The following is a 72,089-nucleotide window of genomic DNA, read 5'->3' as shown; positions in this document are numbered from 1 at the left end:
GGAATTACAATAAATTGGGGATATTTTGATAAAGTTCTTGGAGAAAACCTTACCATTTAGCAATATCATTATATATCTTTAAGCATCAAGGTCTTCTCTAAAGAATGATGATCCATTGGTACATCAAGCATTTTCTAGGTGTTGGTGATATTGATGACAAAGTTGTTCTCAGAGAACCACAAGTTATTAATTTTTGATTATCTTGAAAAGTGTTTTTATATATTTCTATGATTTAACATAGCGTTAATATATGATTTTATGTGCGAAAATTCACAAGCGACAATATCTGATAGTGTTTATAATACATAAGTTGTATTACACAAAATGTGATCATATATTATTGATTTTAGAAAACTACAATAATTATTGAATTCACTTTATATGTTAAAATATATCTGACCCACCTAACCCTCCTAGCAGAGAGTCTTATATATTATTTTTATATATAAATAAGAAGTCATGAGTTGCTTATGCAATGAGAGCCAAAAAATGTGAAACAAATTGAACAGGAGATTTTGTACTCCTTCCATTCAACTTTTATGTGGTCTGAGAGCATCACTTGATCTAATTATAGAGGAAAGACTTGATAACGTAATAGCAAGGCACACTCCCCTTGCAAAACGACAAGTTAAATGCTTTGTTCTTATATGCAGCTTAAGCAAAACACTGAAAATACTTTTTATTTGATTATGTATTCTTTGTGTGATGCATAGAAAGTAGAAACATGTTGAAACCTTTATTTGTAGATACAAGGTAAATATTACACACTAGTTCAGTTTATAGATGATTTAAGAAGTACAAGTTTAATGATTTTAATTGTAGTCGATTTTTATTTCATCATCTAATTGCTTACAGAATTTTAAGAATGGGATTATTCTGTGCTCATCTCTGTTTTACAATTTTTGATATTGTGTGACTATATATTCATATCACATGTTTGTTGTGGAGCCCTAGGGGCTGAAAAACTGCACTGAGAAAGATGAATGGTTTAGTCATATTAGTCATATTGTTACTGCGGTTATGGTACCTGTGTACATTGATAGTTCACAAGTTATTATAAGGGCATAGAATGATACAACTGGATCTTATGGCTTGGACTTAATAAAGTAGCATGAAAGGATTCGAGGATAGATCATGTTAGAAATCTAAATGAGGTATATTGTAATTTCTTATATTCAATGTTATAGATTTTGTTGCATCTACATATTAACCAGAGACAAGATTAATAGTAAAATATGTTAGTTTCTCAATTCTGTTTGAGAAGTTTTAACAAAACTATGTCAAATTCATAATATGAGCCATAACCTTGTATCCTACTTCCGTTTGCTAAGACCACACAATCACTCATAAATAAGACAAGTTATAAATATTTTCTCTATTTGCCTCTTACTAACCATTTCGAAGAATAATGAAATATTTATAAATATTCTACTATAAACTTACACATGTTTTCTGTATTTGCAAGTGATAGGTTGTCTTACTGGTATGGAGATGATTCTTAAGGATGTTGGTTACTTGGTACAACTTGGAAGTGGGGTTGCTTCTGCATACTTGGAGAACAACATGCTAATGATTCCATCCTGAATTACCCATTAGTGATTGCAACAACTATTTCTAAATCATTTTATGCTAAATACTATGTAAAAAACATGCTTCATGTGGGGTGGTCTATAGTAGACTTACTATATCTTAACATTGATTTGCAGGTTTCTTTGTTGACTTATTTATATGTAAATTTTATCAAATTTAAATGAGTATTTAAAGTGTTGTTAGGACTTCGTTTTAGTGGAACAAGTCTTGAATATTGGTGTGACTAATTCTATTGAAAACATGAATTGTTAGTTTTTTGATGGATTATCTAGGTACAAGAATATAAATCCAATTAGAAGTTATTTCGCTTGCTTAAATAGCAATAATAACTCTTGACTTACAAAGTCAGAAATATTATAGGTTCTATGAGTAAAGAAAAATAAAATTTTGGTAGAATAGAAAGCGAATAAGCCACTGTGGGAACATAATAATTATAATTTAATTTACTATTCTATTTCAACTAAAAAAAGATAATTGTTCATTTCAACTTAAAAGATAAATATTTAATAATTTAAATAAAGATAAATTAAATAGTGTTAAGGGTGGCATAATTAATTTAAATATTTAGAATTTGGATCAAATCATTTTTTCTAAAAAAATAATCAATCTGTATTTTATACAAAATTTTGAGGCCCAAGAATGGCGCAAATTACGGCACGTCCGAATTAGATATATGTAAAAAACTTAATTTTATTAATTTTCATTTCATCAAAAAATAATGTACATTTGTTAAATTAGCTTTAAATATATTAAAGATGTGTAGAATTTTAACCGATTTAGAATTTTATACCAAAATATTTTAGTGTGAAAAATTGGATGAAAAATAAACTATCAAAAAAATTATTTCGATATTTTTAAAATTCCGAATTTGGGTTATCCAATTTTTTTCTCTTTAGGAGAGAAGCAAAGTTTTATAATAAAATATATGTTGAGAGAGCTTCTGGCCTTTTTAAATATGACTTTCTTAAGATCGAATGAGACGAGTTTTTTAAATTTTTTATGGTTTATATTTAACACTAAATATAATGTATTTTTATATATCATCTATCAATATTAAGTACCTTATTTACAAATATTGATTCAATAATAATTAGTCAATTTAGTTGTTTATATAATTGGACTTTAAATTGGATCCTCGATAATTGTTCATTCTTTTTATCGAATTGTTTAAACTTATATTTTTTGTAAAATACTAGGTGTTGTTGGGAGGTGATAAAGATAAAATAATTTTTTTTTTCATATTCAGTATATAACATATTTTTTATTCAATTATTTTTGTTGTGTATTTTTTTAGACAAGACATATCAATATTCATTAATCTTGACATTTACATATTTTATATAAGTTACTTTATAATTAAAGATTAAGTATTTAATTTGTTCAATTTATTTTGCAAACATAAATATGTTTATGATGATTATTTAAGTTTTATTTTTTACAATATTGTATTTCCTTGTAAATTTGAGTAAGTAGATTTGAGAATAATGTGTTTGTTTTTATCATAACAATTTATGAGTTCATGTTCTTTATTTTATCCTTAAAATGACGTCTCAATAATGTGTTTAACATATTTTATTAACAAGAAAATCAAAAAAAAACTAATTTACACTAATTGATATCATTTCAATTTAAATAAATATGGACTTTACTATGAATAATTCATAGAAATTTCCACAAGTTGATTGTTCAACCGTGTTAGTTTAACACGATAATATCATTCAACAAAATAAAATATAAATGTTTAAATTATTTAATCTCCATTAATTTAATTTGTAAATTTTACCTAAAATTAAGAAAAGTCCTTTATAATAGAAAAAAGTTAAATCATATATAAAATAAAATTTACTTTGTTAGAAATACACAACATTATGCAATTTTTTGTGAGCATAGTTTGTACTCTTGTAATGTATGGTCCCAATTGTTCTTCTGGTCAAAACTTGCTTGAATTCTTCTTCTTGCTGATCAAAGCTTGCTTCTTCTCAAAGGTTGGCTTTCTGCATGAGCAACAAAGTGTCCGACTTCATCACAATTACAGCACTTGATCGTAATTTTCCCATACCATGACTCCTTGCCATCATTCTTCCTTTAATTCCTCTTATCACCGTAAAGTTCTAGGAACTACAGCCTTTTTTTCAAAAACATTTTTTTAAAGTCTATATAGACCACATTTCTAAACTTTTTAACTAAAAGAGCATCAATTTGTAGGATATCTTCATCATTACCATGATCAATTTCACTTCCTCAATAATTTTGTAAGTCATCATGAGTATTTGAGACTGACTATACAATCATGGCCTTTCATTTTGAAATGGCTCTTTCTTGCAAATTTCTCTCTTGTTTTTTTCCTCTACCCTGAGAGAAACATGTCTTGGCCCATTTGGTCTTACTTTTCTACTCCATCTCTAGTTCATTAGTTTTCAGAATTCCATATATCTCAATTAGAGATGTGTCTTCAAGATCATAGTTATCCCTTATTGATATAAATTTCAAGTCACACTTTTGAGGGAGTGCAAGAAAAACCTTCAAGTTTGAATGTGGTGGATCATACTCTATGTCAACAAGTCACAAATCATTCAACAATTTATGAAATCTATCATAGATTTCAAAAAAAGACTCATCAACTTTTGATCAAAGTGCTCATACTGGTGATTGAGTATTCTCCTTGGAATCTTCTTGATAGCCGTTGTGCCTTACACTTAACCACTTAAGTGTCTCAAATTTCCTTGGTTGTTTTACATGGAATAAACCTAGGGGACATCACACTGTCTAAATTGTTATGCAAAAATGTCCGACTTTTACATTTTTTTCTTGACCACTAATAGCAACAACTAATTTCATGGGCTCATGAGGTCCATCATAAATCCCTTGGCGTATTCACCATCTGTTACGTGCAGACATATAGTCATCTCGACTTTACATAAATGATATTCATTAATTTTCAAGATTGGAAATTTGAGGTTTATGGCTAATGGTGACAGCACATTTTGTTGAGTTTCATTATCTGCCATTAATGATTATTTTCTCGATCTTAAAGTGATTTTATATAAACACCAAGCTTTGATATCAATTTTTAGGCCTTTAATTACCTATAGAGAGGGTCAATATAATTATAACAATCAAATCCAATTATATACTCAATAATGAAGAACAGTTTTTATATTATTGAATAAAAACTTATTACAAAATTCTCTAGCTGTACATGAGCAAATATCTTGAGAGCTTGTAGGTTATGCGTAGGATAAAATAAATGCACAAGTGTTAACCTACTAGTGTTAACCTAATTTCTCCTTCTATACTGCACACTTACACACAATCAATATAAAGATAAAATCAATAAGGAATCCTAATACATATGCTATAATATCAAAAAATTACTAATATGAACAATATTGATGAGAAGTATTCATCAATAAATAGTGATGAGGTCATTTTTGTAAAACTCTCATATGAAATTCTAATGGAAAAAATGTGATAGTTATTTACTAATATCATCAACTTTTGACACCAATTTTTTTGAAGTTTTATAAAACATTTTTTAATTTTCAGGAAATCATAACTCAATTCCTACCACATGGGTAGGTTCCCCCTTTGGACACAAAACTTTGAATTTAAATTTTGATCTCCTTTTTTAATAGTTTTTCTTGGAATTTATATTTTCTTAAACTATTTGGAGGAAAAAAAATGTTTATTCAAATAACTAATTTGGATTAAAATTACTCAAAGAACTATAAAAAAGGAGAATATACTTAGTAGAATATACTTCATCCCATAATACATATTTTTTGAACTTTGTTCATGTAATATTAATAATTTTACATATCTTTTTAAAATAATTATTTTTTTGAATTAAAGTTTAATATTAATAATTTTATTCAAAGAACGAAATTCTAGAAGTAATTTTTGTAGGTATCCTCTTTATTCATCTTAAAAAAAATAATGGAATTATATTTTGGTACATATTTGACAAAATAATGTTCTCTTTGTATTTCATACCGACCTTTTAAAAAGACCCAAAATTTGTTGGAAAACTTGCCTATTGAAAATTTTGAGTTACAAAACAAGTTTATAAATATAAGCATTGTTTTAAATAATAAATTTTCATTAGAATTGAAAATATTAAAAATATTCATTATAATTATGTCAAAGTATATATGGGTAAGTCAAACAACTTATATACTTAGACACTATCAGCTGCATTTCTCATTCAATTTCTTCCCAATTAAATTTTTCCCAATCAACCGGTGAATGAATATGGTATATATACTGTTACCCACAATATATTGTCATTTTACATGTTCAAATCAAATTGACTAAGAATAAAATAAAAATCAACAATCATATTATCATTCATTTTAATTCCTATGTTTAAATAAAGATAGCAATTAGTAAATATTTTTAAAATTGTATCATTTTTCCCATACGTATAACTTGTTTGTCAAAAATTTGGAATGTATCTTATACCTCTAGAAATTTAATTTGATTAAATGTTGTTATGGTAATATTAATTTTTACATGGACAATAATATCTGAATTATTGTGAGAGGTTTTTAAGACTTGAATGTATGATAGTAGTACTTCTATTATTCTTAGTTAGGGTTGTAATAGTACATATATTATTGTTAGTTGAGGTCAGTAGGGAATTTATATATAATTTCACTAAATAAAATTTAAAATTTTCGATAAAATATCATTTTTAGTTAAGTTTTTTATAAAATTCTTACCCCCTAATTTATAGAATCTCATTTTATTTACAATACAAAATAAATTAGAGTAATGCTTGTTTACTTATGGCTGTAAATCAACACCCAATTAGTTTGTAAAATACATGGAGCAGACTTTGTTAAATTATATTTTTATAAAAAGAAAAAATTTGAATTTGTAATAAGAAATTAATACTAAGATAAAAAATAATTTAAACTAAATTGGGCTCATTGAAACCCATGATATACAATTGGGCCCGCAAAATATTGGATATTAAAAAGGTAAGTAAAACCCTAATATCAGCACAAGCCCGCCGCCCTTACAAACAAAATGAATTTGTACATGACCATCAAATAGGCCATAAAATAGTGTTTTGAAGTTATTTGAATTTTCTATGAAAGAGTGTTTTGGTGCTCTAAGGTTAAACACATGTGCAAATGAATTGGTGGAGGACTAATCAAATGAATTGGTGGAGGACTAAGTGGATAAGGTTTACAGGTTATCATGAATTGATGTTGTTTAACAAAGTTAAGATAATAATTTATATTTCCCTGTTTCTTCATTTTCTTCATTTTCTTTTCATATGTGTTATTTGCATAAACTTTTGGTAGAAATCAAACACTAAAATAAGTATCCCATTTTCCTTGTATATATGTATGTAGATTTACACGCAATGTCACTTGTATTTGTTTTTACATGACCTCTATGTCAAGAATTATCCTTTCAAGATTATATGTCAAGGTTAGAAAAAAAATCAGTTACATTTGTAGAGTAAAGTTCTATGGAGTCCACCTTTTAATTGGAGTCCTCGGAGTCCATATATGTTCTGCAAGTAAAATATAGCTTAAAATATTGCAAAACATTTTATTTTTCGACAAACATCACTATTCTATTAAAAATCTTGTAGATTGCATACATTTTACAAGCAGGACATTGCAAAAATATATTATTCTACAAAATATGTTTAATTTGTAGAACATAAATGTTCATGTTGCACAACATATTGCAGAACATACATATTGTACTGTAAATATATGAGATTTGAATGATTTTGTTGAAGTTATGCTATTTGTGTAACATGTTTTGCAAAATAACACGTTTTACAATATATTTTATTTGCCAACGTTGATGGACTCAGAGGACTCCGACAAAAAGGTGGACTCCATAGAACTCAGCCCACATTTGTATTAATTTTTTTTGTTCCTCATAAATACTCAAATACATGATATATGAAAAAAATGAAAATTTATAGAACATAAACCCACGCATTATTTATATTTTATGTTCATATTTGTTGAATTATACTATTAAATTTATTTTATGTGTATGTATGACCTCACTTTAGAGACATTTTCACAGGAATTATATTTTTCTTGCTACTTGCAACAAGTTCCGAAAATAATGAAGAAAATGCTCCAAGTGCCTTCCCTTTCTCCTCATCAATATAGCGTGTAAGGTTTCTTTATTATTCTTTAACTTTTACCATGCCAATATATATCATTAATATAAATGCACATAGTACAAGTGGATCTATGTGGGGTGTGTTTTTTTGCTAATGTATATATGACAAAAAACTCTAAATTACTCTTTGTTGACCTAATAAAACACGAAGTTTACTTATATTCGGAGTTTCCCATCTCACGAAGCCCCGTCACTTTTTAACTTCATTTCACAACACATATGGTTGAAAATGAGATTTTTTACTTGATAGAGATGTAGGCTTTGTTTGGGAAATTTTTTAGTGGTGGAAGAACTTATATTTTCAATACATGAATAGGTACGGTCACCATTTTCAGCCTCACTGGAACCCGTTGCTTAGTACCTTCTATAGATCCATAACTAATTGAAAACTATAGAGTTCTGGTTTTTCTTTAATCCAGTAGTAATATTGTTGGCGGTGTCACTGGTGATGGTAATTTTACTAGTCCAATTGGTGGCACTAGTAGTCATAATCTTAGGAGTGGAATTGGTGGTGGGATTGTTGGTGGTGAAGTTCGTGCTAACTTAAGGAGTATCATTGGTGGTAACTTTAATAATGGCATAAGTGGTAGTAGCATTGGTGGTATATTGGGTAGTTTTAAAAGTGGGATTGGTGGCAACATGTCTAGCATCTTTAGTGGTTACGTTGGTGGTACCAGAAATGATAATATTAGTAGTGGATTTGCTGGCATTGATGGTGTCATTGGTCCTGGTGCTCTTATAAGTGCAATTGGTGGCATTGAAAGCGGTAATCTTTGCAGGAGAATTGGTGGTGGTATTATTGGTGTTGGTGTTCAAGTTCGTGCTAGCTTAAGCAGTTCCATTTATGGCCAGTTTAATTATGGTATTACAAGTGGTAGCTTTGATGTTATATTAGTTAGTCTTAGTAGTGGCATTGGTGGTGGCATTGGTGGTAGCTTAGTGGTCGTATTGGTAGCTTAGTGGTGGTATTATTGGTGTTGGTGTTGAAGTTCGTGCTAGCTTAACTGTAGAATGACTTAAACAGATTCACAAGGGTTAGCTAACTAGCTCAGCAAGTTATAATAATAATAACCGGGTGTTAACAATGATCAATTGAAATGATTCATAGGAATCTAGTTCCTTGTTAAGCAATTATTAGAATTGGATATTCATTTTTAAGTTTAAAACCAAGGTTAGGCTGCTGATCAGTGACACACTAACCCGATTAAGGCACACAACTCTGTTCTCTATACTGGATCCAAGGCACACATTGGCCTAATACGACCACCAATCTGGTCTGACCACGAATCTGTTCCATATTTAGAAACTTATCCAATTCTATAACAATTCAATATGATAAATATTGTAATTCAATAAAATAGAATCATAATTAACATTGATAAAACATTTATTTCGGGGCATAAAGTAATTCATAAATATCACCAGAGTATATCAGGGTATGTATGAGGAATAACTTCCAGCCTGTAGGAAAATCAGGTATTAGATGAATAATGGTTATACAAGGTTTAGTTCACTATACTATAGAATTTCTTTTGCAACCAAATTTTTAAAACCATCCAAAAAATGTTGCTGGTGAAAGGTGATTTTATGTCTATTGCAAGGGATTTTTAAAACATTGCAACTGAATCAACAAAATTTTGAGGTCGTTACAAATACATGTTATTGCAATACATTATATAATCGTTATAGTAGATCAGAGATTTGCGCCCAAAAGTTAGGCGGTCTTGTTCAAAACTTATGAGCGGGCTTGCTGAAATTGTTTTCCCCGCTGTCTATTAAATAAACAAAAAAAAGACACAGACTGTCAAACAATCTCCACTGCGACGAAAGATTAAATCTTTGCTAAAATATTTCTCTCAAACACTGAATATTAAATCTTTGTAAAGACTAAAGCTTCAAGAAGATTAAATCTCGGAAAAGATTAAACCTTGAACGGAATGTATTTTTTTCCCCAAATCATCTTTCCTAAAGTTCTTTCAATTCACTAAATTTAATTTAGGAGAAGATTAAATTTGGGCGATTATTGTTAATTATTGTTTAAGTTACCTCTTTGCTTTCGTGTTTCTATGTTATTTTGTGTTTGGGATCTTTTATGGATGTTACACTATGTATTAATTAGGGTTTTTTTATTAAATTATATTTATGTGTCAATCGTGTCTTATTATCAGTTCTGAGTTGTAATGGGATTTGTTTGGAATGACAGTGGTATGAAATTGTAAGGTATCACTTGTCGTTGTAAAAGTAGAATTTGTATTTTGGACTTTTTGTTTGCTCCATGTTCTAATAGTTTGTTAATCTTTATAGAATGAAGTACTACAAAGAAGAAATTCAATACTTTCAGATGTTTTATTATATATGGACTCGTTAAATAAAAAACTTATGTCCAATCGCCTAGGTCATATAAAGGTATTTTTATAATTGTTTATTAAGAATCAATTAAGCAAGTGTTATTATAATTCACATCTTATAATTTTTTTTACTGGTTTTATTTTAGAAGAAGATAAAAGAAAATTGTGAGAAGATGACCCGAGCTACGGGAAGTTAGAACAAATGTCTTGAAAAAAGAGATACCACAAGTGTCGATAACAAGAATAGTTCAAGGACGGAGAGGCGATATGTTTTTAATACAAATAACGAAGAAAATGACATCCATAGTATTGGTGGAGGACATTGATCTGCAACTATGACCTTGTTATCTACTATAGGGAAATGTATCAAGTTAGCAAAAGTGGAAAGGTTGCCATCTTAATAACATGGATTCCCTTGGATAGGTACAACATTTTGTGCCCTTTTTTTTATAACTCCTTATCATTTGGTGATAAGGAATTAAACTAAATTACAATATGAGATTCTCAAATTGTTATTTACAAAACCCGATACCTGACTTTCTCTTTGCAGGGTGGTTTCTCCACAAACTTGGATCAAATCGACTCATCAAAAAAGCATCTTCTGCTCAATGTAAAACATCAGAGTATGGAGGAACATCTCGATTTGGTTGCTTTGGCTTTGGCTCATAGTTATAAACAAAAATACCAAAACCACGACAACATAAACAGGTATATTGTAATTATGGGACATGCATATATGATATTCCTTGTTATGGCCTCCACATCTACATGTCTTCCACTATGATTTAGTTGGATAGTACACACATATATGTTTTTTCCTATGGCTTTACTTGGTTTTTTTTCTGCTCGGGTAAGTTGTTCAAATTTTACCGTTTTGTTTGATATATGGTTATTGGATTAAGGTCTTGTCAAATTTTACCCTTTTTGCAAATTTTTTTAAATATTATCTCACAATCACTAGGTAATATTACCTATTAGGGAGGAGGAAGTGCTGCATCAATACAAGTCACTAGATCCACACGGGTCGAACCCGGCATTTTTCAAATTTATTGAAATATTTTTAAAAGATATGTTGTCCTATTTTGTCAGATTTTCTTTGATACATGACATGGGCCAAGGGAACTAAATCGTAGGCTTGTATGTCTTATTCCTAAGGTTAAACAACTGAAACATATGGAAGATCTTCGACCTATCTATCTTTATAATGTTCTGATGCGCATATTGTCGAAGGTGGTGGTGAATATGTTCAAACTATGTTTAATCTAGACAATGTCTAACAAACAGAGTGCTTTTAATGAAGGGAGGATATTAGTTCATAATATAATGATTGCATTTGAAGTCACAAGGGAAAAAAGGGTGTGGCTGGGTTAAGAATTGATATTTTATGGCATTAGATAGGTTGGAATGGAGATTTTTTGATATAACGATTAAAGTTCTCTTTTACAACTTAAACAACATTGGTACACAATGTGTCTCTCTAATTAATAACCACTCTTTAATTTTGATCAAATTTCTCCATTGCAAAGTACCTCATTATAAAAAATTAGAGCCTCCATGTATTGGGAAATACATGTATACAACACTCTATAATCCACCAGCATACCAGGAATATTGTAATGTTTCTATCATCTCTACTATTTTCTTATTTATTTTAAATTTATATTAATTTTAATTTCCATATTGTTAACCATGTTTATTAGATTTAAGGTTTAAGATATCAAATACCATTACTCAACTATCATAACACACATTATCATTGTCTTATAGAGGAACTTAAATAAATTTGGGATATTTTGATAAAGTTTTTGGAGAAAACCTTACCATTTAGCAAAATCATTATATATCATTAAGCGTCAAGGTCTGCTCCAAAGAATGATGATCAATTGGTACATCAAGCATTTTCTTGGTGTTGGTGATATTGATGACAAAGTTGTTCTCAAAGAACGGAAAGTTATTAATTTTTGATTATCTTGGAAAGTTTTTTTATATATTTCTACGATGTAACATAGCGATATTATATGATTTTATGTGCAAAAATTCATAAACGACAATATCTGATAGTGGCTATAATACATAAGTTGTATTACATAAAATGTGATCATATATTCTTGATTCTAGCAAACTAAAATAATTATTGAATTCACTTTATATGTTGAAATATATCTGACCCTCCTAACCTTCCTAACACAGAGTCTTATATATTATTTTTATATATAAACAAGAATCATGAGTTGCTTATGCAATGAGAGCGAAAAAGGTGAAACAAATTGAACACAAGATTTTGTACTCGTTCCATTCAACTTTTATCTGGTCTCAGAGAATCACTTGATCTAATTATCGAGGAAAGACGCAAGGCACACTCCCCTTGCAACAACAATAAGTTAAATGCTTTGTTCTTATATGTAGCTTAAGCAAAACACGAAAAATACTTTTTGTTTGATTATGTATTCTTTGTGAGATGCATAGAAAGTAGAAACATGTTGAAACCTTTATTTGTAGATACAATGTAAATATTACACACCAGTTCAGTTTATAGATGATTTAAGAATTACAAGTGCAATGATTTTAATTGTAGTCGATTTTTATTCCATCATCTAATTGCTTACAGAATTTTAATAATCGGATTATTCTGTGCTCATCTTTGTTTTACATTTTTGGATATTGTGTGACTATATGTTCATATCACAGGTTTGTTGTGGAGGCCTGAGGGCTGAAAAACTGCACTGGGAAAGATGAACGGTTAAGTCATATTAGTCATATTGTTACTGCGGTAATGGTACCTGCGTACATTGATAGTTCGGAAGTTATTAGAAGGTCATAGAATGATACAACTAGATCTTATGGCTTGGACTTAATAAAGTAGCATGAAAGGATTCGAGGATAGATCATGTGAGAAATCTAAATGAGGCATATTGTCATTTCTTATATTCAATGTTACAGATTTTGTTGCATCTACATATTGACCAGAGACAAGATTAATAGTAAAATATGTTAGTTCTTCAATTCTCTTTGAGAAGCTTTAACAAAACTATGTCAAATTCATAATATGAGCAATAACCTTGTATCCTACTTCCTTTTGCTAAGGCCACACAATCACTCATAAACCAGACAAGTTATAAATATTTTCCCTATTTACCTCTTACTAACCATTTCGAAAAATAATGAAATATTTATAAATATTCTACTATAAACTTACAGGTGTTTTCTATAGTTGCAAGTGATAGGCTTGATGGAATAATCTTAAATTTAGTTATTAATATGTGTTTTATTAGTTTTGAATAAATTGTATTGGCCTTAGTGAACGTTGTGTTGGTTAGCACAACAGTAACTGTAGACCAGGTCATAGTTCAGTTTCAGCATTATCAGGGAAGTTGAAGTAGTAGAGTCATGCTAGGAAGTTCAGTTGCTATCTTTTAGATATCACTTTATATGTCTAGACTAGTATATATTAGATTGTATGCATTCAGTTTGATAACAAGGAATGAGAAGCAGCTTTATTTTCTTCTCCATACACAACAGCCATGTGCTAAACACTGCACTTTTAATCTAAAGCACAAGCCCATCACAATTTTTTTTCTATAGTTGGTATAAGAGCATAATGGTTATGTTCCTGTATGCCTAAATATCAACCCAAGCACACAAATAAAATCATGGAAACATCCAAAGCAAAAGAATGTTTTGTGGGCTTAAGCTATCCAATGTTAACGAGAAGAAATTATACGACATGGTCCCTAAAGATGAAAGTGTTTATGAAGGCACAAGGAGTTTGGTGTGCAATCGAACAGAAGGATCCTAAAGGGGCCGTGGATGAGAAAACGGTGCAAGTGGCACTTGCATCAATATATCAAGGTGTGCCCGAAGATGTGTTGTTGTCCATTGCTGAAAAAGAAACAGCTAAGGAAGCATGAGAAGCGATCAAGATGATGTGTATGGGTATGGAAAGAGTAAAAGAAGCAAAAGTATAGACGTTAAAAGGTGAGTTATGTCCTTAATCATGAAGGAAACGGATAAAATCGAATATTTTTGTATGAAGTTGAGTGGGATTGTGACTAATATCCGGGTCCTTGGTGAAACAATGGAAGAATCGAGTGTTATGAGAAAAATTTTACGTGCAGTTCCGGATAAGTTTCTTCAAATAGCTTCAAACATGGAGCAATTTGGAGACGTTAAGGGGATGATAGTTGAAGAGGTAGTTGGTCATCTCAAAGCTCACGAGGAAAGGATGAAGGGAAGGTCTGAGAGCGTAGATGGACAACTTTTTCTGACATCTCGGAACCAAAGACCTAGAGGTGGTTCTTTCTGTGACAAGAGTAGGATAAAGTGTTACAACTGTAATACTATGCGACACTAGGCTGCAGAATGTGATAAACCGCGACGGGAAAGAGAGAAGAGACACGAAGTGAACCTCACAAAGATCGAGGATGATGAGCCAGCATTATTATAGACAGAAGAATGATGCCAGACGGGCAAAATAAAGGGTGCTAGACCGGCAAAATAGAAGTGCCAGATGGGAAGGATTTTTTTAAAGCCAAAAGGGCTAAATTTAAGTGCCATATGGACAAAGAAGTTAAAAGCCAAAGGTGTTAGGATGAATGCCAGACGGGCTAATCCAAATGAGTTGATGATAAAATTTAATATTAAGGGGGTGATTGTTGGAATAATCTTAAATTTAGTTATTAATTTGTGTTTTATTAGTTTTGAATAAATTGTATGGGCCTTAGTGAACGTTGTGTTGGTTAGCACAACAGTAACTGTAGACCAGGTCATAGTTCAGTTTCAGCATTATCAGGGACGTTGAAGTAGTGGAGTCATGCTAGGAAGTTTAGTTGCTATTTTTTAGATATCACGTTATATGTCTAGACTAGTATATATTAGATTATCTGCATTCAGTTTGATAAAAAGGAATGAGAAGTAGCTTTATTTTCTTCTCCATACGCACCCATATGCTAAACACTCCACTTTGAATCTAAAGCACAAGCCCATCAGAATTTTTATTCTACAAGGCTGATGATTCTTAAGGATGTTAGTTACTTGGTACAACTTGGAAGTGGGGTTGTTGCAGCTCCTGCATACTTGGAGAACAACATGCCTATGATTCCATCCTCTGAATTACCCATTAGTGATTGCACCAACTATTTCTAAATCATTTTATGTTAAATACTATGCAATCTTATACCTCTAAAAATTTAATTTGATTAAATGTTGTTATGGTAATATTAATTTGTGCATGACAATTAATTTTTGAATTATTGTGAGAGTTTTTTAGAGTTGAATCTATTATAGTAGTACTTCTATTATTGTTAGTTAGGGTTGTAGTAGTACATATATTATTGTTAGTTGAGGTGAGTAGGCAATTTATATATAATTTCACTAAATAAAATTTAAAACTCTCCAGAAAATGTCATTTTCAAGTTAAGTTTTTTATACAATGCTTACCACTTAATTTATAGAAAATCATTTTATTTACAATATAAAATAAATTATAGTATTGTTTGTTTACCTATTCTTGTAAATCAATACCCAATTAGTTTATATGATTCTTAAGGATGTTGGTTACTTGGTACAACTTGGAAGTATTCTATCGTCTGAATTAATGATACCATGCCAATGATTCCATCCTTTGAATTCCCCATTAGTGATTGCACCAACTATTACTATTTCTAAATTATTTTATGCTAAATACTATGTAAAAAACATGCTTCATGTGCCGTGGTCTATAGTAGACATACTATATCTTAAACACTGCTTCTTACATTGATTTGCATGTTTCTTTGTTGACTTATTTTTATGTAAATTTTATCAAGTTTAAATGAGTATTTAAAGTGTTGTTAGGACTTGGTTTTAGTGGAACAAGTCTTGAATTTTGGTCTAACTAATTCTATTGAAAACATGAATTGTTAGTTTGTTGATGGATTATCTAGGTAGAAGAAGATAAATCCAATTAGAAGTTATTTTGCTTGCTTAAATAGAATAATAACTCTTGACTTACAAAGTGAGAAATATTATAGGTTCTATTAGCAAACAAAAATAAAATTTTGGTAGAATAGAAAGCCAATAAGCCATAGTGGGAACATAATAATTATAATTTAATTGACTAATTTATTTCAACTAAAAAAGATAAATGTTCATTTCAACTTAAAAGATAAATATTTAATAATTTAAATAAAGATAAATTAAATAGTGTTAAGTGTGGCTTAAATAATTTACATATTTAGAATTTGGATCAAATCAATTTTTCTAAAAAAATAATGAATTTAGAATTTATACAAAATTTTAAGGCCCAATAATGGCGCAAATTACAGCAGGTCCGAATTAGATATATGTAAAAAACTTAATTTTATTACTTTTCGTTTCATCGAAAAATGATGTACATTTGTTAATTTTTCTTTAAATATATTAAAGATGTGTAGAATTTTTTCCGATTTAGAATTTTATCCCAAAATACTTTAGTGTAAAAAATTGGATGAAAAATAAAACTATCAAAAAAATTATTTCGATATTTTTAAAATTCTGAATTTGAGTTAATCCAAGTTTTTTCTCTTAAGGAGAGAAGCAAAATTTTGTAATAAAATATATGTTCAGGCAGCTTCGGGCCTTTTTAAATATGACTTTCTTAAGATCGAATCAGACGAGTTTTTCAAATTTTTTATGGCTTATATTTAATACTAAATATAATGTATTTTTATATATCATTAATCAATATTAAGTACCTTATTTACAAATATTGATTCAATAATAATTAATCGATTTAGTTGTTATATAATTGGACTTTAAATTGAATCCTCGATAATTTTTCATTGTTTTTATCGAATTGTTTAAATTTATATTTTTTGTAAAATACTAGGTGTTGTTGGGAGGCGATAAAGATAAAATAATTTTTTTTCATATTCAGTATATAAAATATTTTCTTATTCATTTGTTAATATTGTGTATTTTTTTAGAAAAGACATATCAGTATTCATTAATCTTGATATTTACATATTTTATATAAGTTACTTTATAATTCAGGATTAAATATTTAATTTGTTCAATTTATTTTGCAAACATAAATATGTTTATGATGATTATTTAAGTTTTTTTTTACAATATTGGATTTTCCTTGTAAATTTGAGTAAGTAGATTTGAGAATAATCTTAATTTATTTTGTAACTTTTACCTAAAATTAAGAAAAGTCCGTTATAATAGAAAAAAGTTAAATCATATATAAAATAAAATTTACTTTGTTAGAAATACACAATATTATGCAATTTTTTGTGAGCATAGTTTGTACTCTTGTAATGTATCATCCCAATTGTTCTTCTGGTCAGAACTTGCTTCAATTCTTCTACTTGCTCATCAAGGCTTGCTTTTTCTCAGCATTTGGCTTTCTCAATGAGTAGCAAAGTGTCCCACTTCATCACAATTATAGCACTTGATCTTTGACTTGTAATTTTCCCATACCTTGACTCCTTGCAATCATTCTTTCTTTCATTCCTCTTATCAGGGTAAAGTTCGAGGAACTAGAGCATTTCTTTCAAAAACATTTTTTTTTGAAGTCTGTATAGCCCATATTTCTAAACTTTTTAACTAAAAGAGCATTAATTTATAGGATATCTTCATCATTACCATGATCAATTTCAGCTCCTGAATAATTTTGTAAGTCATCATGAGTATTTGAGACTCAGTGTCAGACAATACAATCATGGCCTTTCATTTTGAAATGGCTATTTCTTGCAAATTTCTGTCTTGTTTTTCCTCTACCGTGAGAGAAACATGTCTTGTCCCATTTCGTCTTACTTTTCGACTCCATCTCTAGTTCATTAGTTTTCAGAATTCCATATATCTCCACTAGAGATGTGTCTTCAAGATCATAGTTATCCCTTATTGATATAACTTTCAAGTCACACTTTGGAGGAAGTGCAGGAAGAACTTTCAAGTTTGAATGTGCTGGATCATACTCTATATCAACAAGTGACAAATCATTCAATAATTAGTGAAACCTATCATAGATTTCAAACAAAGACTCATTAACTTTTGAGTCAAAGTGCTCATACTGGTGATTTAGTATTGTCCTTCGAATCTTCTTGATAGGCGTTGTGCCTTACAGTTAACGTCTCAAATTTCCTTGGTTGTTTTGCATCCAATAAACCTAGGGGATATCACACTGTCTAGATTGTTATGCAAAAATATCAGACTTTTGCATTTTTTTCTTGACCACGAATTTCTTGGGCTAATGAGGTCCATCATAAATCCCTTCCAGTAACCTGCAGACATATAGTCATCTAGACTTTACAGAAATGATATTCATTAATTTTCAAGATTGGAAATTTGAAGGTTTGATACCTGCTCATATTGTTGTTGATTTGGTTTATGGAAAATGGTGACAGCACATTTTGTTGAGTTTCATTATCTGTCATTAATGATTATTTTCTGGATCTTAAAGTGATTTTATATAAACACCAAGTTTTGATATCAATTTTTAGGCCTTTAATTACCTATAGAGGGGGTCAATATAATTATAGAAATCAAATCCAATTATGTACTCAATAATGAACAATAGTTTTTATATTATTGAATAAAAACTTATTACAAAATTCTCTAGCTCAACATGAGCAAATATCTTGAGAGCTTTTAGGTTATGTGTATGATAAAATAAATGCAAAAGTGTTAACCTACTATTGTTAACCTAATTTCTGCTTATATATTGCACACTTACACAATCAATATAAAGATAAAATCAATAAGGAATCCTAATACATTTTCTATAATATAAAAAATACTAATATGAACAATGTTGATGAGAAGTATTCATCAATAAATACTGATGAGGTCATTTTTGTTAAACTCTCACATGAAATACTAATGCAACAAATGTGATAGTTATATACTAATATCACCAACTTTTGACACCAAATTTTTTGAAGGTTTATAAGCCATTTTTTAATTTTCAGGAAATGAGAACTCAATTCCCACCGACATCCGTAGGTTCCCCTTTTGGACAAAAATTGAGGTATGTTCTAGGATTTGACAAACTTTGAATTTAAATTTTGATCTCCTTTTTAATAGTTTTTCTCGGAATTTGGTGATCTTATTATTTTTTTATATTTTCTTAAAATATTTGCAAGAAAAGAAATGTTTATTCAAATAACTAATTTGGATTAAAATTACTCAAAGAACTATAAAAAATGGGGAGTACAAAATATAAGTAATGTGAATGATATTTAAATAATATTAATATATTTTTTTAAGCCTTAATTATTTGTCGAAAATATATTTTCATTATAAAATTTTCTCAAATGAAGTTAGAAACTTATAATTTTCTGCTTAAATGATTGCTTTGCATGATTATTAAAATATTTTTTTAAAAAAAATATATTTTCTAACACTAATATAACCGTAGATTCAAATCATAACTAAAAAATTACAAAGTTGGTATGAAATTTAACTAGTCATTTTCTACTATTTGTTATATAGAAAAAAATGCTTATTGGGCCATAATAGTCATTTCATACCAAAGTCAATATAAATGATGAATTACATAAAATCTTAGGCCAAAATTACTAGAATATACATCATCCCATAATACATGTTTTTTGAACTTTGTTCATGTAAAATTAATAATTTTTCATATCTTTTTAAAATAATTATTTTTTTGAATTAAAGTTTAATATTAATAATTTTAATCAAAGAAGGAAATTCTAGAAGTAATTTTTGTACCTATCCTCTTTATTCATCTTAAAAAAATAATGAAATTATATTTTGGTACCTATTTGACAAAATAATGTTCTCTTTGCATTTCGTACCCACCTTGTGAAAAGACCCAAAATTTGTTGGAAAACTTGTCTATTGAAAATTTTGAGTTACAAAACAAGTTTATAAATATAAGCATTGTTTTAAATAATAAATTTTCATTAAAATTGAAAATATTAAAAATATTAATTATAATTATGTTAAAGTACATATGGTCAAGTTAAATAACTTATATACTTAGACACTATCAGCTGCATTTCTCATTCAATTTCTTCCCAATTTAGATTTTTCTCGTGAATGAATATGGTATATGTAGTGTTACCCACAATATATTGTCATTTTACATATTCAAATCAAATTGACTAAGAATAAAATAAAAATCAACAATCATGTTATCATTCATTTTAATTCCTATGTTTAAATAAACATAGAAATTTATAAATATTTTTAAAAATTGTAAATTTGTTTGTCAAAAATTTGGTATGCTATCGTATACCTCTAGAAATTTAATTTGATTAAATACTGTCATGGTAATATTAATTTTTACATGACCAATAATAAATGAATTATTGTGAGAGGTTTTTAAGACTTGAATGTATGATAGTAGTACTTTATTATTCTTAGTTAGGGTTGTAGTAGTACATATATTATTGTTAGTTGAGGTCAGTAGGGAATTTATATATAATTTCATTAAATAAAATTTAAAATTTTCGAGAAAAATATCATTTTTAGTTAAGTTTTTTATACAATGCTTACCACTTAATTTATAAAATCTCATTTTATTTACAATACAAAATAAATTAGAGTAATGCTTGTTTACTTATGGTTGTAAATCAACACCCAATTAGTTTGTATAGTACAAAGAGCAGACTTTGTTAAATTATATTTTTATAAAAAGAAAAAATTTGAATTTGTAACAAGAAATTGATACTAAGATAAAAAATAATCTAAACTAAATTGGGGTAAAACCCTAATATCAGCATAAGCCCACCGCCTTACAAACAAAATGAATTTGTACATGACCATGAAATAGGCCATGAAATAGTGTTTTAAAGTTATTTGTTTTTTCTATGAAAGAGTGTTTTGGTTAAACACATCTCCAAATGAATTGGTGGACGACTAATCAAATGAATTGGTGGAGGACTAAGTTGATAAGGTTTACAGGTTATCATGAATTGATGTTGTTTAACGAAGTAATGTATTAATTTTCTATTTCCCTATTTCTTCATTTTCTTTTCATATGTGTTATTTGCATAAACTTTTGGTACAAATCAAACACTAAAATAGGTATCCCATTTTCCTTGTATATATGTATGTAGATTTACATGGAATGTCACTTGTATTTGTTTTTACATGACCTCTATATAATACCCCATATTTTATTTGGTACATTGTTGCTGCAATAACTTAGTAAATATTTATTAATTGATTTTAGAATTTAAAATTATGGATAATATTTTATGTCGATAATAGGGTGTTAAAAATTTAATTTTGTAAGCTATCTTTTAGTTGTTTAAAATTTGAATATGAGTCAAACCCGGTGATAGTTAATAGTTTGTTGAGCTACTTATTATATAAATAGAGTCACCCTGTTAGTGTTTTCACACAAAAACTCATCTTAGAGCAACATATAACAAAATGGAAAATGAGTAGTATTATATAACTTATGAGTGAGATAGAAGAGTTGGTGCATAAGAAAGGAAGCTTTGGATCTACATGTGCAAGAAGGTCAGAGAAGAGCTAACTGGAGTGTCACTGTTAAAATATTGGGTTATTAAAGATTAAGAGAAGGAGAAATAGATTTTTGGGTTATTAAAGATCAAAAGGAGGAGAAAGATAGCTAGGTGGGCCAAAACTTTCAGAGAAGTGTACATCTTGAGGAGGTTTATTTAAAATTTAATTATGTAATTTAAGATGATTACTATTTATATTATATACTAATATTAATCATTTTATTTTCAGGTTTATAATTATTTGTACACATTTTTTTACATATTAAATCAGGCTCTAAATTCACGTAAGTTTTATCAAATTATTATATTATTTGTTTATGTGTTTATATATTGTGTTAGGTTATTGTTTAATGCATGTTTAATTGATTTAATTCATTAATTGTTATTTGTACTGGCTACAAGATGTTTAATTAGTAGTATTTTAATTAGTCATGTTCCTCTTGTTTTTGTTTTTAATTTTTATGTCATTAAGTTGGTTTAAGAAATTATATGATTCTCAGGTTGTTTTTTACATTTTATTAAGTGGATGATATGGTACATTTTAATATTGTTAGTGTCTGGCTAGTTTTGTTAATTATTATTTATAAGTTATGTGTGTGAGTTGTTCACAATATTATCATGTTATATTATGCTAGTTTGTTAATATGTAAAAATATTTGTAAAATAAAATCTATTTTTACAAGATTTAGTTTATTGAGATTTATTAAAATTGACAAAATATGTATTTGTAGGACTAATGATATGCATAGTATTTTATTTTACAGGAGATATGTAGTCAAAATATTTTATTAATTAAGTTAAGTAATTAACAGTTGGTTGTTTGTTTATCTAAAATTATAAATTGTTTACATTTGTTAATCTAATTATATTTTCCTCATAACCTATTTGTTACTTTTTTTTTACCAATATGTTATTAATTAATAAATGTGTGAGAGGTGGATTTGATAAATATTGTCGGTATGTGTTGATAGACAGAGAGCATGCTATATTTATTTTTATCATTTTCTTACATTGTTGTTACAATTTAATGTGTTAAATTGATGTATAATTTAAGTTTGTCTACTTTTATAAAGTCATATATTTAAAGTTTTCTACACTACTTTTATAAATTAATAAAATATCTTTTATATTTTGTGAACCAGCTTATATATTATTCAGATTATTTGTTAGTTATATGTTTATACTACTCTAGCATGAGATGGTGATAATCTGTATTAGTTGTGGTAGCTGTATAAAATAGAGTAAAGTTCTATGGAGTCCACCTTTAATTGGAGTCCTCGGAGTCCATATATGTTCTGCAAGTAAAATATAGCTTAAAATATTGCAAAACATATTATTTTTCGACAAACATCACTATTCTATCAAAAATCTTGTAGATTGCATACATTTTACAAGCAGAACATTGCAAAAATATATATTCTACAAAACATGTTTAGTTTGCAGAACATAAATGTTCATGTTGCAGAACATATTGCAGAACATACATATTGTACGGTAAATATATGAGATTTGCATGATTTTGTTGAAGTTATGCTATTTGTGTAACATGTTTTGCAAAATAACACGTTTTACAATATATTTTATTTGCAGAACGTAGATGGACTCCGAGGACTCCGATAAAAAGGTGGACTCCATAGAACTCACCCCGTATAAAATATTATAATTTTGTTAGCTTACTTTTTAGTGGGTTTTAGAGTTTGGCATTTATAAATTATATTTGTGTTGATATTATAGATTGGTTTGGAGGTTGATTTGGAGCTAAGTAGTGATTTAATAATTTAGACTCATTCCAGGTACGAGTATCTTTCATTATCTCTTCATTTAAAATATATTTTCTTCCCCTGTACTTATTGTCCCATCATATTTATCTTATCAAATTTTATTTTGTTAAGTGTATATGTACACTTGTTAATTTTTGCTCAGCCATCTTTGATCCATGTTGTTGCTTAACCACTTTTGATCTATGTTGCCTATCAGTATACTTGATTTGTCACATGCAACTTTTATTTTCAATATTATTGGAAACACTTTGTAACCATTTGTTATGGGCTCTTAAACTTATCTGTGTGGGTAAATCACAGACGAGGCACATGGAGTTTTTGCAGTCTTTGGTGCTCTCGGCACTAACTCGTATCAGTGCTGTGAGTATACGAGCATGTCTCTGGGGTATGAGGCATGATTAAGATCATGATCATTTTGTTTATTTGGGAAATGTTTTATACATTTCATTTTATCCTTCTTGTGGATAACCGGAGAAGGAACTGTTTGCACTGTGCTTTGCTTAGTGTTTACTAGGGAGCAGAGGTTTTATAAGATGCCCTTATTAGTACCCACCTTACTTGTTCTCAGCCATTTCTTTGATTTTGTTTGGATTAGTTGGTTCCTTGCTTCTAAATAATTACTGTCATATTACTCATCTTCTTGGCTAATTATTAAAATCAAATATATTCTTTTGCTTTACCTTTTAATGATATATTCGTACCGGGCATTTGGCTCACTGGTATTTATTTCTTTCCACAGGTAGTCGGGGGTAAAGCGGGGGTATGATGAGTGCTACCCAGATTTTAGCTTGTTATCTAGTTGAAAATAAAGTCAAGGACATGTTTTCTTCCATATTATTTTGGATCTTGTTAGAGAACTTTATTTTGAAGATTTTGAACTTTTATTAGTTTAATAAATTATGTTTAGCTTGTTTTGCTTTCATTAATAAATAAGACTTAGCTTGTGTAGCATCTACTTGTGTAAGTGGGGTGTTACAACGTTGGTATCAGAGCTTAGGTCATAGTTTCTGTAGATTATCCTTTAGGATTTGACCTGTGAGTTTTGGGTTGACTCCATACGGGTAGATTTAAGATTTTGGATATAATTTTTTGATATATGTGTTTGTGCACTCATAAAATTTTGTGCAGGATGGCAAGAGGTAGCAGTAGTCGAAATACTGGGGGGAATGATAATCAGCAGATTGTTATGGATAAGAGTACTTTTATGGAGATGTTGCGGGAAGTTCAACGTGGACAGAATCCTACTGCTAACGGGCAAGATCGAGATGGTCAAACTATGTTTGATCGTTTTATGAAGCAAAGACCCAATTGTTTTAAGGAGGCCAAGACTCCCATGGATGCTGAAGCTTGGATAGATCACATGGAGAAAATTTTCAAGGTCTTGGAGTGTTCAGAGGTGGAAAAGGCTCGATTTGCTACTTATCGTCTTGAGGGGGATGCTAATACTTGGTGGAAGTCTGTGGTAGCGTCGCATGCACCTGGCTATAAAAATACTCTTACTTGGCAGGTATTCAAAACTCAGTTTGACCAGAGGTATTTTCCAGCCAGCATACGTGAGGAATATATAAGGGAGTATCAGAGTATTACTCAGAGAGATGATGAGTCGGTGGCAGACTTTCAAGTCAGATTTCAGAGGTTTGCTGGTTATGCAAGATCTGTGGCTGGGTCAGAAGCGGATAAAATCATGAAGTTTAAGTGGGCATTAAAGAATTCCATCCGCAACCTTATCATCTCTAACCGCTATACATCTATGGACACCTTGGTTGACAGTGCCAGAGATCAAGAGCTTCATCAGGATGACTTTCTCAAGAAACGAGACATGCAAAATCAGAAAAGAAAAAGAGAAGATGACTTTTCCGAGCGTCGACATGGATTTCAGAAAAATGATGGTTCTTCAGGTGGATTCAAACCAAATGATCAGAGGTATAATACTCGGAATTTTCAGCAAAAGAATGGAAATCAAGGAAATGAGCAAAAGAGGTCTTTCAACCAAACTGGAAATAAGGAAGCATCTAAGTGTGAGCATTGTGGAAAGATGCATGGAGGAAGCACTTGCTATAGGGCTACTAGAGCATGCTTCAATTGTGGAAAGAAGGGTCACACTATTCGAGACTATCAGATGCCACCAAAGAAGCCTTGGGATCGTAAGGATCAGGGAGAGAAAAACAACCAGAAGACTTCCGGTCGTGTGTTTTCCATCACTGCAAAAGATGCTGCAAGTACTCCAGGTACCATTTCAGGATCACTTTCTGTCGGTAATGGAAATGTTGTAGTCTTATTTGATACTGGAGCTACACATTCATTTGTCTCTACATCTTATGCTAAACAATTAGACATTGCATCCACTGCACTTATATCGGATTTTTCTGTTGGCACTCCTATGGGTGTAACTATACTTGTAAATTCTCAGTATCTTGATTGTGTAGTTAGAGTAGACGATAGAGAACTACTTGTAGATCTCTTACCTATTCAGATGAGGGACTTTGATATCATACTGGGGATGGATTGGCTGGAGCGACACAAAGCTACAATTGATTGTCCAGGAAAAAGAATAATTTTTGGCGACTCCAATTCGCCCGAGTTCGTGTTTCAGGGTTCTAAGCCTAGTGGTTGTGGAAAATTCATTTCGGCCATCAAGGCTAAGAAGATGATTGCTCATGGATGTGAAGGATTTTTGGCTCATGTGATTGACACGTCCAAAGTACAGCCAGACTTAGAAGATGTTCTTGTTGTTCATGAGTTTTCAGATGTATTTCCCGACGATTTGGAGGGTCTTCCTCCAGAAAGAGAGGTGGAATTTTCTATCGATTTGTTACCAGATGCACAACCTATTTCTAAGGCACCTTATAGAATGGCTCCGTTAGAGCTACAAGAGCTGAAAGAACAGCTGGAGGAGTTACTTGATAAGGGTTTTATTAGACCCAGTGTTTCACCTTGGGGAGCACCAGTTCTATTTGTGAAGAAGAAGGATGGTTCGATAAGACTCTGTATTGATTATCGAGAGTTGAACCGAATCACAGTAAAGAATAGATATCCATTACCGAGGATCGATGACTTATTTGATCAGCATCAAGGAGCAAAATACTTTTCGAAGATTGATCTACGGTCAGGTTACCATCAACTAAGAGTGAAGGCAAGTGATATTCCAAAGACAGCTACGAGTTTCTTGTTATGTCTTTTGGATTGACAAATGCACCTGCAGTTTTCATGGACCTAATGAACAGGGTATTCAAGGATTTTCTGGACAAGTTTGTGATTGTGTTTATTGATGATATATTGGTGTATTCAAAGTCAAGGGAGGAACATGAAGAGCATCTTCAAATTGTGTTGGAAATACTACGGAATAACAAATTGTATGCAAAATATAAGAAGTGTGAATTTTGGCTTGATCAAGTTGCATTTTTGGGACATATTGTATCAGCAGATGGAATCAGGGTGGATCCGGCCAAGGTTGAGGCTATTACCAATTGGCCAAGACCTAGCACTGCGAAGGAAGTGAGGAGTTTCTTGGGACTCGCGGGCTAATATCACAGATTTATAGAAGGCTTTTCGACAATTGTGATGCCATTGACACAGTTGACTCAAAAAAGCAACAAGTTCATATGGACCGATGAGTGTGAGACTAGTTTTCAAGAATTGAAGAAGAGACTTGTGACATCACCAATATTGACACTACCATCAGGATTGGGAGGCTATGTGATTTATAGCGATGCTTCGAAGAAGGGACTTGGCTGTGTATTGATGCAATATGGAAAGGTGATTGCCTACGCTTCAAGACAATTAAAGCCTCATGAGGTGAATTATCCGACACATGACTTAGAGCTTGCAGCCGTCATTTTTACATTGAAGATATGGAGACACTATTTGTATGGTGATAAGTGTGAGATCTTTACTGACCACAAGAGTTTGAAGTACATATTCACGCAGAAGAAGCTTAATATGAGGCAAAGATGATGGATTGAATTATTGAAAGACTATGATGTGAGCATTCAATATCATCCCGGCAAGGCTAATAAGGTTGCAGATGTTTTAAGCAGGAAAGATTTTAGAAATTTGGCCGCTTTGGTGACGCAACAACAACCTCTTCAACGTGAGATTGAGAAATTTGATTTGGAGTTTTATCATCAGAATACAGTTGGTATGGTAGCAAGTTTGCATGTCGAGCCTAGTCTTATCACTAGGATTAAGGCAGCTCAGGATGGAGATGGAGAATTATGGTCTTTTGTCCAGAATATTGATCCTGAAAAGCAACCAGGATTTCATTTTGATGATCATAGCATTCTATGGATATATAATCATCTATGTGTGCCTGCTAACAAGGAACTCATGGAGGAATTGATGGAAGAGGCCCATAGATCACCATTTTCTATTCATCTAGGTGAGACAAAGATGTATCGAGATTTAAAGGAACACTTTTGGTGGAGCGGCATGAAACGAGATATTGCCGATTTTGTTTCGAAGTGTTTGACTTGTCAACATGTGAAGATTGAGCACCAGAGGCCAAGTGGCTTATTACAACCATTGGAGTTACCTACTTGGAAGTGGGAGAATATTTGCATTGATTTTATCATAGGACTGCCTAAGACTTTTAAGAAACATGATGCGATATGGGTGATTGTAGACAGACTCACTAAATCTGCTCACTTTTTGGCAATCCATGAGAATATGAACTTGGAGAGCTTAGTGCTATTATACAGGAATGAGATTGTTAGACTACACGGGATTCCAGTTTCAATCGTGTCCGACAGAGATCCCAGATTCACTTCAAGATTTTGGAATGGATTTCAAAAGGCATGGGGCACCAAGTTGAACTATAGCACAGCTTTTCATCCACAGTTGGATGGGCAGTCAAAGAGGACAATTCAGACCTTGGAGGACATGTTGCGAGCATGTGCATTAGAGTGGTATGGAAATTAGGATGACTATTTGCCTTTGGTTGAATTTGCTTATAATAACAGTTGGCAGAGCAACATTGGTATGGCTCCTTTTGAGGCACTATATGGGCGCAAGTGTAGAACACCTATTTGTTGGAATGAAGTAGGAGAGAAGCTTTTAGAAGGTCCCGATCTAGTCCAAGTCACTACAGATAAGGTAGCAGTTGCTCGAGAAAGACTTGAACAAGCTCGATCTAGGCAGAAGAGTTATGCTGATAAGGGTAGGCGAGAATATGAATTTAAAGTAGGACACAAGGTCTTTTTAAGGTATCTCCTCAGAGAGGCATTCAGCGATTTGGTCAGAAGGGTAAGCTAAGTCCGAGGTATATAGGACCTTTTGAGATTCTTGAGAGGGTTGGAGCTGTGGCATATAGAGTTGCTTTACCGCCACAATTATCACGGGTGCACAATGTGTTTCATGCATCGGTTATGAGGAAGTATGTATATCATCCTAATCATGTTGTTCAGTATCCCTTAGATGCATTTCGTGAAGATTTGTCTTGTGAAGAAGAAGCTGAAGCTATATTGTCGAGGGAGGAGAGAGTGTTGCGCAAGAACACGATCCCTTTTGTTAAAGTTTTATGGAAAAATCATGATGTTCGGGAAGCTACTTGGGAAACCGAGGATTCAGTTCGCGCAAGATATCCGTGCCTCTTCGAATCAGGTACTTCACGAGAATTTCGAGGACGAAACTATTTTAAGGAGGGAAGAATATAATACCCCATATTTTATTTGGTACATTGTTGGTGCAATAACTTAGTAAATATTTATTAATTGATTTTAGAATTCAAAATTATGGATAATGTTTTATGTAGATAATAGGCTGTTAAAAATTTGAATTTTGTAAGCTATCTTTTGGTTGTTTAAAATTTGAATATGAGTCAAACCGGGTGATAGTTAATAGTTTGTTGAGCTACTTATTATATAAACAGAGTCACCCTGTTAGTGTTTTCACACAAAAACTCATCTTAGAGCCACAGATAACAAAATGGAAAATGAGTAGTATTATATAACTTATGAGTGAGATAGAAGAGTTGGTGCATAAGAAAGGAAGCTTTAGATCTACATGTGCAAGAACGTCAGAGTAGAGCTAACTGGAGTGTCACTGTTAAAATATTGGGTTATTAAAGATTAAGAGAAGGAGAAATAGATTTTTGGGTTATTAAAGATCAAAAGGAGGAGAAAGATAGCTAGGTCGGCCAAAACTTTCAGAGAAGTGTACATCTTGAGGAGGTTTATTTAAAATTTAATTATGTAATTTAAGATGATTACTATTTATATTGTATAATAATATTAATCATTTTATTTTCGGGTTTATAATTATTTGTACACATTTTTTTACATATTAAATCAGGCTCTAAATGCAGGTAAGTTTTATCAAATTATTATATTATTTGTTTATGTGTTTATATATTATGTTAGGTTATTGTTTAATGCATGTTTAATTGATTTAATTGATTAATTGTTATTTGTACTGGCTACAAGATGTTTAATTAGTAGTATTTTAATTAGTCATGTTCGTGTTGTTTTTGTTTTTAATTTTTATGTCATTAAGTTGGTTTAAGAAATTATATGATTCTCAGGTTTTTTTTACATTTTATTAAGTGGATGATATGGTACATTTTAATATTGTTAGTGTCTGGCTAGTTTTGTTAATTATTATTTACTAGTTATGTGTGTGAGTTGTTCACAATATTATCATGTTATATTATGCTAGTTTGTTAATATGTAAAAATATTTGTAAAATAAAATCTATTTTTACAAGATTTAGTTTATTGAGATTTATTAAAATTGACAAAATATTTATTTGTAGGACTAATGATATGCATAGTATTTTATTTTACAGGAGATATGTAGTCAAAATATTTTATTAATTAAGTTAAGTAATTAACAGTTGGTTGTTTGTTTATCTAAAATTATAAATTTTTTACATTTGTTAATCTTATTATATTTTCCTCATAACCTATTTGTTACTTTTTTTTACCAATATGTTATTAATTAATAAATGTGTGAGAGGTGGATTTGATAAATATTGTCGGTATGTGTTGATAGACAGAGAGCATGCTATATTTATTTTTATCATTTTCTTAAATTGTTGTTACAATTTAATGTGTTAAATTAATGTATAATTTAAGTTTGTCTACTTTTATAAAGTCATATATTTAAAGTTTTCTACACTACTTTTATAAATTAATAAAATATCTTTTATATTTTGTGAACCAGCTTGTATATTATTCAGATTATTTGTTAGTTATATGTTTATACTACTCTAGCATGAGATGGTGATAATCTGTATTAGTTGTGGTAGCTGTATAAAATATTATAATTTTGTTAGCTTACTTTTTAGTGGGTTTTAGAGTTTGGCATTTATAAATTATATTTGTGTTCATATTATAGATTGGTTTGGAGGTTGATTTGGAGCTAAGTAGTGATTTAATAATTTAGACTCATTCCAGGTACAAGTATCTTTCATTATCTCTTCATTTAAAATATATTTTCTTCCCCTGTACTTATTGTCCCATCATATTTATCTTATCAAATTTTATTTTGTTAAGTGTATATGTACACTTGTTAATTTTTGCTCAGCCATCTTTGATCCATGTTGTTGCTTAACCACTTTTGATCTATGTTGCCTATTAGTATACTTGATTTGTCACATGCAACTTTTATTTTCAATATTATTGGAAACACTTTGTAACCATTTGTTATGGGCTCTTAAACTTATGTGTGTGGGTAAATCACAGACGAGGCACATGGAGTTTTTGCAGTCTTTGGTGCTCTCGGCACTAACTCGTATCAGTGCTGTGAGTATACGAGCATGTCTCTGGGGTATGAGGCATGATTAAGATCATGATCATTTTGTTTGTTTGGGAAATGTTTTATACATTTCATTTTATCCTTCTTGTGGATAACCGGAGAAGGAACTGTTTGCACTGTGCTTTGCTTAGTGGAGAGGTTTTATAAGATGCCCTTATTAGTACCCACCTTACTAGTTCTCAGCCATTTCTTTAATTTTGTTTGGATTAGTTGGTTCCTTGCTTCTAAATAATTACTGTCATATTACTCATCTTCTTGGCTAATTATTAAACTCAAATATATTCTTTTGCTTTATCTTTTAATGATATATTCGTACTGGGCATTTGGCTCACTCGTATTTATTTCTTTCCACAGGTAGTCGGGGATAAAGTGGGGGTATGATGAGTGCTGCCCAGATTTTAGCTTGTTATCTAGTTGAAAATAAAGTCAAGGACATGTTTTATTCCATATTATTTTGGATCTTGTTAGAGAACTTTATTTTGAAGATTTTGAACTTTTATTAGTTTAATAAATTATGTTTAGCTTGTTTTACTTTCATTAATAAATAAGACTTAGCTTGTGTAGCATCTACTTGTTTAAGTGGGGTGTTACACTCTATGTCAAGAATTATCCTTTCAAGATTATATGTCAAGGTTAGAAAAAAAGTCACTTACATTTGTATTAATTTTTTTTATTCCTAATAAATAATCAAATACATGATATATGAAAAAAATGAAAATTTATAGAAAAAAAGCCCATGAATTATTTATATTTTATGTTCATATTTGTTGAATTATACTATTAAATTTATTTTATGTTTATGTATGACCTTACTTTAGAGATATTTTCACAGGAATTATATTTTTCTTCCTACTTGCAACAAGTTCCAAAAACAATGAAGAAAATGCTCCAAGTGCCTTCCCTTTCTCTTCATCAATGTACCGTGTAAGGTTTCTTTGTTATTCTTTAACTTTTACCATGCCAATATATATTATTAATATAAATGTAGATAGTACAAGTGGAACTATGTGGGGTGTATTTTTTTTTCTAATGTATATATGACAAACAACTCTAAATTACTCTTTGTTGACCTAATAAAACACGAAGTTCACTTAGATTTGGAGTTTCCCATCTCACGAAACCCCATCACTTTTTAAATTCATTTCACAACACACATGGTTGAAAATGAGATTTCATACTTGATAGAGATATAGGCTTTGTTTGGGAAATTTTTTAGTGTTGGAAGAACTTATATTTTCAATACATGAATAGGTAGGGTCACCATTTTCAGCCTCACTAGAACCCGTCGCTTAGTAACTTCTATAGATTTGTAACTATTTGAAAAGTATAGAGTTATGATTTTTCTTTAATCCAGTAGTAATATTGTTGGCGGTGTCACTGGTGGTGGTAATTTTACTAGTCCAATTGGTGGCACTGGTAGTCGTAATCTTACGAGTGGAATTGGTGGTGAGATTGTTGATGGTAAAGTTCGTGCTAACTTAAGGAGTATCATTGGTTGTAACTTTAAAAATGGCAAAAGTGGTAGTATCATTGGTGGTATATTGGGTAGTTTTAATAGTGGGATTGGTGGCAGCATGACTAGCATCTTTAGTGGTTACATTGGTGGTACCGGAAATGATAATATTAGTAGTGGATTTGCTGGCATTGATGGTACCATTGGTCCTGGTGCTCTTATTAGTGTAATTGGTGGCATTGAAAGCGGTAATCTTTGCAGGAGAATTGGTGGTGGTATTATTGGTGTTGGTGTTGAAGTTCGTGCTAGCTTAAGCAGTTCCATTTATGGCAAGTTTAATTATAGTATTACAGGTGGTAGCATTGATGTTATATTGGTTAGTCTTAGTAGTGGCATTGGTGGTGGCATTGGTGGTAGCTTTTTGGTCGTATTGGTAGTTTAGTGGTGGTATTATTGGTGTTGGTGTTGAAGTTCGTGCTAGCTTAAGCAGTTTCATTTATGGCCAGTTTAATTATGGTATTACACGTGGTAGCATTGATATTATATTGGTTAGTCTTATTAGTTGCATTGGTGTTGGCATTAGTGGTAGCTTAGTGGTCGTATTAATGGTGGAATGGCTATTTGCTATAGTGGTAGCATTGGTGGTATATTGGTTAGTCTTTGTAGTGGAGATTTATGGTAGCATTGCTGGTAGCTTTAGTGGTAGCACTTGTTGTATATTAGGTAATATTATTAGTTGATTTAGCTTCGAAAATGGTAGTTGTGACACCCTCCAAACCCGAGTCAGAAGTTTGGGGTTCACAACACATATTATTTAAACCTGTATATGAAATATTATATGCAATTACCCTTATTTACGCAACCACAAATAACAACAGGTTAAAGTGTGAAAACCACCCACAACCTTGACTTTTATTATGTCATACCAAATCCCAACTAGTTTAACTTATAACTGAAAATGAAATCATTCATACAAACTTTCATAACTCAAACCAGCTCGATCCAACTCAACTTGGAATCCTAGATCGCATACTGGACTGGGGATCCTCGTTACCAACAATTTCCATTTTAACTATAGAATGACCTAAACAGATTCACAAGGGTGAGCTAACTAGCCCATCAAGTTATAATCTATAAAAATAACTGAATATAAACAATGATCAATTGAAATGAGCAATAGGAATCAAGTTCCTTGTTAAGCAATTATTAGAATTGGATATTCATTTTTAAGTTTAAAACCAAGGTTAGGCTGCTGATCAGTGACACACTAACCCCGATCAAGGCACCCAACTCTGCTCTCTATACTGGATTAAAGGCACACATTGGCCTAATATGACCACCAATCTGGTCTGACACAAATCTGTTCCATATTTATAAACCTACCCAATTATATAACAATTCAACATGATAAATATTATAATTCAATAAAACAGAATCATAATTAACATTGATAAAACATTTATTTCAGAGCATAAAGCAATTCATAAATATCACCAGAGTATATCAAGGTATGTATGAGGAATAACTTCCAACCTATAGGAGAATCAGGTATTAGATGAATAATGGTTATACAAGGTTTAGTTCACTATACCATTGAATTGATTTCGCAACCAGATTTTTAAAAACTATCTAAAAAATGTTGTTGTTGAAAGGTGATTTCATGTCTATTGCAAGGGATTTTAAAAACATTGCAACTGAATCAACAAAATTTCGAGATCGGTACAAATAGATGTTATTGCAATACATTATATAATCGTTACAGTAGATCAGAGATTTGGTCTCAAAAGTTAGGCGGTCTTGTTCAAAACTTGTGCTCGGGCTTGCTGAAATTGTTTTCCCGGCTGTCTATTAAATAAACAAAAATTACACAAACTGTCAAACAATCTCCACTACGGCGAAAGATTAAATCTTTGCTGAAATATTTCTCTCAAACACTGAATATTAAATCTTTGTAAAGACTAAAGCTCCAAGAAGATTAAATCTCGGAAAAGATTAAACCTTGAACGGAATGTATTTTTTCCCCAAATCATCTTTCCTAAAGTTCTTTCAATTCACTAAATTTAATTTAGGAGAAGATTAAATTTGGTCGATTATTGTTAATGATTGTTTAATTTACCTTCTTTCTTTTTTGTTTCTATGTTATTTTATGTTTGGGATCTTTTATCGATGTTACACTATGTGTTAATTAGGGTTTATTTATTAAATCATGTTTATTTGTCTATCCTGTTTTATTATCAGTTTTGAGTTGTATTGGGATTTGTTTGGAATGATAGTGGTAGGAAATTGTGAGGTATCACTTGTCGTTGTAAAAGTAGAATTTGTATTTTGGACTTTTTGTTTGCTCTGTGTTCTGATAGTTTGTTAATCTTTATAGAATGAAGTACTACAAAGAAGATATTCAATACTTTCAGATGTTTAATTATATATCGTATCGTTAAATAAAAAATTTGTGTCCAATCACCTAGGTCATATAAAGGTGTTTGTATAATTGTTTATTAAGAATCAATTAAGCAAGTGTTATTATAATTCACATCTTATAATTTTTTTTATCGGTTTCATTTTATAAAAAGATAAAAGAAAACTGTGAGAAGATGACCCGAGCTACGGGAAGTGATAACAAATGTTTTGAAAGAACATATACCACAAGTGTCGATAACAAGAATAGTTCAAGGACGGAGAGGCGATATGTTTTTAATATAAATAACGAAGAAAATGACATCCATAGTATTGGTGGAGGACATTGATCTGCAACTATGACCATGCTACCTACTACAGGGAAATGTATCAAGTTAGCAAAAGTTGAAAGGTTGCCATCTTTTATAACATGGATTCCCTAGGATAGGTAAAACATTTTGTGCTCTTTTTTTTACAACTCCTTTTCATTTGGTGATAAGGAATTAAATTAAATTGTAATATGAGATTCTCAGATTGTTATTTACAAAACCCGGTACCTGACTTTCTCTTTGCAGGGTGGTTTCTCCACAAACTTGGATCAAATCGACTCATCAAAAAAGCATCTTCTGCTCAAGGTAAAACATCAGAGTGTGGAGGAACATCTCGATTTGGTCGCTTTGGCTTTGGCTCATAGTTATAAACAAAAATACCAAAACCACGACAACACAAATAGGTATATTATAATTATGGGACATACATATATGATATTCCTTGTTATGGCTTCCACATCTACATGTCTTCCACTATGATTTGGTTGGATAGTACACACACATATGTTTTTTCCTATGGCTTTACATGGTTTTGTTTCTGCTCGGGTAAGTTGTTTAAATTTATGTCAAATTTTACCGTTTTTTTATATATTGTTATTGGATTAAGGTCGTGTCAAATTTTACCCTTTTTGTAATTTTTTTTTAAATTTTATCTCACAATCACTAGGTCACGTTACCTATTAGGGAGGAGGAAGTTAAGAATGTAGTCTTTTTCATGCATCAATACAAGTCACTAGATCCCCATGGGTCGAACCCGACATTTTTCAAACGTATTGAAATATTTTTAAAAGATATGTTGTCCTATTTTGTCAGATTTTCTTTGATATATGACATGGGCCAAGAGAACTAAATCGTAGGCTTGTATGTCTTATTCCTAAGGTTAAACAACTGAAACATATGGAAGATCTTCGACCTATCTATCTTTATAATGTACTGATGCGCATATTGTCGAAGGTGGTGGTGAATATGTTCAAACTATGTTTAATCTAGACAATGTCTAACAAACAGAGTGCTTTTAATGAAGGGAGGCTATTAGTTCATAATACAATGATTGCATTTGAAGTCACAAGGGAAAAAAGGGTGTGGCTGGGTTAAGAATTGATATTTTATGGCATTAGATAGGTTGGAATGGAGATTTTTTGATACAAGGATTAAAGTTCTCTTTTACAACTTAAACAACATCGGTACACTTTATTTTCTCCTTTTTACCATGTACCAAATTCAAGTATCCGCCACTAGCACTTAATTTGTTAATTATATGGATAAGAAAGATTTTAACATTGCATTGATTTGTTGAAAAATATGTGTAAGTAAAACTAAATTGAACACAACGTGTCTCTCTAATTAATAAGCACTCTTTAATTTTGATCAAATTTCTCCATTGCAAAGTACTACATTATAAAAAATTAGAGCCTCCATGTATTGAGAAATACATGTATACAACACTCTATAATCCACCAGCATACCACGAAAATTGTAATGTTTCTATCATCTCTACTATTTTCTTATTTATTTTAAATTTAGATTAATTTTAATTTCCATATTGTTAACCATGTTTATTCGATTTAAGGTTTAAGAAATCAAATACCATTACTCAACTATCATAACACACATTATCATTCTCTTATAGAGGAACTTAAATAAATTGGGGATATTTTTATAAAGCTTTTGGAGAAAACCTTACCATTTAGCGATATCATTATATATCATTAAGCGAAAACACTGATTTCTTATAGAGGAACTTAAATAAATTGGGGATATCTTGGAAAGTGTTTTTACATAAGTTGTATTACACAAAATGTGAACATATATTCTTGATTCTAGCAAACTAAAATAATTATTGAATTCACTTTATATGTTGAAATATATCTGACCCTCCTAACCCTCCTAACACAGAGTCTTATATATTATTTTTATATATTAATAAGAAGTCATGAGTTGCTTATGCAATGAGAGCGAAAAAGGTGAAACAAATTGAACACAAGATTTTGTACTCGTTTCATTCAACTTTTATCTAGTCTCAGAGAATCACTTGATCTAATTATCGAGGAAAGACTTGATAAGGTAATAGCAAGGCACACTCCCCTTGCAACAACAACAAGTAGAAACACTTGTATGCAGCTTAAGCTTTGTTATTAATTTTTGTTCTTATATGCAGCTTAAGCAAAATACTGAAAATACTTTTTGTTTGATTATGTATTCTTTGTGAGATGCATAGAAAGTAGAAACATGTTGAAACCTTTATTTGTAGATACAATGTAAATATTACACACCAGTTCAGTTTATAGATGATTTAAGAATTACAAGTGCAATGATTTTAATTGTAGTCAATTTTTATTTCATCATCTAATTGCTTACAGAATTTTAAGAATCGGATTACTCTGTGCACATCTTTGTTTTACATTTTTGGATATTGTGTGACTATATGTTCATATCACAGGTTTGTTGTGGAGGCCTGGGGGATGAAAAACTGCACTGGGAAAGATGAACGGTTAAGTCATATTAGTCATATTATTACTGCGGTTATGGTACCTGCATACATTGATAGTTTAGAGGTTATTAGAAGGGCATAGAATGATACAACTCGATCTTATGGCTTGGACTTAATAAAGTAGCATGAAAGGATTCGAGGATAGATCATGTGAGAAATCTAAATGAGGCATATTGTCATTTCTTATATACAATGTTACAGATTTTGTTGCATCCACATATTGACCAGAGACAAGATTAATAGTAAAATATGTTAGTTCTTCAATTCTCTTTGAGAAGCTTTAACAAAACTATGTCAAATTCATAATATGAGCCATAACTTTGTATCCTACTTCCTTTTGCTAAGGCCACACAATCACTCATAAACCAGACAAGTTATAAATATTCTCCCTATTTACCTCTTACTAACCATTTCGAAAAACAATGAAATATTTATAAATATTCTATTATAAACTTACAGGTGTTTTCTATAGTTGCAAGTGATAGGCTTGTTAGAATAATCTTAAATTTAGTTATTAATATGTGTTTTATTACATTTGAATAAATTGTATAGGCCTTAGTGAACGTTGTGTTGGTTAGCACAACAATAACTGTAGACTAGGTCATAGTTCAGTTTCAGCATTATCAGGGAAGTTGAAGTAGTGGAGTCATGCTAGGAAGTTCAGTTGCTATCTTTTAGATATCACGTTATATGTCTAGACTAGTATATATTAGATTGTATGCATTCAGTTTGATAACAAGGAATGAGAAGCAGCTTTATTTTCTTCTCCATACACAACAGCCATGTTCTAAACACTGCACTTTGCATCTAAAGCACAAGCCCATCATAATTTTTTTCTACACTTGGTATAAGAGCATAATGGTTAGGTTCCTGTATGCCTAAATATCAACCCAAGCACACAAATAAAATCATGGAAACATCCAAAGCAAAAGATTGTTTTGTGGGCTTAAGCTATCCAATGTTAACGAGAAACAATTATACGACATGGTCCCTAAAGACGAAAGTTTTCATGAAGGCACAAGGAGTTTGGTGTGCAATCGAGCAGAAGGATCCTAAGGGGGGCGTGGATGAGAAAACGGTGCAAGTGGCCCTTGCATCAATATATCAAGGTGTGCCCGAAGATGTGTTGCTGTCCATTGGTGAAAAAGAAACAGCTAAGGAAGCATGGGAAGCGATCAAGATGATGTGTATGGGTATGGAAAGAGTAAAAGAAGCAAAAGTACAGACGTTAAAAGGCGAGTTATAGTCCTTAATCATGAAGGAAACGGATAAAATCGAAGAATTTTGTATGAAGTTGAGTGGGATTGTGACTAAATCCGGTCCTTGGCGAAACAATGGAAGAATCGAGTGTTGTGAGAAAAATTCTACGTGCAGTTCTGGATAAGTTTCTTCAAATAGCTTCAAACATGGAGCAATTTGGAGACGTTAAGGGGATGACAGTTGAAGAGGTAGTTGGTCATCTCAAAGCTCACGAGAAAAGGATGAAGGGAAGGTTTGAGAGCGTAGATGGACAACTTCTTCTGACATCTCAGAATCAAAGACCTAGAGGTGGTTCTTTCCGTGACAAGAGTAGGATAAAGTGTTACAACTGTAATACTATGCGACACTAGGCTACAGAATGTGATAAACCGCGACGGGAAAGAGAGAAGAGACACGAAGTGAACCTCACAAAGATCGAGGATGATGAGCCAGCATTATTATAGACAGAAGAATGATGCCAGACGGGAAAAATAAAAGGTGCTAGATGGGTAAATAGAAGTGCCAGATGGGAAGGATTTTTTTAAAGCAAAAAGGGCTAAGTTTAAGTGCCATATGGACAAAGAAGTTGAAAGCCAAACGGGTTAGGATGAATGCCAGAGGGGCTAATCCAAATGAGTTCATGATAAAATTTAAGATTAAGGGGGTGATTGTTGGAATAATCTTAAATTTAGTTATTAATTTGTGTTTTATTAGTTTTGAATAAATTGTATAGGCCTTAGTGAAGGTTGTGTTGGTTAGCACAACAGTAACTGTAGACCAGGTCATAGTTAAGTTTCAGCATTATCACGGAGGTTGAAGTAGTGGAGTCATCAGTTGCTATTTTTTAGATATCACGTTATATGTCTAGACTAGTATATATTAGATTATATGCATTCAGTTTGATAAAAAGGAATGAGAAGCAACTTTATTTTCTTCTCCATAAGCAGCCATGTGCTAAACACTGCACTTTGTATCTAAAACACAAGCCCATCAAAATTTTTATTCTACATGGCTGTCTTACTGGTATGGAGATGATTCTTAAGGATGTTAGTTACTTGGTACAACTTGGAAGTGGGGTTGCTGCAGCTTCTGCATACTTGGAGAACAACATGCCGATGATTCCATCCTGTGAATTACCCATTAGTGATTGCACCAACTATTTCTAAATCATTTTATGCTAAATACTATGCTATCTTATACCTCTAAAAATTTAAATTGATTAAATGTTGTTATGGTAATATTAATTTGTGCATGACCATTAATTTTCTAATAATTGTGAGAGTTTTTTAGAGTTGAATCTATTATAATAGTACTTCTATTATTGTTAGTTAGGGTTGTAGTAGTACATATATTATTATTAGTTTAGGTGAGTAGGCAATTTATATATAATTTTACTAAATAAAATTTAAAACTCTCGAGAAAATGTCATTTTCAAGTTAAGTTTTTTATACAATGCTTACCACTTAATTTATAGAAACTCATTTTATTTACAATATAAAATAAATTATAGTATTGCTTGTTTACCTATGCTTGTAAATCAATACCCAATTAGTTTATATAATACATGGAGTAGACTTTGTTAAATTACATTTTTATAAAAAGAAAAAAATTGAAATTTTTAATAAGAAATTAATACTAAGAAAAAAAACAATTTAAACTATATTGGGCCAATTGAAACAATTATATACAATTTTTCAAACAAAATAAAGGATATAAAAAGGTAGGTAAAACCCTAATATAGGTACAAGGGGGCCATGAAATAGTGTTTTGAAGTTATTTGTATTTTCTATGAAAAAGTGTTTTGGTGCTGTAAGGTTAAACACATCTTTAAATGAATTGGTGGAGGACTAATCAAATGAACTGGTGGGGGACTAAGCCAATAAGGTTTAGAGGTTATCTTGAATTGATATGGTTTAACAAGATTAAAGTAATAATTTATATTTCCCCGTTTCTTCATTTTCCTTTCATATGTGTTTTTTGCAAAAACTTTTGGTAAATATCAAATACTATAATAATATCCCATTTTCCTTTTATATATGTCAGTAAATTTACCCACCTTGATGTCAAGAATTATCCGTTCAATATTATATGTCAAAGTTAGAAAAAAATTCACTTACATTTGTATTAATATTTTTGTTCCTCATAAATAATCAAATACATGATATATTAAAAAATGAAAATTTAAAAAAAAAAAGAAGCCCACACATTATTTATATTTTATGTTCATATTTGTTGAATTATACTATTCAATTTATTTTATGTTTGTGTGTGACCTTACTTTAGAGAATTTGCACAAGAATTATATTTTTCTTACTACTTGCAACAAGTTCCAAAAACAATGAAGAAAATGCTAAAAGTCCCTTCCTTTTCTCCTCTTCATCAATCTACCATGTAAGGTTTCTTTGTTATTTTTTAACTTTTACCATGCCAATATATATCATAAATATAAATGCACATAGTACAAGTGGATCTATGTGGGGTATGTTTTTTATTTTTCTAATGTATATATGACAAACCACTCGAAATTACTTTATATTACCTAATAACACACGAAATTTACTTATATATGGCGTTTCCCATCTCACAAAGCCCCGTCACTTTTTAACTTAATTTCACAAGACACATGATTGAAAATGAGATTTCTTACTTGATAGAGACGTAGGGTTTTTTGTGAAATTTTTTTAGTGGTGTAAGAACTTATATTTTCAATACATGAATAGGTAGGGTCACCATTTTCAGCCTCACTAGAACCCATTCCTCATGTAACTACTATAGATCGGTAACAATTCGAAAAGTATAGAGTTATAAGATTTTCTCAAATCCAGTAGTAATATTGTAGGCGGTGTCATTGGTGGTGGTAATTTTACTAGTCCAATTGGTGGTACTAGAAGTCGTAATCTTAGGAGTGGAATTGGTGATGGGATTATTGGTGGTAAAGTTTATGCTACCTTACGGAGTATCATTGGTGATAACTTTAATAATGGCATCAGTGGTAGTATCATTGGTGATATAGTTGCATTGATAGTAGCATGACTGCACCTTTAGTGGTTACATTGGTGGTACCTGAAACGATAATATTGGTAGTGGATTTGGTGCCATTGATGGTTATGTTGCTCCTGGTGCTCTTATTAGTGTAATTGGTGACATTGGAAGCGGTAATCTTTGTTAGAGAATTGGTAGTGATTTTATATGTATTGGTGGTGAAGTTTATTCTAGCTTAAGCAATTCCATTTATAGCCACTTTAATTATGGTATTACAGGTGGTAGCATTGATGTTATATTGGTTAGTCTTAGTAGTGGTATTGGTGTAGCATAGCTTGCATCTTTAGTGGTGGTATTGGTGGTAGAATGGTTAGTTGGCATAGTGGTATCATTGCTGAAATATTGATTAGTCTTAGTAGCGGCAATTGTGGTAGCAATGTTAGTAGCTTTAGTGGTAGCATTGGGTGTATATTAGGTAATATTAGTAGTTGATTTAGTTTCAGAAATGGTGGTTGTGACACCCTCTCAACCCGGGTCAGAAGTTTGGGGTTCACAACACAGACAATATATAAATCTGTATATGAAATATTATATGCAATAACCCTTATTTACGCAACCACGGATCGCAACACGTTAAATATGAAAACAAGCCAAAACCTTAACTTTTATTACGTCGTACCAAATCCCAACTAGTTTAACTTACAGCTAAAAATGAAATTATGCTTACAAACTTGCATAACTCAAACTACAACTTAAAGCTCCTGCTAGCTCGATCCAACTCAACCTGGAATCTTAGCTCGCATACTGGACCGCGGAGCCTGGTTACCAATAATTTCTTTTTTAACTGTAGAATGACATAAACAGATTCGCAAGGGTGAGCTAACTAGCTCAGCAAGTTAAACTAATAATAACCGAGGGTAAACAATGATCAACTGAAATGATTCATAGAAATCAAGTTTCTAGTTAAGCAATTTTGTAATTGGATATTCACTTTTAAGTTTAAATTGTATATTCATAGAAATATTTATAAATTTTCAACTATAAACTTACGTGTGTTTTCTGTAGTTGCTAGTGATAGGGTGTCTTGTACGGAGATGATTCTTAAGGATGTTGGTTACTTGGTACAACTTGGAACTATTCCATGGTCTGAATTAATAATAACATGCCAATGATTCCATCCTCTGAATTCCCCATTAGTTATTGCATCAACTATTACTATTTCTAAATTATTTTATGCTAAATACTATATAAAAAACATGCTTCATGTGAGGTGGTCTATAGTAGACTTAATATATCTCAAACACTGCTTCTTGCATTGATTTGCATGTTTCTTTGTTGACTTATTTTTATGTAAATTTTATCAAGTTTAAATGAGTGTTTAAAGTGTTGTTAGGACTTAGTTTTAGTGGAACATGTCTTGAATTTTGGTCTAACTAATTCTATTGAAAACATAAATTGTTAGTTTCTTGATGGATTATGTATGTACAAGAAGATAAATCCAATTAGAAGTTATTTTGCTTGCTTAAATAGAATAATAACTCTTGACTTACAAAGTGAGAAATATTATAGGTTCTATTAGCAAACAAAAATAAAATTTTGGTAGAATAGAAAGCCAATAAGCCATAGTGGGAACATAATAATTATAATTTAATTGACTAATTTATTTCAACTAAAAAAGATAAATGTTCATTTCAACTTAAAAGATAAATATTTAATAATTTAAATAAAGATAAATTAAATAGTGTTAAGCTTGGCTTAAATAATTTACATATTTAGAATTTGGATCAAATCAATTTTTCTAAAAAAATAATGAATTTGGAATTTATACAAAATTTTGAGGCCCAGCGTAAATTACAGCAGGTCCGAATTAGATATATGTAAAAAACTTAATTTTATTACTTTTCGTTTCTTCGAAAAATAATGTATATTTGTTAATTTTTCTTTAAATATAATAAAGATATGTATAATTTTTTCCGATTTAGAATTTCATCCCAAAATATTTTAGTGTAAAAAATTGGATGAAAAATAAAACTATCAAAAAAATTATTTCGATATTTTTAAAATTCCAAATTTGAGTTAATCCAAGTTTTTTCTCTTTAGGAGAGAAGCAAAATTTTGTAATAAAATATATGTTCGGGCAGTTTCGGGCCTTTTTAAATATGACTTTCTTAAGATCGAATCAGACGAGTTTTTCAAAATTTTTTTGGTTTATATTTAACACTAAATATAATGTATTTTTATATATCATTAATCAATATTAAGTACCTTATTTACAAATATTGAGTCAATAATAATTAATCGATTTAGTTGTAATATAATTGGACTTTAAATTGAATCCACGATAATTATTCATTGTTTTTATCGAATTGTTTAACTTTATATTATTTGTAAAATATTAGGTGTTGTTGGGAGGCCATAAAGATAAAATATTTTTTTTTCATATTCAGTATATAAAATATTTTCTTATTCATTTGTTAATGTTGTGTATTTTTTTTAGAAAAGACATATGAGTATTCATTAATCTTGATATTTACATATTTTATATAAGTTACTTTATAATTCAGGATTAAATATTTAATTTGTTCAATTTATTTTGCAAACATAAATATGTTTATGATGATTATTTAAGTTTTATTTTTTACAATATTGTATTTTCCTTGTAAATTTGCGTAAGTAGATTTGAGAATAATGTGTTTGTTTTTATCATAACAATTTATGAGTTCATGTTCTTTATTTTATCCTTAAAATGACATCTCAATAATGTGTTTAACATATTTTATTAGCAAGAAAATCATAAAAACTAATTTACACTATTGATATCATTTCAATTTAAATAAATATTGACTTTACTATGAATAATTCATATAAATTTCCAAAAGTTGATTGTTCAACCGTGTTAGTTTAACAAGATAATATCATTCAACAAAATAAAATATACATCTTTAAATTATTTAATCTCCATTAATTTATTTTGTAACTTTTACCTAAAATTAAGAAAATCCCTTTATAATAGAAAAAAGTTAAATCATATATATAATAAAATTTACTTTGTTAGAAATACACAACATTATGCAATTTTTTTTAGCATAGTTTGTACTCTTGTAAGGTGTATCATCCCGATTATTCTTCTGGTCAAAACTTGCTTCAATTCTTCTTCTTGCTGATCAAGGCTTGCTTCTTTTCTGAAGGAGCAGCAAAGTGTCCGACTTCATCACAATTATAGCACTTGATCTTTGACTTGTAATTTTCCCATACCTTGACTCCTTGCGATCATTCTTTCTTTAATTCCTCTTATGAGGGTAAAATTCGAGGAACTAGAGCCTTTCTTTCAAAAACATTTTTTTTGAAGTCTGTATAGCCCATATTTCTAAACTTTTTAACTAAAAGAGCATAAATTTGTAGGATATCTTCATCATTACCATGATCAATTTCAGTTCCTGAATAATTTTGTAAGCCATCATGAGTATTTGAGACTCAGTATCAGACTATACAATCATGGCCTTTTATTTTGAAATGGCTATTTCTTACAAATTTATCTCTTGTTTTTCCTCTACCCTGAGAGAAACATTTCTTGTCGCATTTCGTCTTACTTTTCTACTCCATCTCCAGTTCATTAGTTTTCAGAATTCCATATAACTTAACTAGAGATGTGTCTTCAAGATCATAGTTATCCCTTATTGATATAACTTTCAAGTTACACTTTGGAGGAAGTGCAGGAAGAACCTTCAAGTTTGAATTTGCTCGATCATACTCTATGTCAATAAGTGACAAATCATTCAACAATTTCTGAAATCTATCATAGATTTCAAACAAAGACTCATCAACTTTTGAGTCAAAGTGCTCATACTGGTGATTGAGTATTGTCCTTCGAATCTTCTTGATAGCCGTTGTTCCTTACACTTAACCACCAAAGTGTCTCAACTTTTCCTTAGTTGTTTTGCATCCCATAAACCTAGGGGACATCACACCGTCTAGATTGTTATGCAAAAATGTCCAACTTTTCCATTTTTTTCTTGACCACGAATAGCAACAACCAGTTTCATGGGCTAATGAGGTCCATCATAAATCCCTGTTGGATTTAAATTAATCTAAACATGTTTTATTTAAATAAAATATAGCTGTTGAGAGTGCATTTTAGTATTAGACTTGGTCATTTGGTGTTTGCATATTAGTAGGAACTGAATAAAGAAAGTGGGTTAGTGATAGGAGTTTGTTTAGCTGCATGCCTAGTTTTTAGCTTGCTTTGTATTTGCATATTTATTCTTGTACATTGATCTATTTTAATTTAAGAAGTTTTATCTCCTTCCAACTCTAAATACAAGCAGGTGTGTGTGTGTATATTGTGTTTTAGTGTTTTACTTGGTATCAGAGCCACGGTAACCACTTAAGTTTTCAGACACGATGGAACAGAAGGTAAAGACGAAAGAAAGTACAAATATTGGGCTGAGTTATCCTACGCTTACCAAGACTAATTATGCAGCTTGGTCTCAGAAGATGAAAGTGATTATGCAGGCATATGGCTTGTGGGACCCGAAGGGGACTATTGAGGACAAAATGAACAAGCGAGCCTTGGCAATTATCTATCAAGGGATTTCGGAGGAGATGTTGTTGACACTTGCAGAAAACAAAACATCGAAAGAGACTTGGGAAGCTGTGAGAACAATGAGTGTGGGAGCAGACAAGGTGAGACAGGCAAAGGCTCAAATGCTGAAAGGGGAATTTGAAAGCTTAAGTATGAAAGATGGGGAGCAGTTAGATGACTTCTACATGAAATTACATGGACTGGTCACTAACATTCGAGCACTAAGAGAGAAGATGGAAGAGAGCTACGTGGTGAAGAAACTTCTCAGAGCAGTTCCCTCGAAATTTTTACAAATTGCGTCTGCTCTGGAGCAATTCGGAAATTTGGAGGAGATGTCAGTGGAAGAAGTCATTGGTTCTTTGAAGGCCCATGAAGAACGGTTGCGTGGGACAAGTGAGATGAATCAAGGGCAACTCTTACTGATAGAGGAAGAATGGCGAAAGAGAGAAAACCACGAGGGACAATTATTATTGACCCGTGAGGAGTGGATGAAAAAAACGAGAGAAGGGAATCGAGGTCATAGTGAGAACTGGGGAAAAGAATCAAATCGAGGAGGACGTGATAGGAGCAGGATGAGGTGCTTCAATTTCCCAGCATTTGGACATTTTGCATACGAGTGCCGGAAATCACGACGTGACAAGGAACCACAAAAGGAAGTGAACCTCACCCAAATCCAAGAAGATGAACCAGCGCTATTGATTGTTGAGATCAAAGAACCTGTGAAGGAGATGATGCTGATAAATGATGAAATGGTAGTTCCAAAGCTAACAGAGAAAAATGAGGGACGCAAGGATTTGCAAGTGTGGTACCTGGATAATGGGGCGAGCAATCACATGACTGGACAACGGGAAAAATTCAAAGAGTTAGACGAAAGTGTAACCGAAAAAGTGAAGTTTTGTGATGGGTCTACTGTGACGATAAAAGGCAGGGGAGTAGTGTCATTTAAATGCAAGAATGGTGAAGAGAAGACATTAAGCGAGGTATATTTCATCCCTACCTTGTGCAAAAATATTATTAGTTTGGGTCAACTTTCGGAGGCTGGTAACAAGGTTGTATTGGAGGGAGAATATTTATGGGTGTATGATGAATGAGGTCGACTATTGATGAAAGTGAAGAGGAGTGAAAATCGTCTCTACAAAATAAGCCTTAAGGATAGTAGCCCTATGTATTTACTCTCAAAAACTGAGGAAGATACATGGCTATGGCACACAAGGCTCGGCCATATCAATTTTCAGGCCTCAGAACTCATGTCAAAGGAGAAAATAGCATATGGAGTTCCGAAGTTGATTCAACCAAGGAATAAATGCGAAGGATGCTTGATGACAAAGTTGGTAAGAAGTCCGGTCCCAGCAAATACGAGTTTTGAAATAAAGAAGCCCCTTGAACTAGTGTATGCAGATATTTGTGGCCCGATCACGCCTGAGACTTCTGGAGGTAATCGATACTTTCTCTTATTTGTCGATGATTATAGTAGGAAAATGTGGGTATATTTGTCAAAAGAAAAAAGACATGCTTTTGTAATGCTCAAAAATTATAAGGCAGTGGTAGAGAAGAGAATGGAGAGAAGTATAAAAATGTTACGGACAAATCGAGGTGGTGAATTTTGCTCAAATGAATTTAAATTATTTTGTGAAGAAATGGGGATTGAACGTCAATATACAGCCCCGTATACCCAGCAATAGAATGTGGTAGTCGAGAGAAGAAATAGAACCGTGGCGGCGATGGTCCAGAGTTTTCTAAAAGACTCGAAGTTGCCATCAACCAATTGGGGGGAAGCGGTAAGGCACACAATATACATGCTTAATCGTTTACCAATACGAGCTCTAAATGGTATAACACCGTATGAAGTTTGGGGAGGTAAGAAACCAGATTTGGGATACCTTAAAGTATTTGGTTGTGTAGCGATCATGAAGGTTCCATCTATACATGTTAAAAAGTTGGATGACAGCGGGAAATGAGTCATATATTTGGGACGAGAGCCAGGGACTAAGGGCTGTAGGTTGTATGATCCAGTGACAAAGAAAATAAAAGTGAGTCGTGATGTAGTATTTCATGAGAAGGAATTCTGGATATTGGAGAAAGAAGGGGAATGTGAGGTGAAAGTTCCTGAATACATCATCATGGTTGAAGATATTGTTGAAACGAGTGTTAATGAAGATGGTAGTGAAGATGGAGGTTTCAAAACTCCACCATACACGACTGGTGGGTTCACAACTTCGGTACACACAACTGGTGATAGCCAGAGGGAAATGTCCTCTAAAAATTTGGAATCAGAAACTGAAAGTGGACCTCACAGGTATAGAACTCTTGATGAATTGTATAGTGAGACTGAGGTGATTAAATTGCTGGATGAGCTTATGCTGTTAAAGGTGGAAGAACCTGTGAATTTTCGAGAAGCAAGCAAGGAAAAAGAATGGATGAGTGCTATGAAAGTCGAGATGGACACCATTGAAAGGAATGACACTTAGGTTTTTACAGAACTTCCACCGGGACACAAGCCAATAGGGTTGAAGTTGGTTTTTAAACTTAAGAAGGACTCAGAGGGAAATATCGTGAAACATAAAGCTCGCATCATCGAAAAGGGCTACATACAACGACGAGGAATTGACTACAACAAAGTGTTTGCCCCTATAGTACAAGTAGAAACTATACGGTTGTTGGTAATGGCTGCAAAAGAAAGATGGGTAGTACATCACCTCGACGTAAAATCAGTGTTTTTAAACGGTGATTTACTTGAGGAAGTGTACGTCTCAATAATGTGTTTAACATATTTTATTAGCAAGAAAATCATAAAAACTAATTTACACTAATTGATATCATTTCAATTTAAATAAATATTGACTTTACTATCAATAATTCATATAAATTTCCAAAAGTTGATTGTTCAACCGTGTTAGTTTAACAAGATAATATCATTCAACAAAATAAAATATAAATGTTTAAATTATTTAATCTCTATTAATTTATTTTGTATCTTTTACCTAAAATTAAGAAAAGCCCGTTATAATAGAAAAAAGTTAAATCATACATAAAATAAAATTTACTTTGTTAGAAATACATAACATTATGCAATTTTTTGTGAGCATAGTTTGTACTCTTCTAATGTATCATCCCAATTGTTCTTCTGGTCAAAACTTGCTTCAATTCTTCTTCTTGCTGATCAAGGCTTGCTTTTTCTCAGCGTTTGGCTTTCTCAATGAGCAGCAAAATGTCCGACTTCATCACAATTATAGCAATTGATATTTTACTTGTAATTTTCCCATACCTTGACTCCTTGCGATCATTCTTCCTTTAATTCCTCTTATCACGGTAAAGTTCGAGTAACTACAGCCTTTTTTTCAAAAACATTTTTTTCGAAGTCTATATAGCCCATATTTCTAAACTTTTTAACTAAAAGAGCATCAATTTGTAGGATATCTTCACCATTACCATGATCAATTTCAGTTCCTGAATAATTTTGTAAGTCATCATGAGTATTTGAGACTCAGTGTCAGACTATACAATCATGGCCTTTCATTTTGAAATTACTCTTTCTTTCAAATTTTTCTCTTATTTTTCCTCTACCCTGAGAGAAACATGTCTTGTCCCATTTCGTCTTACTTTTCTACTCCATCTCCAGTTCTTTAGTTTAAGAATTCCATATATCTCAACTAGAGATGTGTCTTCAAGATCATACTTATCCCTTATTGATATAACTTTCAAGTCACACTTTTGAGGGAGTGCAAGAAGAACCTTCAAGTTTGAATCTGCTGGATCATACTCTATGTCAACAAGTGACAAATTATTCAACAGTTTTTGAAATCTATCATAGATTTCAAACAAAGACTCATCAACTTTTGAGTCAAAGTGCTCATACCGGTGATTGAGTATTGTCCTTCGAATCTTCTTGATAGCCGTTGTGCCTTACACTTAACCACCAAAGTGTCTCAAATTTCCTTGGTTGTTTTGCATCCAATAAACCTAGGGGACATCACACTGTCTAGATTGATATGCAAAAATGTCAGACTTTTGCATTTTTTTCTTGACCACAATAGCAACAACCAGTTTCACGGGCTAATGAGGTCCATCATAAATCTGTTCCAGTATTCACCATCTGTTACATGAAGACATATAGTCTTCTCCACAAATGGTATTTATTAATTTTCAAGATTAGAAATTTGAGGGTTTCATATCTTCTCATATTGTTGTTGATTTGGTTTATGGCTAATGGTGACCACAAATTTTGTTGAGTTTCATTATCTGCCATTAATGATTATTTTCTGGATCTTAAAGTGATTTTATATAAACACCAAGCTTTGATATCAATTTTTAGGCCTTTAATTACCTATAGAGGGGGTCAATATAATTATAACAATCAAATCCAATTATGTACTCAATAATGAAGAATAGTTTTTATATTATTGAATAATAACTTATTACAAAATTCTCTAGCTCAACATGAGCAAATATCTTGAGAGCTTGTAGGTTATTGTATGATGAAATAAATTCACTAGTGTTAACCTAATTTCTGCTTATATACTGCTTATATACTACACACTTACACAATGAATATAAAGATAAAATCAATAAGGAATCCTAATACATATGCTATAATATCAAAAAAATACTAATATGAACAACCTTGATGAGAAGTATAGATCAATAAATACTGATGTTGGGCCTTTAATCTAAACTTGGGCTTGGTTAATTAGTTTGCATTGGATTAGTTTGCTGCTGCTATACAAAGTCTGTATCCATGCGTGGACGTGGTCTGGAGAGTTTGTAGGAGCATCGCTGAATAAACGTTACCACAACGTTAGTGTTTTAGTGTTTGATTTAGTCTAGGATGTCTGTTATGCAGTTCCTAGTTTTTAGGACATTTCTTTTATTTGTTCAGTATAAGTATTGTAGTTGTTGATTAATAAAATAAAGTTATTTGACGCTTGTTTCTCTCTAGTTTTCACATAACTATATTATTAGTTCTGCATTTTATTATATCTTTATGTCAATAATCTGGTATCAGAGCCTAGGTGTTTGGGTACATGCCCAAGTACATGCCAAAGGCACAAACGATGGAGCCCGGGAGAACAAAAGAAGGAGCGATGAATCTGAGCTACCCCATGCTGTCGCGAGCCAATTACACAGTGTGGGCTATGAAAATGATGGTGAACATGCAGGCCCATGGAGTTTGGGAGGCGGTGTCACCAAAGAATCCTAAAACTACGGAGGTAGACGAGAAGATGGATAAAATTGCATTGGCAGCAATTTACCAAAGTGTACCGGAGAATATACTCCTTTCCCTTGCAGATAAGGGAACTGCTAGAGAAGCCTGGGAGGCAATCAAGGTGACGTGCCAGGGAGCTGAGCGCGTTAAGTCAGCCAAGGTTCAAACCCTCAAGACAGAGTTCGAGTCCATGGCCATGAAAGACAGTGAGTCAATAGATGATTTCAGCATGAAATTGGCTGGAATAGTCACAAATATTCGAGCACTGGGAGAAGAGGTCGCAGAAAGCTATGTCGTGAAAAAGTTGTTGCGTGCGGTGCCGTCCAAATTCCTGCAAATAGCTTCCACTATAGAATAATTCGGCAACCTGGAGACCATGACATTGGAGGAGACTGTAGGCTCGTTGAAGGCACACGAGGAACGACTTAAGGGGCAAGCAGATCCGATCGGCAGTGGTAGCAAACTGCTGCTTACTAAGGAAGAGTGGCTCGAGTTAGAAAAGGATGAAAATAAATTGCTTCTGACTAGAGAAAAGTGGACAAAACGTACGTACAAAGGGGGCAGTGAGGCCAGCTCGCAGAAATCAAGGGGGAAGGAATACAACCAAAATGTACGAGATAAGAGCAAGGTTCGTTGCTTCAACTGTAGAGCCTATGGGCACTATGCTGCTGAGTGTAAAAAACCAAAACGAGACAAGGAAGCCACGGAAGAAGCCCATATAGCCCAAATTTCGGATGATGAACCTGCTCTTCTCATAGTCGAAAAACAAGGAGAGGAAAAGGTGAACATGTTGATCAATGAAGAATGAGTGAGGCCAAGCTTGAGTCAGGATGATAAGGGAAAGCAAATGGAATCGAACTTATGGTACCTCGACAACGGGGCGAGCAATCACATGACCGGGCAATATTCAAAGTTCGATAAACTGGATGAAAACGTGGTAGGTCAAGTCAGGTTTGGTGATGGTTCTGTCGTGCAAATTAAAGGCAAAGGCTCAATTACTTTGAAGTATAAAGACGGAGAAAGCAGGCATCTTAAAGAGGTATATTATATTCCTTTCTTACGTAGTAATATAATAAGCCTCGGACAATTAGCTGAAGAGGGATACAATGTAGTCTTAAAAGGTGAACATTTGTGGGTTCGGGATGAACAAGGTGTGTTGTTTATAAAGGTTAAGCGATCAGTGAACAGATTGTATAAACTTATAATCTACAGTAGTGATTCTGAATGCTTGTTAGCGAAGTGCGAGGATGATAGCTGGCTGTGGCATGCTCGTCTCGGGCATCTTAACTTCAAGGCTATGAAACTTATGTCAACAAACAACATGATTCTTGGAATGCCTGCTGTCAAACAACCGGATGAGGTGTGTGCCGGATGCCTTATGTCAAAACAGACTAGGAAAACATTTCCTAAACAGTCAAAGTTTTCGGCAGCAACACCGCTTGAACTGGTGCATGGCGACCTTTGCGGGCTGATTTCACCTAGTACATCTGGAGGTAATCGATATATCCTTGTTTTGATTGATGACTTTAGTCGTGTAATGTGGACGTGTCTTCTTAAGAACAAAAGTCACTTGATGCTTTCAAAAGATTTTACGTGTTGGTTGAAAACAGTTCAGGAAAGAAAGTAAAAACCTTCAGGACAGATAATGGTGGCGAATTCACTTCAAAAGACTTCAACAAATTCTGCGAAGAGGCTGGGATAAATCGGCATTTTTCTGCTCCCTACTCGCCACAACAGAATGGTGTTGCAGAGCGACGTAATCGAACATTGATAGAGATGGCATGAAGCCTGCTAAAGGAGATGAAAATGCCTAATTATCTATGGGGAGAAGCAGTGCGACACTCGACCTACTTGCTAAATAGGCTACCAACACGAGCTGTTATAGGGATTACACCATACGAAGCATGGTCAATTAATAAGCCCATCATAGATCATATTCGAGTATTCGGTTGTTTGGCACACATGAAGGAACCGAGTGTCAACTTGAAGAAATTAGACGACAGGAGCAGGACAGTTGTCTATCTCGGAAAGGAACCAGGAGCAAAAGCCTACAGACTTCTTGATCCTGACACAAAAAGAATTTATGTAAGCTGAGATGTCGTATTTGAAGAACGGAAGCCATGAAATTGGGACGAGATAGAGGAATCACCATCGATGGACACTGGGAGTTTTTCAGTGTTCACAGAAAATTCAGATGGGAATGGTGACAATGACACTGTCGAAAGAACTCCAAGGACTTACACAGGGAATGACCTCGAGGATACAAACGACAACAGCGTGCAAAACTCCACTGTTTCAAGTCTGGATTGTGATACAGATGAAACTCCACAAAAATACAGGCCCCTCAGCGAAGTCTATGACTCCACTGAACCGATCGAAATGGAGGATGCATAATTATATCTCATGGGGGTAGATGAACCTACAAATTTTTCTCAGGCTACACAGGAAGTCGAGTGGAGAAAGGCGATGAAAGCCGAGATGGAAGCAGTTGAAAGAAACGGCACATGGAAACTAACCACATTACCCAAGGGACGTAATGCCATAGATTTAAAGTGGATATACAAAATCAAACGGGACACTGCTGGAAATATTACGAAGCATAAGGCCAGAATCGTTGCAAAAGGCTATGTACAGAGACAAGGAGTGGATTTCGATGAAGTGTTTTCCCCTGTGACGCGCATTGAAACAATACGCCTGTTGTTGGCACTTGCAGCGAAGGGTAACTGGGAGGTGCATCACCTCGATGTCAAAATAGCATTTCTAAACGGGGAAATTAAGGAGGAGGTTTACGTCAAGCAGCCTGAAGGATTTATCAAGCCTGGAAGTGAGCATCTGGTGTATAAATTCGTTAAGGCTCTATATGGACTTCGACAGGCCCCAAGAGCCTGGTACTTGAAGCTGAATCAGTGTCTAGAGGGACTTAATTTTGTCAGATGTGCATATGAACAAGCTGTGTATACGAGGCGGATGGGAAAAGAAGTGTTGATAGTGGGTGTCTACGTTGACGATCTCCTGGTCACGGGCACTAATCTTGATTCGATCAGGGAATTCAAGGAGCAAATGGCAAAAAACTTTGACATGAGCGACCTTGGCAAACTCACGTATTACTTAGGCATTGAAGTGAAACAAGGTGATGGTTTCATTCAACTGAAACAGACCGGCTATGCAAAAAAGATTCTCAGCAAGGCAGGAATGTTGGATTGCAATCCAACTAAGGTCCCAATGCGTCCTAACGAGATACTAAATAAAGATGAAGGGGGCACTCTGGTTGATCCTACTGGTTTCAAGAGTATGATTGGTGGCTTGCAATACTTGGTCCATACTAGACCAGATTTGGCTTATTCGGTGGGCATCGTAAGCAGATTTATGGAGAAACCCACGCTGATGCATCAAAACGCGGCCAAACGTATATTACGTTATGTGAAGGGCATATTGAACCTTGGGTTAATTTACACTGCTAATGATGATAACAATATAGTGATTGGATATTCAGACAGCGATCTGACAGGGAACATAGAGGACAGAAAGGGCACAGGAGGCATGGTCTTTTACCTCAACAAAAGTTTGATAACCTGGAATTCTCAAAAACAAAAGTGCGTGGCACTCTCTTCTTGTGAAGCAGAGTTTATGGCGGCCACGATAGCCTCCTGTCAAGCAGTGTGGTTAAGGAAGCTATTGTCCAAAATTATTTGACTCAACATACCACCTGCGACTTTGTTCATCGACAATAAGTCGGCTATCGACTTAGCAAAAAACCCTGTCTTCCACGGTAGGAGTAAGCATATAGATATCCGTTTTCACTTCATAAGGGAATGTATTGAGAATGGAGACATAGTAGTGAAGCATATTTGCACTGAAGAACAAAGGGCGGACTCACTTACTAAAGCACTGTCTGCAGCCATATTTGAACGAATGAGGAGCCTGCTCGGTGTTAGAAACTGTGTTCAGGTAAGTTTAGATTAAGGGGGAGTTTGTTGGGCCTTTAATCTAAAGTTGGGCTTGGTTAATTAGTTTGCATTGGATTAGTTTGCTGCTGCTATACAAAGTCTGTATCCATGCGTGGACGTGGTCTGGAGAGTTTGTAGGAGCATCGCTGAATAAACGTTACCACAACGTTAGTATTTTAGTGTTTAATTTAGTCTAGGATGTTTGTTATGCAGTTCCTAGTTTTTAGGACATTTCTTTTATTTGTTCAGTATAAGTATTGTAGTTGTTGATTAATAAAATAAAGTTGTTTGACGCTTGTTTCTCTCTGGTTTTCACATAACTATATTAGTAGTTTTGTGTTTTATTATATCTTTGTGTCAATAACTGATGAGGTCATTTTTGTTAAACTCTCATATGAAATACTAATGGAAAAAATGTGATAGTTATATACTAATATCATCAACTTTTGACACCAAATTTTTTGAAGTTTTATAAGCAATTTTTTAATTTTCAGGAAATCAGAACTCAATTCCCATCCACATCTGTAGGTTAAGCCTTTGGACAAAAATTGAGGTATGTTCTGGGATTTGACAAACTTTGAATTTAAATTTTGATCTCCTTTTTTAATAGTTTTTCTCGGAATTTGGTGATCTTATTATTTTTTTATATTTTCTTAAAATATTTGCAAGAAAAGAAATGTTTATTCAAATAACTAATTTGGATTAAAATTACTCAAAGAACTATAAAAAATGGTGAGTACATAATATAAGTAATGTAAATGATATTTAAATAATTTTAATATATTTTTGTAAGCATTAATTATTTGTCAAAAACATATTTTCATTATAAAATTTTCTCAACTGAAGTTAGAAACTTATAATTTTATGCTTAAATGATTACTTTGCTTGATTATTAAAATATTTTTTTAAAAAAATATATTTTCTAACACTAATATAACCGGTAGATTCAAATCATAACTAAAAAATTACAGAGTTAGTACGAAATTTAACTAGTCATTTTCTACTATTTGTTATATAGAAAAAAATGCTTAGTGGGCCATATTAGTCATTTCATACCAAAGTCAATATAAATGATGAATTACTTAAAATATTAGGGCAAACTTAGTAGAATATACTTCATCCCATAATACATGTTTTTTGAACTTTGTTCATGTAAAATTAATAATGTTACATATTTTTTTAAAATAAATATTTTTTTCAATTAAAGTTTAATATTAATAATTTTATTCAAAAAAGGAAATTCTAGAAGTAATTTTTGTACGTATCCTCTTTATTCATCTTAAAAAAATAATTGAATTCTAGTTTGGTACATATTTGACAAAATAATGTTCTCTTTGTATTTCATACCCACCTTGTGAAACAACTTATATTCATTATAATTATGTTAAAGTACATATGGTCAAGTCAAACAACTTATATACTTAGACACTGTCAGCCTACATTTCTCATTCAATTTCTTCCCAATTTAGATTTTTCCCAATTAACCAGTGAATGAATATGGTAATTAACCAGTGAATGAATATGGTATATGTAGTGTTACCCACAATATATTGTCATTTTACATGTTCAAATCAAATTGACTAAGAATAAAATAAAAATCAACAATTATATTATCATTCATTTTAATTCCTATGTTTAAATAAACATAGAAATTAGTAAATATTTTTAAAAATTGTATCTTTTTTTCCATAAGTATAACTTGTTTGTCAGAAATTTAGTATTCAATCTTATACCTCTAGAAATTTAATTTGATTAAATGTTGTTATTGTAATATTAATTTTTACATGACCAATAATATCTCAATTATTGTGAGAGGTTTTTAAGACTTGAATGTATGATAGTAGTACTTCTATTATTCTTAGTTAGGGTTGTAGTAGTACATATATTATTGTTAGTTGAGGTGAGTAGGTAATTTATATATAATTTCTCTAAATAAAATTTAAAATTTTTGAGAAAATGTCATTTGTAGTTAAGTTTTTTATACAATGCTTACCACTTAATTTATGGTTGTAAATCAACAACCAATTAGTTTATATAATACATGGAGCAGACTTTGTTAAATTATATTTTTATAGAAAGAAATTTTTTGAATTTGTAGTAAGAAATTGATAGTAAGATAAAAACCAATTTAAACTAAATTGGGCCCTTTGAAACCCATGATATACAATTGGCCCTGCAAAATATAGCATATTAAAAAGGTAGGTAAAACCCCAATATCAGCACAAGCCGCCACCTTACAAACAAAATGAATTTGTACATGGTCATGAAATAGGGTTTTGGAGTTATTTTTATTTTCTATAAAAGAGCGCTTTGGTGCTCTAAGGTTAAACACATCTCCAAATGAATTGGTGGAGGACTAATCAAATGAATTGGTGGAGGACTAAATAGATAAGGTTTGCTGGTTATCATGAATTGATATTGTTTAACAAAGTTAACGTAATAATTTATATTTCCTGTTTATTCATTTTCTTTTCATATGTGTTATTTGCATAAACTTTTGGTAGAAATCAAACACTAAATTAAGTATCTCATTTTCCTTGTATATATTTATGTAGATTTACATGGAATGTCACTTGTATTTATTTTTACATGACCTCTATATCAAGAATTATCCTTTCAATATTACATGTCAAGGTTAGAAAAAAAATGAGTTACATTTGTATTAATGTTTTTTGTTCCTCATGAATAATTAAATACAAGATATATGAAAAAAATGAAAATTTATAGAAAAGAAGCCCACATATTATTTATATTTTATGTTCATATTTATTGAATTATACTATTAAATTTATTTTATATTTATGTATGACCTTACTTTAGAGACATTTTCACAAGAATTATATTTTTCTTACTACTTGCAACAAGTTCCAAAAATAATGAAGAAAATGCTCCAAGTGCCTGCCATTTCTCCTCTTCATCAATGTACCGTGTAAGATTTCTTTGTTATTTTTTAACTTTTACCATGCAAATATATATTATAAATATAAATGCACATAGTACAAGTGGATCTATGTGTGCTGTGGTTTTTATTTTTCTAATGTATATATGATAAATAACTCTAAATTACTCTTTGTTGACTTAATAACACATGAAGTTTACGTATATTCGGAGTTTCCCATCTCACGAAGCCCCATCACTTTTAACTTCATCACTTTGATAGAGATGTAGGCTTTGTTTGGGAAATTTTTAGTGTCTGAAGAACTTATATTTTCAATACGTGAATAGGCAGGGTCACCATTTTCAGCCTCACTAGAACCCGTTGCTTAGTAAGTTTTATAGATCCATAACGATTTGAAAAGGATAGAGTTATGGTTTTTCTTTAATCCAGTAGTAATATTGTTGGTGGTGTCACTGGTGGTAGTAATTTTACTAGTCCAATTGGTGGCACTAGTAGTCGTAATCTTAGGAGTGGAATTTGTGGTGGGATTGTTGGTGGTGAAGTTCGTGCTAACTTAAGGTGTATCAGTGGTGGTAACTTTAATAATGGCATAAGTGGTTGTAGAATTGGTGATATATCGGGTAGTTTTAATAGTGGGATTAGTGGCAGCATGACTAGCATCTTTAGTGGTTACATTGGTGGTACCAGACACGATAATATTAGTAGTGGTTTGCTCGAATTGATGGTGCCATTGGTCCTGGAGCTCTTATTAGTGCAATTGGTGGCATTGAAAGTGGTAATCTTTGCAAGAAAATTGGTGGTGGTATTATTGGTGTTGGTGTTGAAGTTCGTGCTAGCTTAACCAGTTCCATTTGTGGCCAGTTTAATTATGGTATTACATGTGGTAGCATTGATGTTATATTGGTTAGTCTTAGTAGTGGCATTGGCGGTAGTTTAGTGGTCGTATTGGTAGCTTATTGGTGGTATTATTGTTCTTGGTGTTGAAGTTCGTGCTAGCTTAAGCTGTTCCATTTATGGCCAGTTTAATTATGGTATTACAGGTGGTAGCATTGATGTTATATTGGTTAGTCTTAGTAGTGGCATTGGTGTTGTCATTAGTGATAGATTAGTGGTCGTATTGGTGGTGGAATGGCTAGTTGCCATAGTGGTAGCATTGGTGGTATATGGGTTAGTCTTAGTAGTGGCAATTTATGGTAGCATTGTTGGTAGCTTTAGTGGTAGCACTGGTTGTATATTAGGCTATATTAGTAGTTGATTTAGCTTCGGAGATGGTGGTTGTGACGCCCTCCAAACCCGGGTCAGAAGTTTGGGGTTCACAACACACATATTATATAAACTTGTATATGAAATATTATATGTAATTATCCTTATTTACGCAACCACGGATCCCAACAGGTGAACATATGAAAACCAACCACAACCTTGACTTTTATTACGTCATATCAAATCCCAACTAGTTTAACTTACAACTGAAAATGAAATTATTCTTACAAACTTGCATAACTCAAACTAGCTCGATCCAACTCAATCGGGAATCCTAGATCGTATACTAGACTGGGGATCCTCGTTATCAACAATTTCCATTTTAAATGTAGAATGACCTAAACAGATTCACAAGGGTGAGCTAACTAGCTCAGCAAGTTATAATAAAAATAACTAGGTGTAAACAATGATCAGTTGAAATGATTCATAGGAACCAAGTTCCTTGTTAAGAAATTATTAGAATTGGATATTCATTTTTAAGTTTAAAACCAAGGTTAGGCTGCTGATCAGTGACACACTAACCCCGATCAAGGCACACAGCTCTGCTCTCTACACTGGATCAAGGCACACATTGGCCTAATATGACTACCAATATTGTGTGACCACGAAACTGTTCCATATTTATAAATCTATCCAATTCTATAACAATTCAATATGATAAATATTGTAATTCAATAAAACAGAATTAAAATTAACAATGATAAAACATTTATTTCAGAGCATAAAGCAATTCATAAATATTACCAGAGTATATCAGGGTATGTATGAAGAATAGCTTCCAGCCTGTAGGAGAATCAGGAATTAGATAAATAAAGGTTATACAAGGTTTAGTTCACTAAACCATATCATTGCTTTTACAAGCAGATTTTTAAAAACTATCTAAACAACGTTGATGTTGAAAGGTGATTCAATGTATATTGCAAGGGATTTTAAAAACATTGTAACTGAATCAATAAAATTTCGAGGTCGTTACAAATACATGTTATTGTAATACATTATATAATCGTTACAGTGTATCATAGATTTGGGCCCAAAAGTTAGGCGGTCTTGTTCAAAATTGTCAAACAATTTCCACTGTGGCCAAAGATTAAATCTTTGCTGAAATATTTCTCTCAAACACTAAATATTAAATCTTTGTAAAGACTCAAGCTCCAAGAAGATTAAATCTCGGAAAAGATTAAACCTTGAACGGAATGTATTTTTTCCCCAAATCATCTTTCCTAAAGTTCTTTCAATTCACTAAATTTAATTTAGGAGAAGATTAAATTTTGTCGATTATTGTTATTTATTGTTTAATTTACCTCCTTGCTTTTTTGTTTCTATGTTATTTTGTGTTTGGGATCTTTCATCAATGTTACACTATGTGTTAATTAGGGTTTATTTATTAAATCATGTTTATATGTCAATCGTGCCTTATTATCAGTTCTCAGTTATATTGGGATTTGTTTGGAATGACAATGGTATGAAATTGTGAGGAATCACTTGTCGTTGTAAAAGTAGAATTTGTATTTTGGACTTTTTGTTTGCTCCGTGTTCTGATAGTTTGTTAATCTTTATAGAATGAAGTACTACAAAGAAGAAATTCAATAGTTTTAAATAAAAAACTTGTGTCCAATCGCCTAGGTCATATAAAGGTGTTTGTATACTTGTTTTATTAATAATCAATTAAGCAAGTGTTATTAAAATTCACATCTTATAATTTTTTTTACTGGTTTCATTTTAGAAAAAGATAAAAGAAAATTATGAGAAGATGACCCGAGCTACGGGAAGTGAGAATAAATATGTTGAAAGAAGAGATACCACAAGTGTTGATAACAAGAATAGTTCAAGGACGGAGAGGCGATATGTTATTAATACAAATAACGAAGAAAATGACATCTATAGTATTGGTGGAGGATATTGCTCTGTAACTATGACCTTGCTACCTACTACAGGGAAATGTATCAAGTTAGCAAAAGTGGAAAGGTTGCCATCTTTTATAACATGGATTCCCTTGGATAGGTAAAACATTTTGTGCTCTTTTTTTTACAACTCCTTATCATTTGGTGATAAAGAATTAAATTAAATTACAATATGACTTTCTCTTTGCAAGGTGGTTTCTCCATAAACTTGGATCAAATCAACTCATCAAAAAAGCATCTTCTGTTCAAGGTAAAACATCAGAGTCTGAACGAACATCTCGATTTGGTCTCTTTGGCTTTGGCTCGTAGTTATAAACAAAAATACCGAAACCATGACAAGACAAACAGGTATATGGTAATTATGGGACATGCATATCTGATATTCCTCGTTATGGCCTGCACATCTATATATCTTCCACTATGATTTAGTTGGATAGTACACACAAATATGTTTTTTCGTATGGCTTTACATGGTTTTGTTTCTGCTCGGGTAAGTTGTTCAAAATTATTTCAAAATTTACCATTTTGTTTGATATATGGTTATTTGATTAAGGTCGTGTCAAATTTTACCCTTTTTGGAAACTTTTCTTATTTTTATTTACAATCTTTAGGTCGTAGTACCTATTAGGGAGGAGGATGTTAAGAATGTAGTCTTTTTCATGCATCAATACAAGTCACTAGATCCACATGGGTCGAACCCGGCATTTTTCAAACGTATTGAAATATTTTCAAAAGATATGTTGTTCTATTTTGTCAGATTTTCTTTGATACATGACATTGGCCAAGGGAACTAAATTGTAGGCTTGTATGTCTTATTCCTATGGTTAAACAACTGAAACATATGTAAGATCTTTGACCTATCTATCTTTATAATGTTGTGATGTGCATACTATCGAAGGTGGTGGTGAATAAGTTCAAACTATGTATAATCTAGACAGTGTCTAACAAACAGAGTGCTTTTAATGAAGGGAGGCTATTAGCTCATAATACAATGAATGCATTTGAAGTCACAAGGGAAAAAAGGCCGTGGCTGGGCTAAGAATTGATATTTTAAGGCATAAGATAGGTTGGAATGGAGATTTATTGATATAACGATTAAAGTTCTCTTTTACAACATAAAAAACTTTGGTACACTTTATTCTCTCCTATTTACCATGTACCAGATTCCAGTATCCGCCGCTAGAACTCAATTTGTTAATTATATGGATAAAAAGGATTTTAACATAGAATTGATTTGTTGAGAAATATGTGTAGGTAAAACTAAATTGACCACAATTTATCTCTCTAATTAATAACCACTCTTTAATTTTGATCAAATTTTCCATTGCAAAGTACTACATTATAAAAAATTAGAGCCTCCATGTATTGAGACATACATGTATACAACACTCTATAATCCACCAGCATACCAGGAAAATTGTAAAGTTTCTAACATCTCTACTATTTTCTTATTTATTTTAAATTTAGATTAATTTTAATTTCCATATTGTTAACCATGTTTATTAGATTTAAGTTTTAAGAAATCAAATACCCTTACTCAGCTATCATATCACAAATTACCATTCTCTTATAGAGGAACAAAAATAAATTGGGGATATTTTGATAAAGTTTTTGGAGAAAATCTTACCATTTAGCAATATCATTATATATCATTAAGCGTCAAGGTCTGGTCCAAAGAATGATGATCCAATGGTACATCAAGCATTTTCTTCATGGTGGTGATATTGATGACAAAGTTGTTCTCAGAGAACGACAAGTTATTAATTTTTGATTATCTTGGAAACTGTTTTTATATATTTCTACGATTTAACATAGCGTTATTATATGATTTTATGTGCGAAAATTCACAAGCAACAATATCTGATAGTGTTTATAATACATAAGTTATATTACACAAAATGTGATCATATATTATTGATTCTAGCAAGCTACAATAATTATTGAATTCACTTTATATGTTGAAATATACCTGACCCTCCTAACCATCCTAACAAAGAGTCTTATTTATTATTTTTATATATAAATAAGAAATCATGAGTTGCTTATGCAATGAGAGCCAAAAAAGGTGAAACAAATTGAACAGGAGATTTTGTACTCCTTCCATTCAACTTTTATCTGGTCTGAGAGCATCACTTGATCTAATTATCGAGGAAAGACTTGATAACATAATAGCAAGGCACACTTCCCTTCTAACAACAACAAGTTAAATGCTTTGTTCTTATATGCAGCTTAAGCAAAACACTGAAAATACTTTTTGTTTGATTATGTATTCTTTGTGAGATGCATAGAAAGTAGAAATATGTTGAATCCTTTATTTGTAGATACAATGTAAATATTACAAACCATGGCAGTTTATAGATGATTTAAGAATTACAAGTGCAATGATTTTAATTGTAGTCCATTTTTATTTCATCATCTAATTGCTTACAGAATTTTAAGAATCGGATTATTCCATGCTCATCTCTGTTTTACATTTTTGGATATTGTGTGACTATATGTTCATATCACAGGTTTATTTTGGAGGCTGGGGCGGAAAAACTATACTGAGAAAGATGAACCGTTTAGTCATATTAGTCATATTGTTACTACAGTTATGGTACCTGCTTACATTGATAGTTGAGAAGTTATTAGAAGGGCATAGAAGGATACAACTGGATCTTATGGCTTGGACTTAATAAAGTAGCATGAAAGGATTTGAGGATAGGTCATGTGAGAAATCTAAATGAGGTATATTGTCATTTCTTATATTCAATGTTATAGATTTTGTTGCATCTACATATTGACGAGAGACAAGATTAATAGTAAAATATGTTAGTTCCTCAATTCTCTTTGAGAAGCTTTAAGAAGCTTTAACAAAACTATGTCAAATTCATAATATCAGCCATAATCTTGTATCCTACTTCCTTTTGTAAGACCACACAATCATTCATAAATGGGACAAGTTATAATTATTTTCTCTATTTACCTCTTATTAACCATTTTGAAAAACAATGAAATATTTATAAATATTCTACTATAAACTTACAGGTATTCTCTGTAGTTGCAAGTGATAGGCTATCTTGCTGGTATAGAGATGATTCTTAAGGATGTTAGTTACTTGGTACAACTTGGAAGTGGGGCTGCTGCAGCTTCTGCATACTTGGAGAACAACATGCCGATGATTCCATCCTCTGAATTACCCATTAGTGATTGCACCAACTATTTCTAAATCATATTATGCTAAATACTATGCTATCTTATACCTCTAAAAATTTAATTTGATTAAATATTGTTATGGTAATATTAATTTGTACATGACAATTAATTTCCTAATTATTGTGAGAGTTTTTTAGAGTTTAATCTATTATAATAGTACATCTATTATTGTTAGTTAGGGTTGTAGTAGTACATATATTATTGTTAGTTGAGGCCAGTAGGCAATTTATATATAATTTCACTAAATAAAATTTAAAACTCTCGAGAAAATATCATTTTCAAGTTAAGTTTTTTATACAATACGTACCACTTAATTTATAGAAACTCATTTTATTTACAATATAAAATAAATTATAGTAATGCTTGTTTACCTATGCTTGTAAATCAATACCCAATTAGTTTATATAATACATGCACTAGACTTTGTTAAATTATATTTTTATAAAAAGAAAAAAATTGAAATTTGTAATAAGAAATTTATACTAAGATAAAAAAAAATAATTTAAACTATATTGGGCCAATTGAAACAATTATATACAATTTTGCCCAAAATAAAGTATATAAAAAGACACGTAAAACCCTAATATAGGTAAAGGGGGCCATGAAATAGTGTTTTGGAGGTATTATTCTCTATGAAAAAGTGTTTTGGTGCTCCAAGGTAAAACACATCTTTAAATGAATTGGTGGAGGACTAATCAAATTAACTGGTGGGGGACTAAGCGAATAAGGTTTAGAGGTTATCATGAATTGATGTTGGTTAACAAGATTAAAGTAATAATTTATATTTCCCCGTTTCTTCATTTTCCTTTCATATGTGTTTTTTGCAAAAACTTTTGGTAAAAATCAAACACTATAATTATATCCCATTTTCCTTTTATATATGTAAGTAAATTTGTTATCCTTTCAATATTATATGTCAAAGTTAGAAAAAAATTCACTTACATTTGTATTAATATTTTTGTTCCTCATAAATAATCAAATATATGATATATTAAAAAATGAAAATTTAAAGTAAAGAAGCCCACACATTATTTATATTTTATGTTCATATTTGTTGAATTATACTAATCAATTTATTTTATGTTTGTGTGTGACCTTACTTTTGAGAATTTGCATAAGAAATATATTTTTCTTGCTACTTGCAACAAGTTCCAAAAATAATGAAGACAATGTTGGATGTCCCTTCCCCTTCTTCTCTTCATCAATCTACCATGTAAGGTTTCTTTGTTATTTTTTAACTTTTATCATGCCAATATATATCATAAATATAAATGCACATAGTACACGTGGATCTATGTGGGGTATGTTTTTTATTTTTCTAATGTATATATGACAAACCACTCTAAATTACTTTGTGTTACCTAATAACACACGAAATTTACTTATATATAGAGTTTCCCATCTCACAAAGCCCCATCACTTTTTAACTTAATTTTACAAGACACCTATTTGAAAATGAGATTTCTTACTTGATAGAGATGTGGGGTTTTTTGTGAAAATTTTTTAGTGGTGTAAGAACTTATATTTTCAATACATGAATAGGTTCGGTCACCATTTTGAGCTTCACTAGAACCAGTTCCTCATGTAACTACTATAGATCCGTAACAATTCAAAAAGTATAGAGTTATAAGTTTTTCTCAAATCGAGTAGTAATATTGTAGGCCGTGTCATTGGTGGTTGTAATTTTACTAGTTCAATTAGTGGTACTAGTAGTCGTAATCTTAGGAGTGGAATTGGTGGTGGGATTGTTGGTGGTAAAGTTTGTGCTACAGAGTATCATTGGTGGTAACTTTAATAATGGCATCAGTGGTAGTATCATTGGTGGTATAGTTGCATTGGTAGTAGCATGACTAGCACCTTTAGTGGTTATATTGGTGGTACCTGAAATGATAATATTAGTAGTGGATTTGGTGGCATTGATGGTTACATTGGTCCCGGTGCTCTTATTAGTGTAACTGGTGACATTGGAAGCGGTAATCTTTGTTAGAGAACTGGTAGTAATATTATATGTATTGGTGGTGAAGTTTATTCTAGCTTAAGGAGTTCCATTTATGGTATTACACGTGGTAGCATTGATCTTATATTGGTTAATCTTAGTAATGGTATTGGTGGTAGCATAGCTTGCATCTTTAGTGGTGGTTCTGGTGGTAGAATGGCTAGTTGGCATAGTGGTATCATTGCTGAAATATTGGTTAGTCTTAGTAGCCGAAATTATGGTAGCAATGCTAGTAGCTTTAATGGTAGCATTGGGTGTATATTAGGTAATATTAGTAGTTGATTTAGTTTCGAAAATGGTGGTTGTGACACCCTCCAAACCCGGGTCAGAAGTTTGGGGTTCACAACACACACAATATATAAATCAGTATATGAAATATTATATGCAATAACCCTTATTTACGCAACCACGGATCGCAACAGGTTAAATATGAAAACAAGCCAAAACCTTAACTTTTATTATGTCGTACCAAATCCCAACTAGTTTAACTTACAACTAAAAATGAAATCATACTTACAAACTTGCAAAACTCAAACTATAACATAAAGCTCCTGCTAGTTCGATCCAACTCAACCTGGAATCTTAGCTCGCATACTGGACCGGGGATCCTCGTTACCAACAATTTCCTTTTTAACTTTAGAATGACATAAATAGATTCGCAAGGGTGAGCTAACTAGCTCAACAAGTTAAACTAACAATAACCGAGGGTAAACAATGATCAACTCAAATGATTCATAGAAATCATGTTTCTTGTTAAGCAGTTTTGTAATTGGATATTCAATTTTAAGTTTAAATTGGATATTCATAGAAATATTTATAAATTTTCTACTATAAACTTACGTGTGTTTTCTGTAGTTGCAAGTGATAGGGTGTCTTGCTTGTATGGAGATGATTCTTAAGGATGTTCGTTACTTGGTACAACTTGGAAGTATTCCATCGTGTGAATTAATGATAACATGCCATTAATTCCATCCTCCAAATTTCCCATTAGTGTTTGGAGCAACTATTTTTAAATCATTTTATGCTAAATACTATGTAAAAAACATGTTTCATGTGCGGTAAGTCTACTACTTCTTGCATTGATTTACACCTTTCTTTGTTGACTTATTTTTATGTAAATTTTATCAAATTCAAATGAGTATTTAAAGTGTTGTTAGGACTTGGTTTTAGTGGAACAAGTCTTGAATTTTGGTCCCACTAATTCTATTGAAAACATAAATTGTTAGTTTCTTGATGGATAATCTAGGTACAAGAAGATAAATCCAATTAGAAGTTATTTTGCTTGCTTAAATAGCAATAATAACTCTTGACTTACAAAGAGAGAAATATTATAGGTTCTATTAGCAAACAAAAATAAAATTTTGGTAGAATAGAAAGCGAATAAGCCATAGTGGGAACATAATAATTATAATTTAATTGACTAATTTATTTCAACTAAAAAAGATAAATGTTCATTTAAACTTAAAAGATAAATATTTAATAATTTAAATAAAGATAAATTAAATAGTGTTAAGGGTGGCTTTATTAATTTACATATTTAGAATTTGGATCGAATCAATTTTTCTAAAAAACTATTGAATTTGGATTTTATACAAAATTTTGAGGGCCAAGAATGATGCAAATTAGAGGTCCGAATTAAATATATGTAAAAAACTTAATTTTATTACTTTTCATTTCTTCAAAAAATAATGTACATTTGTTAAATTTTCTTTAAATATATTAAAGAGGTGTACAATTTTTTCCGATTTAGAATTTATCCCAAAATATTTTATTGTACAAAATTGGATGAAAAATAAAACTATCAAAAAAATTATTTCAATATTTTTAAATTCCAAATTTGTGTAAATCCAAGTTTTTTCTCTTTAGGAGAGAAGCAAAGTTTTATAATAAAATAAATGGTCAGGAAGCTTGGGGCCTTTTTAAATATGACTTTCTTAAGATCAGACGAGTTTTTTAAATTTTTTATGGTTTATATTTAAAACTAAATATAATGTATTTTTATATATCATTTATCAATATTAAGTACCTTATTTACATATATTGATTCAATAATAATTAGTCGATTTAGTTGGTATATAATTGGACTTTAAATTGGATACTGGATAATTGTTCATTATTAAGTTGGTATATAATTGGATACTGGATACTAGGTGTTGTTGGGAGGCCATAAAGATAAAATAATTTTTTTTTCATATTCAGTATATAAATTATTTTCTTATTCATTTATTAATGTTGTGTATTTTTTTAGAAAAGACATATCAGTATTCATTAATCTTGATATTTACATATTTTATATAAGTTAATTTATAATTCAAGATTAAATATTTAATTTGTTCAATTTATTTTGCAAACATAAGTATGTTTATGATGATTATTTATATTTTATTTTTTACAATATTGTATTTTCCTTGTAAATCTGAGTAAGTAGATTTGAGAATAATGTGTTTGTTTTTATCATAACAATTTATGAGTTCATGTTCTTTATTTTATCCTTAAAATGACGTCTCAATAATATATTTAACATATTTTATTAGCAAGAAAATCATAAAAACAAATTTACATTATTGATATCATTTCAATTTAAATAAATATTGACTTTACTATGAATAATTCATATAAATTTCCAAAAGTTTGATTGTTCAACCGTGTTAGTTTAACAAGATAGTATCATTCAATAAAATAAAATATACATGTTTAAATTATTTAATCTCCATTAGTTTATTCTGTAACTTTTACCTAAAATTAAGAAAAGCCCTTTATAATAGAACATTATGCAATTTTTTGTGAGCATAGTTTATACTCTTGTAATGTATCATCCTAATTGTTCTTCTGGTCAAAACTTCATTCAATTCTTCTTCTTGCTGATCAAGGCTTGCTTCTTCTTAGCGTTTGGCTTTCTAATGAGCAGCAAAGTGTCTGACTTCAACACAATTATAGCACTTGATCTGACTTGTAATTTTCCCATACCTTGACTCCTTGCAATCATTCTTTCTTTAATTCCTCTTATCAAGGTAAAGTTGGAGGAAGTAGAGTCTTTTTTTCAAAAAAAATTTTTGAAGTCTATATAGCCCATATTTCTAAACTTTTTAACTAAAAGAGCATCAATTTGTAGGATATCTTCATCATTACCATGATCAATTTTGTAATAACCATGATTTTTGTAATTGTATATATATATATATACATTTTTCGCATTTTTATTTATTTGGTTATATAAGAAAAATAATATTTTATTATATAGATTTGTTATAAAATCTAAAGACGCATATTTTTATATTAAAAATAAATATTTCTAGTTATCTAAAATATTTAAGTAAGGTTAAAAAAATTGTTTTAATTTATATGTGCATAATTTTAATTTAATATATATTTATTTTATCATTAGAATTTAATAATAGGTGTAGTTATGTTGTGTATATTTATTAGTACGTGTTATGTATATTTGAAAAACTCAGTCAAATATAGATATTAACAAACAGATAATGTTTGTTTAAATTTGTGATCACGTACCCACTAAACATTAAATCCGAGTATTAGTTGAACCAACTTGTGTATAAATAGGCTATTAGCATATCATTTTATCTCTGTATAACATCTTCTCTTTTCATTGTTATTAGTTTATTTTATTATTTACTTCCATGGTTATTTGTATAACACTATAGTTTACTTAATTTAATCATTTACTTTGATGTTGATTATTAAATGTTTTAGTTAATAATCACCATTTTTTTGTAAATATTTAATGCATGAATTTATATTTATAATTATATATTTTGTGCATGCATAATAATTCATATGTTATATGTTAAATATATGTTTGATTTAGATATGGATTTAGATTAGTGCACCAATTAAATATATACTCATTTATTAAATTGATTATACTTATTTTGTATAATGATATTTTCACACGTATGGTTATGAAAATTTTATACACCAATATTTATATTTTGTCCACTAGCATAATCATAAGCATATGTTACCTATTTTATTTATCTTTGTTATTTTATTTTAAGGATTATATAGATAGTAAATATTAAATGTACATCTATTTTTTTCTAAATTTAAATAGTTTACATATACTTGATTTATTATTATTATATATAATGTATTTAAGTGTTGAGTTTATTTTATTTGTGGGTACACAAACTATTATATGAGAATGGTCGTATTTATATTTCAATATGAATATATTTTGTTACTTGTAATGACATTTAATTGTTATTATGGGTTAAGCTTTATAAAGTTAAAGTGTGGTTAGCTCAGTGGCATGTTAACATTCTGATTATTATATTAAGTGTATGTGTGTATGTCTAGGTTCATTTTGGCAACATTGGGAGATATTGCTATTAAGGTAAGTTAACTCTTCACACTTTATTTATTTTAAAATCTTTTAAACATTTTTGCACTCCTTTTATTTTAAAATTTATGGATCAAGTACCCTGTTTACAAATAACAATTGCTATGCCTTCAGGAGCACAATGTATGATACCTTAGAAAGGCGCGCATTGACAGAAATTATGCACTTTTGATACTCTGTCACCAGGTATTTCTGGCCTTAGCGTGTGGAATTTTATATCTTATGTCATATGGATTTTGGAAAATGATTTTTATTTTATAAAATTATGATACTTGATTCACTAGTGTACAACTATTTTCTTACTCATTACTCACAAATTTTGACGTGCTTAGCTTTTGCGACATCTTAAAGGTGGATGTTTTGGAACAATATTTTAGTGATTATGTTTGTATTGCAGCTGGGTCTCCAAGATTTGCTTTATTTTCAGCTTATATGATTTTATTTCTATCTGGGATTTTAGAAATTTATGAAAAACTAGAAACTTATTCTTATTATAGATTTAATTTGGAGTTTTAGCTGAATATTAAAGTATAACTATTTTCTCAAAAGTTGGGGTATTACAGTTGCTATTCAGAGCCTAGGTTAGTTTCCTGTAGACTGCCCTTGCTGTGAGTTATTTGTGTTTCCAAAAAAACTACTTTTATTTTTTTTTGGTTAAATATTTTATGACTTTCTCGATACAAAAATATTTTTGGAATCATTAATTGTTTTTGGTATGTTTAAATTTGGGGACCTAATTTTTTTAAGGAGGGTAGAATGTA

At 31.3% G+C, this 72,089-nt stretch overlaps 2 protein-coding genes across 2 annotated transcripts; both read left to right on the top strand.

Moving 5' to 3' along the window:
• Window positions 1-14,175: 14,175 nt before the first annotated feature.
• Window positions 14,176-37,843, top strand: LOC141680980 (uncharacterized). Its single transcript, XM_074487049.1, has 10 exons — window positions 14,176-14,410; window positions 23,644-23,728; window positions 24,472-26,448; window positions 26,568-26,838; window positions 26,920-27,223; window positions 27,317-28,247; window positions 28,302-28,434; window positions 28,557-28,941; window positions 31,022-31,106; window positions 37,711-37,843. The coding sequence occupies exons 1-10, from the start codon at window positions 14,176-14,178 to the stop codon at window positions 37,841-37,843; spliced, it is 4,539 nt and encodes a 1,512-aa protein (XP_074343150.1).
• A 13,772-nt stretch (window positions 37,844-51,615) lies between these two features.
• On the top strand, window positions 51,616-52,125 carry LOC141680979 (uncharacterized). The gene has a single exon (XM_074487048.1). It carries the CDS (start codon window positions 51,616-51,618, stop codon window positions 52,123-52,125), a length of 510 nt encoding a protein of 169 aa, XP_074343149.1.
• The last annotated feature ends 19,964 nt before the right edge of the window (window positions 52,126-72,089 follow it).

This window comes from Apium graveolens, chromosome 8 (assembly GCF_009905375.1).
Source record: "Apium graveolens cultivar Ventura chromosome 8, ASM990537v1, whole genome shotgun sequence".
Classification (NCBI taxonomy): Eukaryota; Viridiplantae; Streptophyta; class Magnoliopsida; order Apiales; family Apiaceae; genus Apium; species Apium graveolens.
This window is presented reverse-complemented; position numbering and strand designations above follow the sequence as displayed.

Bases quoted from the DNA above. Each gene is read 5' to 3' on its own strand.
- LOC141680980 (XM_074487049.1), top strand. From the start codon at position 14,176: ATGGAAGAATCGAGTGTTATGAGAAAAATTTTACGTGCAGTTCCGGAT. The intron at 26,839-26,919 runs GTGAGGAGTTTC...CCATTGACACAG, and splicing joins GACCTAGCACTGCGAAGGAA to TTGACTCAAAAAAGCAACAA. The intron at 28,248-28,301 runs GTATGGAAATTA...TTATAATAACAG, and splicing joins CGAGCATGTGCATTAGAGTG to TTGGCAGAGCAACATTGGTA.
- LOC141680979 (XM_074487048.1), top strand. From the start codon at position 51,616: ATGGAGCCCGGGAGAACAAAAGAAGGAGCGATGAATCTGAGCTACCCC.